This window comes from Hemitrygon akajei, chromosome 4 (assembly GCF_048418815.1).
Source record: "Hemitrygon akajei chromosome 4, sHemAka1.3, whole genome shotgun sequence".
Classification (NCBI taxonomy): domain Eukaryota; kingdom Metazoa; phylum Chordata; class Chondrichthyes; order Myliobatiformes; family Dasyatidae; genus Hemitrygon; species Hemitrygon akajei.
Window position 1 is genome coordinate 182,588,589 of NC_133127.1, and position 72,089 is coordinate 182,660,677.

The 72,089-nt window shown below is 41.5% G+C and overlaps 1 protein-coding gene across 1 annotated transcript; it reads left to right on the forward strand.

Annotated features, from left to right (window-relative positions):
• The first annotated feature begins 21,692 nt into the window (after positions 1-21,692).
• Positions 21,693-35,872, forward strand: shox (shox homeobox). Its single transcript, XM_073044182.1, has 5 exons — positions 21,693-22,106; positions 25,582-25,790; positions 28,870-28,927; positions 29,884-29,972; positions 33,273-35,872. Exons 1-5 carry the CDS (start codon positions 21,866-21,868, stop codon positions 33,522-33,524), a joined length of 849 nt encoding a protein of 282 aa, XP_072900283.1. The 5' UTR covers positions 21,693-21,865; the 3' UTR covers positions 33,525-35,872.
• The last annotated feature ends 36,217 nt before the right edge of the window (positions 35,873-72,089 follow it).

The following is a 72,089-nucleotide window of genomic DNA, read 5'->3' on the forward strand; positions in this document are numbered from 1 at the left end:
ATGACCATACACTTCCCGAAACTGTATTCCATCTGCCACTTCTTTACCCAATCTCCTAATCTGTATGTCCTGGCCCCCCACCTATCTTCGTATTGTCTGCAAACTTGGCCACAAAGCTATCAATACCTTTATCCAAATCATTGGCATTCAACGTAAAAAAGAAACGATCCTTACACTGACCCCTGCAGAACACCACTAGTCACTAGCAGCCAATCAGAAATGGCTCCCTTTATTCCCATTCATTTCCTCCTGCCAATCAGCCACTGCTTTACTGATGCTAGTATCTTTCCTGTAATACCATGGGCTCTTATCTTGTTAAGCAGCCTAATGTGCAACAGCTTGTCAAAGGCCTTCTGAAAATCCAAGTACAGAAGTCCTTTGTCTCTCCTGCATCGTATTTTCTCAAAGATTTCCAACATATTTTGCCTGGCAAGATTTTCCTTTAAGGAAACCATGCTGGCTTTGACCTGTTTTATCATGTGCCTCCAAGTATCCCGAAACTATACTTTTATCATTTGACTCCAACATCTTCTCAACCACTGAAGTCAGGCTAACTGGCCTATAATTTCCTTTTTCCTGCCTTCCTCCCTTCCTGGAGTGCAATTTGCCATGCCACCCCCCACTCTTTTGCAAACCAAAACAGGAGGCCAGCATTGAGGGGAAGGTAGATGTTACACCTCACCCTGAAGAGATTCATAGAGTCATAGAATCATAAAACACTACAGCACAGAAACAGGCCTTTGACTCCTGCTATTATTCTGTCTAGTCCCATCAACTTGCACCTGGATGATATCCCTTCATATTCCCCGTGTCCACGTACTTATCCAAACTTCTCTTAATAATTGAAATCAAACCTGCATCCACCGCTTCCACTGCAAGCTCGTTCCACACACTCACCACCTTCTGACTGAGGAAGTTCCCCCTTGTATATCTCAGCTTTCGCCTTTAACAACATGCTCTTTAGTTCTAGTCTCACTCTACCTCAGTGGAAAAGGCTTGCTTGCAGTTATCCTATCTACTGTATGCCTCTTATATTTTTGTTAACCTCAGTTAAATTTCCCCTCATTCTCTTATGCTCTAGGGAATAACATCCTAACCTATTTAACCTTTCCCTATACTAAGATCCTGAAGTCCTGGCAACATCCTTGTAAATATTATTTCCCATAATTCTCCACCTTCCCCCTAGCCCATTTCCCTTCAGCCTATCACTTCCCAGCTCTCTACTTTATCCCTCCCCCCACTTCTTATCCCCCCTTGACCATCCCATGTTACTTCACTCCTGATGAAGGGTTTTGGCCCAAAACGTCGTCACTACCTCCTCCCATAGATGCTGTCTGGCCTGCTGAGTTCTGCCAGCATTTTATGTTTTTATTAAATTTTCTCTATAGTCTTTCAATTTTTTTGAGATCTGTCCTGTAGGTAGGAGACCAGAATGGCATATAATACTCCCAAGTTTGATCTTACCTAAGAGATGTTCAGACAGGGACAGGTTAAGGAACTTGATCATTCTGATGGACTGAGTTGTGTTTATTTCAATGCAAGGAGTCCTATGTGTCAGTCACGTGAATTCAAAGCCTGAATTAATGCATGACATTAAGATGGTGTGGCCATTACAGAGATTTGTTTGAGAGAAAGGGAATATCTGGTAGCTCAGCATTCCAGGATTTAGATTCTTCCAACATGATTCTTCCAATGCTTAGAGTATTGTGTTCACTTCTGGTCACCTCATTATAAGAAGGATGTGGAAGCTATGGAGAGGGTGCAGAGGAGATTTACCAGGATGTTGCCTGGTTTGGAGAACAAGTCATATGAAGCAAGGTTAGCAGAGCTGGGACTTTTCTCTTTGGAGCATAGAAGAATGAGAGGGGACTTGATAGAGGTCTACAAGATTATGAGAGGCATAGATAGAGTGGATAGTCAGTACCTGTTTCCCAGGGCACCAATAGCAAACACCAGAGGGCATATCTACAAAATTAAGGGAGGGAAGTTTAGGGGAGACATCAGGGGTGAGATTTTTACACAGAGGGTTGTGAGTGCCTGGAATGACTTGCTAGGGATGGTGGTGGAGGCTAAAACATTAGGGGTATTTAAGAGCCTCTTGGACAGGCACATGGATGAAAGAAAAATGGAGGGTTATGGGGTGGTGTGGGTTTAGTACCGGGGTACTTTTTTTTAAAGGATTATATGGGTCAGCACAACATGGAGGGCTGAAGGGTCTGTACTGTGCTGTAGTGTTCTATGGTTCTATGGTTCTATGATCGAGAGGGATGCGAAGAAGTGAGGGGTTTTGGGAGAATGGTGCCGTTGCATTCAGAGGGCAGCCTGGAGAGTTCATCCAGGGAGGCCAGAAATGAGTGGAGGTCAGGAATTTGAAAAGTACAGTCAGTATGACTAGAATTATACCTATAAAATGCTGGAAGAACTCAGCAGGTCAGGCAGTATCTATGGAGAGGGGAAAACAGTCAACATTTCTGGCCAAGGCCCAATATGACCAGTAATATTCCACAGGGATCAGTGTTGTTATCTCTGTTGTTTGTGATACAAATATAAATAATTTTGGACAAAAATGTGCATGCATTGGTCATTTTATTAGGTACACCAGTAAACCTGCTCATTAATGCAAAACTCTAATCAGCCAATCATATGGCAGAAACTCAATGCATAAAAGGTTGCAGACATGTTCAAGAGGTTCAATTGTTGTTCAGACCAAATATCAAGGATGGGGAAGAAATGTGATCTATGTGACTATGACCATGGAATGATAGTTGGTGCCAGATGGGGTGGTTGAGTATCTCAGAAACTGCTCATCTCCTGGGATTTTCATGCATAGCAGTCTTGAGAGTTTACAGAGAATGGTGCAAAAATGTAAAAGCATCCAGTGAGTGGAAGCTCTGTGGGTGGAAATGCCTTGTTAATGAGAAAGGACATAGGAAAATGACCAAACTAGGTCAAGCTGATGGAAAAACAACAGTAACTCAAATAACAATGCGTTACAACAGTGGTGTGCAGAGAGAATCTCTGAACACACAATACATCAAAATTTGAACTGGATGGGCTACAGCAGCAGGAGACAACACTGGGATCCATTCCAATATCAAATAAAATGGCCGCTGAGTGTAATTTTAAATGAACATCAGTGCTTTGGATGCAGATTTTACAAAGAAGTAACTAAAATTAAACTAGCAGAGGGTCCCAGCATGGGGCCCATGGCATAAAAAAGGTTGGGAACCCCTGAAGTAGAGAGATGTAAAATGGTAAATTGAGCTGAAATGATCTATCTTTCAATATTCCCCAAAGTCCATAACACAATAAGACCATAAGATATAGGAGCAGAATTAGGCCATTTGGCACATCAAGTCCACTCCGTTATTTCATCATGGCTGATCCAATTTTCCTCTCAGCCCCAATCTCATCCCTTCTCCCTGTATCCCTTTATGCCCTGATCAATCAAGAATCTATCAACCTCTGCATTAATTATACATAAAGACTTGGCCACCACAGCTGCCTGGGGCAAAGAATTCCACAGATTTGCCACTCTCTGGCTAAAGGAATTCCTACTTATCTCCATTCTAAAAGGACACCCATCTATTCTGAGGCTCTGTCCTCTGGTCTTAGACTCTCCCACCATAGGAAACATCCTCGCTACATCCACTCTATCAAAGCTTTTTACTATGCAATAGGCTTCAGTGAGTTCACCCTGCATTCTTTTGAATTCTAGTGAATACAGGCCCAGAGCATCAAACGCTTTTCATATGACAAGCCATCCAATCTGGGAATCATTTTTGTGAACCTCCTTTGAATCCTCTCCAGTTTCAACACATCCTTTCTAAGATAAGGGGCCTAAAACTGCTCACAGTACTCCAAGTGAGGGCTTTTAATTTCTAGTCCTCTTGAAATGAATGCTAACATTGCATTTGCCTTCCTCACCACAGGCTCAGCCTGTAAATTAACCTTTAGGGAATCCTGCACAAGAACTCCCAATTCTCTTTGCACCTCAGTTTTTTTGTATTTTCTCTCCGTTTAGAAAATAGTCTACCCTTTCAATTCTTCTAGCAAAATGCATGAACATACATTCCCCGACACTCTATTCCATTTGCCACTTTTTTGTCCAGTCTCCTAATCTGCCTAGGTCCTTCTGTAGCCTCTCTACATCCTCAAAATTGCCTGCCCCTCCATCTATGTTCATATCATCTGCAAACTTTGCAACAAAGCCATCAATTCCATTGTTGATACTTAATGTAAAAAGAATCAGTCCCAACACAGACCCCTGAGGAACACCACCAGTCATTGGTAGCCAGTCAGAATTTTTCACTGTTTTTCTCCTGCCAGTCAGCCACTGCTTTATCCATGCTATAATCTTTCCTATAATAGCATGGGATCATAGCTTGTTAAGCAGCCTCATGTGTGGCACCTTGTCAAAGGCCTTCTGAAAATCCAAATACACAACATCAACTGATTCTCCTTTGTCTATTCTACTTGTTATTTCTTCAAAGAATTCCAACAGATTTCTCAGGCAAGATTTTCTCTTGGGGAAAGCATGCTGACTGTGGCCTATTTTATCATGTGCCTCCAATTACCCTGAGACCTTAATAATCAATTCCAACATCTTCCTAACCACTGAGGTCAGAATAATTGGTCCATATTTTCCTTTCTTCTGCCTCCCTCCCTTCTTGAAGGTTGGAGTGACATTTTCAATTTTCCAATCTTCCAGAACCATTCCGGAACCTTGTGATTCTTGGAAGATCATTACTAATGCCTCCCCAATCTCTTCCACCACCTCTTTCAGAACACTGTGGTGTACACCATCTGGTCCAGGTGACTTATCTACCTTCAGACCTTTCAGTTTTCTCAAGAACCTCTCTCTAGTTATGGTATCTTCACACACTTCATGACCCCTGACACCTGGAACTTCCACCATTCTGCTAGTGTCTAGCACAGTGAAGATTGATGCAAAATACTTATTCAGTTTGTCTGCCATCTTGATCTATCCCATTACTACCTCTCCAGCTTTGGTTTCCAGCAGTCTGATATCCATTCTCATCTCTTTTTTACACTTTATGTATCTGAAGAAACTTCTGGTATCCTCTAAAATTATTGGCTAGCTTACTTTCGTATTCCATCTTTACCTTCTTAATGACTATCTTAGTTGCCTTCTATTGGCTTTTAAAAGCTTGCCAATCCTCTAACTTCCCACGAATCTTTGTTCTATTATATGCCCTCTCTGGATTTTGTGTAGGCTTTGACTTCTCTTGTTGGCCACTGTAGTGTCATCTTTCCTTTAGAATACTTCTTCCTCTTTGGGATATATATATCCTGTGCCTTCCAAATTGCTCCCAGAAATTCCAGCCATTGTGGTTCTGCTATCATTCATGCATGTGGTCTTTTCCAGCTAATTTGGCCAACCCCTCTCTCATGCCTCTGCAATTCCCTTTACTCCACTGTAATACTGCTACATCTGACTTTAGCTTTTCCTTCTCGAATTTCAGGGTGAATTCAATCATATTGTGATCACTTGCCCCTAATGGTTCTTTTGCCTTAAGTCTCTAATCAATTCCAGTTCATTGCACAACACCCAATTTAGAATAGCTGATCCTCTTGTGGGCTCAACTACGAGCTGATCTAAAAAGCCATCTCATAGGCACTTTAGAAATTCCCCTTCCTGTAATCCAGCACCAACCTGATTTTCCCAATCTACCTACATATGGAAATCCCCCATGACTTATGGAATGCATTTTCTATCTCCCGTTGTAAATTGTAGCCCACACCTTTACTCCTGCTTGGTGGTCTGTATACAACTCCCATCAGGGTCTCTTTACCCTCACAGTTCCTTAGCTCTATCCACCATAATTCAACACCTTCTTTTCATCTCTTTCTAATGATGTGATTTAATTTTTTACCAACAGAGCAACGTTGCTCCCTCTGCCTTCCTGTTTGTCCTTTTGATACAATGTGTATGCATGGACTTTAAGGTCCCAGCTATAATCTTTCAGCCATGATTCAGTGATGCCTACAACATCATACCTGCCAATCTGTAACTGTGCTGCAAGCTCATTTACCTTATTGCATATATTGCACACATTCAAAACAACATCTTCAGTCTCGTATTCACCCTTTTTGATTTTGTCAGCTTTTTACATTGCAATTCATCCTGTTGACTGCAATTTTGCCCTATCATCAGCCTCTCCCCTCTACACACTACCTCTGTTTGTAAACCAGTTACTTCATCTTCAGCACTATTATCCACCTTTCCTATGATACTTCTTGCATTGAAATACTTGCAGCTCAGGACACTAATTGCACCGTGCTTAACCTTTTGATTCCTAACTTTGTCTGAGATCTTACTAACATCCACCTCCACAATCTCTCCGCTGGCTGTTCTGACACTCTGGACCTCATTCCCCTGCTATTCTAGTTTAAAACCCACCATGCAGAATTAGCAAATCTTCCCGCTAGGATATAGTACTCCTCCAGTGCAAACTGTCTCTTCCGTATAGGTCCTACATTTCCAAAAATCATATGCCCTCCCTCCTACACCAACTCCTTAGCCATGTGTTAAACTGTATAATCTTCCTAGTTCTGGCCTCACTAGCACGTGGCATGGGTAGCATCCTGAAATCACAACCTTGGAGTCAAAATTAGTCAAATTTATCTCCATTGTTTGCTTAATACCTTAGTTCCTGAGGGACTTATTTGTCGCCAATTTTCACTCTGATATTTCAGATACAGTAGTTATTTAATGTTTGCAAACTGTTTAAAATGTTTTAAAGTCATCAAAGCCACTGTAGAAATACTATGCTTCTCTCCACATCGAGACTTTCTTTTCACTAGAGGAATAAGGAAAATACGGGGAATCCCATTGAAACCTTTTGAATATTTAAAGGCTTGGTGTGAATGTGGAGAGGATGTTCCCAATAGTTGTAGAGTCTAGGACCAGAGGCACAGCCTCAGAAATACAAGGACATCTCTTTAGAACAGAGATGAGGAGGAATTTCTTTAGCCAGAGGTTGGTGAATGAGTGGAATACATTACTACGGATGGCTGTGGAGGCCGGGGAATAGGGTATATTTTAAGTGGAGGTTGATAGGTTCTTGATTAGTAAAGGTGTCAAAGGTTACGGAGGGAAGGCAGATGAATGGGGTTAAGAGGGATAATAAATCAGCCATGATGGAATGGCAGAGCAAACTTGATGGGCCTAATTCTGCTCCTATGTCTTATGGCCTTATGGTCTAAAGATATTTGTGGATGCAGAATACAATACACCATAAATAGTAAAATGAGTACACACTTTGTTTAATGCATATAACTAAATAAAAATTATTATGTACCCATCCTAAATTTATAAATGTTCCATTAAAATGAATTTTATTTGATCTAGACAAAGTAAAATTCTCAATGTACTTACATTATTGTACTCTTTGATTCATCAATCATAATATATTGTATGAAGAAAATAAATCATTCTTATGTTGGGAACATAAAAATATTCATATTTTTTCAAAACATATACTCCGTTATAATCCACAATTTCACAAGCTGAACCAAAAGAAGCAATGCTCATTGTGACATTAACAAAAAGACTGCAACAATCTTGTACTGAATATTACATGCAATTTTTACATCAGTATCCATTGCTGCTTGGATCTGAGGTTTGTGGAAAGCAAATTTCAGGAAAATTAAATAAAACTGGGCAGAAACAATGTTAGCATCTATATGGGGATTACTAAAATTCCGCATGGTACATAATTAGAATGAAATCGCACTGCTTTTTACAATGATAATAGAGATCTGTATCAAAATAATTTACATTGCATTAACAGCAAGCAAGGAATTGTGTTAATGAGAATTTGTGGTAAGGGAATTCAATTAGAAAATAATCAGCAAACATCAATTGATATTTTAAAATAATTAGTACATGCCAAAGTTTCTTGATTCTTATTTACCTTCTCCAACCTAAAACCATTATTGAACCTCCAGCAGATAGTACATCTGGGTAGATTCGATTAATGGGAATTACATCAAAAACAGAAAGGATGGGTTAAATCTATTAATGCATCCACAATATCCAAGAAGCACTGCAAGAGAGAGTGTGTGGCAATGCAGGTTGGGATGGAAAATCAGAACGTGGTTCTATGCTCTCCCCTTGCGCCACCTGAAGTGAAAATACTATGTCATAATGTGATCGTATATGCCTCCAGGGGCTGCCATTGGACCTGCCAGGCTGCCAAACACATCCTCAAGAAGTGATGACTGAATTTTTACAATAATGTTATGACGAGACTGGCTCTGGATTTAAAAAGGGCCGACAATTTGGCAGCTCTTGATTGTTGACATTTGGGGGAAACAATTCCCCATATGTCTCTCAAATAATAAAAAAAAAACAAAAAAGGTGCATTTCCTTTTGGTTCTAAATGGAGTTTTTAAATTCACTTAGTCCTAAAGAATAGAACTTAGAATTAAAAGAATGTAAAGAAGAGTGGTGAAAGAAGAGGAAATTATGTTGATTTAAAGCTACAATCCCCCACAGCATACTTGCCAATCATTCAGACTAAATATGGGCATGTTGCTTAAGAAGCTTTTGTCCGGTGTCTAAATTGGACTGATGGATGTCAAGAAATTTTAAAAGTATGTAGACATTTTTAAGCATTCTGTGAAAGAAAAAAACCCAAGCATTTGTATTAAAAAAATGTAAAAAAACAAACTCAGTACATATTAGGCACTTAATGATAAATATTTCAGTCTTCTTGTATACTTACAGGAAGCAGAAATGTTAATTTCTGATTAATTAACTTGCCCATACAAATAATTCTCCATCAGCTATTGACAAAGGTTTTTAGATCCCATTATCTCATTAAAACAACCATCACATCTAAGCTCAACCTATCTGTATATGGAATCAAAAATTACTAACTCCCCAGCAATAAGAGATAAATAATTATATAATAATACTATTAATAGTATTAGTAGCAGTATTTGCATTCATTGGAAAATGCACACAGTTTTCCAATGTGTGGAAAATTGTGTGCACACACTAGACTAGTTCAAATTTCAGATGATGTTAAACTTCTATATGATTTCACTGATCTATGTTAACATTGCACATTCATTGTACATCCTGTACAGAAAGCAGTCCACATTTGGAGATTCTTTAACCAAGTGCTACACATTCCTTTCATATATTTTATCCATTTAGAAACATAGATTGTCTCAGTAGCAGGCTTCTGTGGATTGATGAAAGGAATGATTCATTTCATGAAATGACTTGAAACCATTATTACAAACCTCACAGAAACACCACTTCAGAATAATCAAAGTTACTACTGTGATAACGTATATCCAGTCTCTGGCAAATTGGACATATTTTGCCACAGGATGTCCTGCTGTGTTAGATGACACTGTTGTATCAATATAGCCACCATGAAAAAGCAAGACTTTACAACAGCTGTGCCTTGAACCGGCTTGAAGGACCAAATAACCTGTTCCTGCTTCTCTTTTCTATGCTACTGTATTAAGGCCAAACCTGATTTCCCTCCAATACCAGGAAAAGTTTATGAATAATTTCTATAAATTACACTCAGTGGCCACTATACTAATAACCCTGCTGTACCTAATAAAGTGGACACTGAGTACATGTTCATGGTCTCCTGCTGCTGTAGCCCATCCACTTTAAAGTTTGACATGCTGTGCATTCAGAGATGCTCTTCTGCACACCACTGTTGTAACGTGTAGTTATCGGAGTTACAGTCACCTTCCTGTCAGCTTGAACCAGTCTGACCATTCTCCTCTGACCTGATTCATTAACGAGGTGTTTTTGCCCACAGAACTACCGCTCACTGTAAACTCTAAATGTAGGGGTTCCCACCGTTTTCATGCCATGGACCCTTACCGTTAACCAAGGGGCCCACAGACCCCAGGTTGTGAACCCCTGTTCTAGAGACTGTTGTTGGTGAAAAATCCCAGGCGATCAGCAGTTTCTGAGATACTCACACCACCCCATCTGGCACCAACAATCGTTTTGCAGTCAAAGTCACATAGATCACATTTCTTCCCCTTTGTGATGTTTGGTCTGAACAACAGCTGAACTTCTTGAGCATATCTGCATGCTACTATGCACGGAGATGCTGCCACATGATTGGCTGAATAGATATTTTTGTTAACGAGCAAGTGTATAGGTGTACTTAATAAAGTAGCCACTGAGTGTAGTTTGCTTGTTGGGCAAAACACCTTCTTTTAAAAAAAGCACACAAATATTTCCCAGTAGGCACTTGAATGAAAATACATTCTTGTCCTTGGGTTACAGTTCATACAGGACCACAGACAAGATCTTAACTTCTTTGAAGCCACTAATTGCAATTATTGGAGGAAGGCGAGTGTTGTTGAGTTTTGCTGCCAATTTTCTTACATTTTAGATTTGTTTTAAATGAAAGATTTTCCATACATTTAATTTCCTGAGGAATTGTGTTACGTTGTTCTCAGTTAGGTATTGCTTGTTCTTGGCCGCTGGTCTATGAATGGAGAATGGGGAAATCCGGATGCAGAGGGTAGTGAATCACTGGAGCTCTTTACCTCAAAGAATTGCGGAGGATACATCAAAGATCAAGAATTGCCATATACATAAAGCATTTGCTGTGGTGTGTTGCTCGACATGCAACAAAACACAACATCCAACAATTATAAAGAATATGAGGCCTTCTAACGGTTGGGATTGACTATGGATATTGTGTCCTATCTGTCTACATGATCCACAAGCCAGGGCAGTATGCTGTGGAGAGAAGCTGTTGTCCATGTAGCAGGTTCTTCCTTGCCTTGCAGATGATTAATCCAAATGAACAGTAGGGATCGATACAGTCTGACGTTGCAAGAATTGTGTCATCATTGACCTCCATATTAGACTGCCTTAGGAACTCCAGCTCGGGATTTTTCTTTAGGGTTTACTCCCGTAGCCTTCCTCACAAGTGGATATAGCAGCAGAGGCTTGAGATTAGAATTTTTCTTCTCCTAGATGAGCTGCCAACCATGGCTGATGAGCCCCATCTTCCCAAGTGACTGGTTTTAAGGCACCAGTAACCCACCTTTGCCCCTTTCCCTGCCTGCTGGGCTTAGTAGCTAAGCCATACGTGAAGGCCAGGACTGGCCATGGTTGTCAGAGATGATTTTATACGCACGCCATTGGGAGCATTTAATAGGTTGTGGGAACTTATCCCCACTACCTCCCCTGGCTATGACAACCTTAAGGAACCAAGAATCTTTTATAAATTCTTCATAAAGAATAATATTAAAAATAAAGTTAGAGGTTAAAGGACAGATATGGAATAAAATGTGCATAAATACATAAATACCAGCATGTATTTATAATGTAAGCAGCATTATAAAAAGTGTTTTAAAATGTGCAGTGACGAGCTAACTAGAATGGTTGATCAGATTAACTGCCTGGGGGAAGAGACTTTAAGATGGCATGAAGTTTTTGTTTTAATAGCCCTACAGCACTTTCCAGAATGGCACTTTTGGAAAAGGCGGTTTGCAATGATTTTTCCTGCCCACTTCATTGGGACATTTAAACTTTTTTTTGGAATGACCAGGGAATTGAGGCTATGAGGGACTGGTAGAGGAGAGGAGGATCAAACTGGAAAAACTCGTCAGACAGAGCAACATTTGTGGCGGGTGGGTAGGGAGGGAATTGTCAATGCTTTTAGTACAAATCCTGCATCAGACTGAGAATGGATACGCTGGCCAGAGTAAAGAGGGCAAGTGATGAAACAGGGGCCAGAGGGTGACTCAGGAGCTTGAAAGTGATGGGCAGGTCATGTCAGATGGGGGAGGGGAGGCGTGGAGTTGGCAGACATTGGCAAGTGGTTGATAGATGGAGGCAAAGGTAGTGGGGGGGGGAATAGGAGGCAGATGAAGCTGGGAGAGGGGTGGGGTTAAAGGTGCTTGCTGGAAGGGGGTGTTAAGCCATAAATCAAAGGACTACCTGTATTGAACTCTGGAGAGGAGAGGTGAGGTTTAGAGGAGATTAGCAAAAATCACAGTGAAAGGTGGGGTAGGCTTGAGGGGCCGAGTGGTATGTAATTGAGGTTAAGCAGATAGTGAAGAGGTGAGAAAGCACTCAAAAGTGTTAAAAAACTGAAAGGAGAGACACAAGGAAATTAAATAAGTGATGGTTGAAACGTGAGAGTGAGGATACAAGGGCAATGCATGAAAGATATCACTTTATTACAACAAGCAAAATTCTGGAGGAGCTCAGCAGGAGCTCAGCAGGTAGCGGAAATCAATGGAAATGGACAGTCGGCGTTTCTGCTAGAGACTCTTCCACCCGACTCCAGATAGGCAAATCCAAAAACTGGTTTAGTATTGTCACATATACTGAGGGACCGTGAAAAAAACTTTGTTTTGCATGCCATTCATACAGATTACAACAGTGCATCGAGGTAATACAAGGGGAAACAATAAGAGAGTGGAATATAGTGTTATGGTGACAGAGGAAGTGGAGTGCGGGCAAATAAGAAGGTGCAAGGCCACATAGTGATAACTTGGGCATAGGTAACCCTATCGCATGAAAAACCCAGAGCTGCAGAAACTTCAACAGGAGTTCTAAAGACCGCGTTCCTTGGACGGGAAGAATACACTGAAATAGGCTACATTTACATTTAGGGATAACTTGAAAGACTGGGTAGAGGATATTGGTGAGCTACTACTGCTTCCATACTTGGGTATCTATATTTCCTTGTGTCTAAAACTTCATCCCTTTTGATATATTTTAGTCGTACAACATTTAAAAGCCTTTGCCAGATCAATTGCAAAAATAAAAGGCTATGCATGGGAACACCGGGTCAAAGGGAGATCCAGGAATATCCCATCCAAAATTCAGATCGGTGAGATAAGAACATGCCCCTTCTACTTCTGCTCCGCCAGCTCCAACTTCTAATTTTATTCAACAGCAAATGTCGCCCGGGCCCGCCTGTGAAATGGGAAGGGTTGAGATGAGGAAGGATACGCCAAGAAGATGGGCTACACCTGGACAAACTTGAAAGACTAACCCAAGATAGGGGACTCTGGTGAGCTACTGTTGGCAGCCTATGCCCCGGGAGGGGTGATGGATTGAAGAAAAACCCATCATCGGTTAACCACGATGTACTTCCCTCCTTAAACTACCCCCCGCTTCCCTCTCCTTGAACTTCTTGCCACGTTTCTTCTGACCGCGTTTCAGCCACCTAAACGAACTAACCTCGTGGCTCCGTGTCAATTACTCTTGGATAATTGCTCCCGTGACGTCTCTCGGGACTTTTTATAACATTTATTGTTATATAAATTCGAGTTGTCCGGGTGGAGTTTGATCATTCCAATCAGCATGCTGCCCCACGTAATTAATATCAATGCTTATATCACACTGGTGAATTCAATCATCCCACAGGACCTTATTGTGCTCGTGACGTTTGGCGGGCAGCGGCTGCTGTTGCATAAGCCGGTCTGCGCTGACTCTCGGTCCAGTACAATAGAGGGACAACTGAGACTGAGAGGGGCAGATGTGTTGAAGGAGAAAACGGAAAGGAGGCAGCTCACACCTCGGAAAGTATCAAGTCTTTCTGATACTTGTACGAAAAACCTTCATCATTTCAAAAACAAAAGTGAACTCCAAGTACTCCAAACATCTCTCCATAAACTAGCGGTGTCAATTCAGATTATAGCAAAGCCAACCTACAGGAACTGATAGTGCTTTCTACATAATGCTATTAAAATGAAAGTGGCTTGTTTATTTAATGAGCAGAATGTCACAACATATTCTTATCCTGATGCATGAATCGGTGGCAGGTGTTGGAGGCAGATTTGGGGAAATAAGGTTGCAGAATTAACAAATTCAATTTGCATAATATCCGCAACAACAATAACCCTTTTGAAAGATGCAGTTTTATTCGGAGCTTTTTAAAAGCTCGCCCCATATGCCCTGAGCTTTTTCTCTCTCTCTTTGTTTGTTTGTTCCGCTATTGTCTAAAGGCAGCATACGTAGAGGAACAAGGAGAGCACCATCTCCCTAGGATTCAAAGGGCGCAGATCCAGAACTGTTCACCTTGTCTACAGTAGATTCGCACTACTGCACGAGCGGAAATTCGTCCCTCCGCAACCCTTCCACGTACATTTGTCCAGAGTGCAGGAGTTTTAACCCCACCATAATAGATATGCTGCAGTTAATTAAATATATCTACATCTGCGATCAATTATAGGTGACCAGCGTCGAGTCGATTTGTGAACACTAAGGTGCATTCCCAACCCTGGCCTTCCTTCCTTCCAAAAGCAAATCATTGTCCAAATTGTGATCTGTGGAAGAGACTTTCGAACATAGATTTCAATTAAAAGCAACTCAAAGCCAGTGCAACTTTGCTTCCTCGCACCAGAGGTTCGAAGCCATCATTTGGACTCCGAGATTATGGAGATCCACTTTTCGTGGAGCTGAAGGGGAATGGGAGGTGGCGGGGAGGGGGCGACCTTATCCAAATAAAGCCGGACTTCCCGCGTCTTCTTTTCGGGAGAAGGGAGAGAAATGTGTGCACTCTGTGTGTTTAAATCTCACGGCAAGATTTATCCTCTCTGATAGGAAGGAGAGCAGTCTGCCTCAGCGGCGAGTCACCAGAAACGGGGAAGAAAAAGTAAATTGAAACACTTAAAGATAGCTGGAAACTAGGTTGCTACCAGAGCCCCTGATTACAGGAATGGCCGGTAATTAAAAATAATTGGGAAGCAGTTATGCCACTAAATCTTCTAAGTGTGCCAGTTATGATATAATGATTCTCATTAGATATGCTGAAAGCTGTGAGCTCTGTATGACAGCGGCAATTAAGTGGATCATAGGAAAGCATTATAAATATCCATGCTAAGACGCGCTTTCATTTAATGGCCACTTCATTAGCTAATTGATTCCTTATTAGTTACAGGCAAAGTCTGGTTAGGGCTCCACCGCAGCTAATTAACATCGTATAAACACTTAATAGTCTAATGCTTGTGTGTGTGTGTGTGTGTGTGTGTGTGTGTGTGTGTGTGTGTGTGTGTGTGTGTGTGTGTGTGTGTGTGTGTGTGTGTGTGTGTGTGTGTTTGTGCGTCTGTTTTTAGAAGCAAATTTAATATTCAGATGTAACTGTTACTGTGGGCGTTTGCCCCAGTTTTGATAACACTACAAAAATGGTGTTTCGCATCTCGTTACCTTCCTTAAAAGACATAACTTGTAAAAAAACAGAACATCAAGGACTAGTGTGGCTATAATGGCTAACACCGCCAATTCCACCCTGCGTTCCTCTCCACACACACATACACACACCACCGCTGCCCCTCTTCCCACCACCCCACACACTCAACAAAAAGGAAACTGAACAGAAATTGCCGATAACTTCATGAAAGATCTCACACACGGGTTTTTGGACCTCTTCATTAAAACAATGTGTACAATATTTAATCGGTGGCAAAGGCCCAAGCATGCAAATATTAATAAAGCCGTGCAAAATATTGGTGCAACGCTTCACTGAAGTTGTGAATTTCGCACATACAGTTTGAAATCAATCTGCCATTTGTGTACATTTTAGCATTCGACTTGCGTTTTAATTGTTGACATTTAAAAAATTTTTCTTTGCCATTAATATAATTATTCTGTAACGTTGTGTTAAAAGACGCGAATGCTGTATCGTCCAAACGATCTGCTACACCACAAAATACAATTTGCAACTTCTCGATATGGCATATAATCTAATAAAAATATTAATGCTTTCCAGAAGAGAAAAAAATAACTAATTGAAGGCCTTCCATTCAAAGAAGTATTCTTGTCTCAATGAAGAGCGACGTTTGCTGGCCTGGATATTTAATAAGCTCACCTTTGTTTTTTTTGAGATACTTACATCCCTGTTGAAGGCTCATTTGAGACCGGGAGCACGCCGTGTCCATTAAGCGGATCTGGATTTATCTTTTTAATCCCCTACCCGCTTCACCATCACACTCTCCTCGGCATTTTTAATCCTCGTTAATTTAATCGAACGGTGAATCGTTAGAGCTGGTGTGTGAATCGTTCCCACATTTCATACAAAATATAAATCTCACTAAGAAGCCGCCCCAACACTGATCGTTCTAGCTACCCTTCCAGTGGTCAGTGCGCCATTCTTTTTTTTATCGCTATCTTCAAAACGTTTAAGGTAGAAAATAAAACGACAATGCAGATGGGGAGTGTTGGTGCGCATTTTATTCTCTTGTGTGGGCTGGCGAATACAAAATATGGCAATTAACTTTATAACTAAAATAGGTAATATCCTTGATCTGTTTTTTAAAATCTTATTTGATTCTCAATGGTGCTCGGTACATATTTAGCAGGTTCATGTCAAAGCTAGTTATTAATTTATTTTGTGTATGTCTATTTTGTTACCTGCTTCAAGTGGTCTCAGTTGAGACAAGTGGTGGTGACTAATCCCTCTAGACACGGGACATGAGTGATTGCACAGTACTGTGGCAATAGGAAGGCTGCCTTTCGATCCGGAGATCATAATTATTTAAAATCAAATGCATTTAAAAATATAAGGCAGCATGGTCGACGCAATGAGAGATTGTAAATGGGTCCTCGTTTATATGAGGAGGCATTAATTATTTCAAATACTATAGTGAATGAAAACATGTTTTCACGTAAATTATATTAAAGTCTCCGGTGAACCAGCCAGTCTATTTGTACGAAAGAATCTGCCCAGAAATTATTCTTCAAATATATATATATATTTTTAAATCAATCACTTCCACGCGAAGGAGATTTGGAGAAGTTGTTTAGCCATAAAGGATCATAAAATATCATTGATGCTTGAAAATCGATTCAGAACAACACCGAAGGGAATTCGTACATGAAAGAAGTGTTTTTTTTTATGAACGGATTTCCCCAGCCTAATAAATACTGGACAGTCTCAAAGAAAATAAAAATTGTACTAAATTTTAACTCTATTAAATAAATATTTAGGCATCAAAGAAGAAATATAAATTTCGGGACATTGTAGTTATAAAGGTATCGATATACTCTTAAACCCCCTAGTGAGTTGGTGGAGTAAGTTTTGATATCTGTTTAATACAGTTGAAAATGAATTCGCCGTTAATACTAATCTAGGAGTCTATTATATTTGAACCCATTGCCGCTGTAAACGGGAGCCTGAGCACGTTCTCTACTCGTTCTAAGGATAAAATAGAAACGGGGGTCTAGACAGGCATTTTGCATTAAGTAAGATAACATTTATTTGAGATCATATATACTCGTTAATCTGCCGAGTGTAACATTGGCATATTACTACTGCACCTCGGTGGACTGAGTATTTTTTGCTTGCCGAACTAGTATTTTATATGGACTTTTAAAAGAACGCTATCAATATTCATTAACGTGTACGACGAAGAGAACATAATCATCTTAACAGTCACAACAGACTAATGGTCGGAGGTGCTTCTTGGTTTTCTAGCAGGGTCACCCTTCGCATTTCAGTCACTGAGACGTTAAAACGCTAATTGACAGATTAATCTCTGGTGAACTGTATAATGCGACTTGTGAAATTATAGCGCGGCCCTTTATTTACTAGAGGTGCGCGTCTTCCGGTACATTATCGTTACATGATTGCGTTGGCCCTTGGAGAACAATAAATTGTGATTAATATTTCACTGAGAATTTAAGACCTATCCCTGTCTTCCTTTCTGTCCTTGGCAAGATCTGTATACTCTTTTAAAACCGGTTTCATCTCTCCGTTTAATTGAGCCATCACGGAGAATATTCTCTTTAACATCCATGTAGTGTACTTGAGCGATGGCCTGTTGGAGGAAGCTGTGAGACTTGTAGCAAAACTGTGCCTGGGTCCCATTTAAATCCTGTATCTTCCTGCGCTGCTTACCCTGGGGGTGTTGTTAGATTGGAAGTCACATGTGTAATCCATGTCAATGGTTCTACATAAGTAATTTTAAAAGATTTATTGGGACGACTTTGAAGTCTGGCCATTATTTAAGTGCATCTCAATCAGAGGACATTATAAGAGTTAATTAAAATTCAACAGCGTTTCTACTGTTATCCAATTTGTCGAACTATGGGATCGATGAAACGATTAAAGATTTTCTTTTGCTGTGTGCTTATGTGTACGCGCGGAAAAGAAACTGGGGAAATTAAGACTAGTCTTTAATTTTATGGCTATCTTTGTTTAGCAAGTTCACGAAAGTCCCTGTTATAACCATGGATTTATGTCCGAGCAGATTTAAACCGAGATGTTAGTAAAAAGAGTAACATATATAAATGTTGGAGGACAATTAATTTATTTCCACAGATATTGCCTAACCTGCTGCTGAGTTCCACCAACATGTGTGTGTGTGTGTGTGTGTGTGTGTGTGTGTGTGTGTGTGTGTGTGTGTGTGTGTGTGTGTGTGTGTGTTACTCTGGATTTCCAGTATCTGCAGAATCTCTTGTGTTTATCGTTAGTAAATAGACATGCGCTTACGTTCACTTATTTCACACTTGTCCCATTTCCGCTAGGATCCATACTGGATCCCAATTAATGTATCCAGTCGCCGGCTCTGAATCATGACAAGGCAAACTTCATTAGCACGGAATTTTACATGTACAGTAAGGACCTTGAATGGCCGGCCCAACACAGACAGCGCAACACTGGCCAGAAAGGTGTCCAACTTAAATATTGCACCAGATATTGCGGGGCCAACGCACAGGTTAAAGGGGGGGGGGAGAGAGGATTTGGAAAGATTATGGAATGTGGATTAACGAAAACTGCGGTGTATGCGGATTTGGAGAGTGGGTAGGGGAAGGGAGACTGAAATCCTTGAAGAGGTTCCACGGGAAATATCAGACGGCTAGGCAGTTTGCAATCAGGCGAAGAGCAAGCTGTTAAAATGTACTTCACACCTCTTGAACAAACAATAACAAACCACTTTATTGAATGCGCGTGTGTGTGTATACTGATCAGCAGGGTTCTTGTTAAAAAAAACCCGCCCGATTGCTTGAAGACGTCAGCTTTTCAAAATAACATAGTTTACTTATCATATGTGAGACATAATAAAGAGGACTGGCGCAAAAGGGGCAACATTAATAACTGAAAATAACGAAGTTAAAGGCGCCAATTTTAAAACGTTTTCGGAGCGATTTTAAGCATTTGGGAATTCAACTCGTTGGTGTTAATTTGAACACGTTCTCTCTGCCTGCGGGGTGGGCGAGGGGGACGTTGAGTGCACTTGTACAGTGTTTCATTTATAACCTGTGTTTTCACTCGCGAAGTTCTAAACGTCACCAAAAACTGGTAGTTCGTCCGTGAAAAATCAGGATTGGGCAAGGAAATGTCGCAGAGATGCGTTGTTTAATCCCGGATAGATAGGCATACTCACCTGTTTAGTTCTGGGACTTCTACTCGTTTCCGCTGAACCCTGTGAAAGGTGTAGCCGTGAAGTACCCAGTTCTGAAGTATGCACCCTGCCCTCTCTTGTTAGAACGGAATTTTACGTCTCAAATTGCGTTCTAAGTTCCAGTTCCAAATTTGCGCACTTTATACTGATCCCGTTTTCTTTCAATAGGTTGATGTACGCAACCCATCCTCCAGAGGGTTAATGTGTACAGTGCAAGTTATGGAAAGGCATTGGGACTCGGATCTCCCAGTTCCGCGTACTTGTGGGAACGATTGCACTTTAGGGCGTTGCAATACTTGGCTCCAATGTAGCGGAATTCTCCTATATTTTACAAAAGATTTTGCTGACGGAAAGACGCAAACAGCACGGAAAGAAGTTACGTTTTGCTCTTTATAAGTAACTCAATAGAAGATTTTTTTTTCATATCAGAGCTCTGGCGATACTGGTTAAGATTCGCGTGCATCTGACCTGATTTTTAATGTGACAGAATGGGGAATGAGTAGCGGTTAAATGCCCTGTGCCCAAGTACTTCCAAATTAAATAAAATAAATTAGAAGATTTTTAAAGGCAATCTTCGCTTTTTAATAGAATTTATTGATTTGGGGGCTCCAAACTGCAATATGTTTTAATGCAATTTCAGGCCAATTTCCTCTCATAATATTAGGTGTGCTATAGGGCAGGAATTGAATTTCTGGCGTTATCCCTACACTACCTTTGAACGATTTGGCATGAGACAGGAACTTTTTCTTGGGGGGGGGGGCGGGTGACAGGGAATAAACAGTATCAATATAGCATATTGTATTAGGAAAAAAATATTCGTCCCTTCTTTTACAATCTCCCCCTTCCTTCCAACTCTCATGATTTGACCAGTTCGGTGTTCTGGGCGCATTTCCCTTGGTCACATTTCAATGTTTGGAGATGAGCAGTTGCTTTAAACAGCGATAAAGGGCGAACTCTGCGAGGATTATTTGTTCATTTGCGGGCATATTGAATTAAGGACTCCATTGCATGTCACTTGTAAAAAGAAATCTATATCGGAGGTGACATATAGATGAAACAATACAATAAATGTCAAGATCAGTAATTGTAAAAGGTAGCAATGATACAGTTTCCCCACTTGTATAAAAAAGAGAGTTAAAATTCATGCGGCAACATTTCGGCCAAATTGAGAACGGCTTTTACTTTTTTTTAAGTAACTACTTCAGTGCAAAACAATGGATTCTTTTATCGTTGCAACTTTTTTCCATGACTTCCAAATCCTGAATCTATACATTGCGCCAAGACATTAAATAAATAATTGTTAGCGATCGGCGCTTTTTTTTAAAATATATGAGCAGTTCCTTGTGGGCTGCAAAACACAAGCAGAGACTGGAATCCATATTTCTGTAACCGTAATAATCAAAAGTTCTGTTTGTATTTATAAAAGATAATTACACTTTAAAAAAAATTAAAACACCTTCAAGCTCTGTTATTCATACGCTTAGAAACTGATACTATTTTATGGCGTTTTAATCGTACAAGATTACTTAACAACTCAAATGAGTATTGGAAGGTGATAATTTGCAATTGGAGTGTCAAATAATTTGAATATGAACATAAAAAGGGCTCATATACCGTTGCATTACCCCCGCACGCGCGCGCTTGCACACACACACACACACACACACACACACACACACACACACACACACACACACACACACACACACACACACACACACACACACACACACACACACACACACACAAACAAAACAGTCGTAATTTTTCTATATACTCCTGCAGGTAAACATCTGTAAAATAGATCAGTAAAATAAAAGGAGCATTGTAATTGTTGGACTACCTGATACATTGTTTGAATAAATAGATGGAAGTATTTTTATTAAAACTTTTTTTCCCCTTTCTTTCAGCCCATTAAAATTCACGCAATTGTTTCCACCAGCACTCGCTGTAATTGTGATGTTGTGAGCGAGCCTTACTCACTCACACCCACTGAACTCGGCACTCTCAGTGATTTCCTATGTAAATAGTTGCCATACGTCTGGGGTGTTTATCCAAGTAATGGGAGCACAATAATAGGGTTGTAATTAAATTAAAAGAATCCTATTCGGTTCCTGGTATATTGGAAGAGGGGAGGGAGGCGGGGGAGAAGGAGGAGGTGGCGGTGAGCTACACAGGTTGCAAGATCCACGCGTCTGAGACGTACCCAGCTGAATAATTGCTGAGGAGATGGAGGGAGAGGGGGGGGGGGGTGGGCTTTGATCGCCAAGTATAAATACTCTGATCTCAAATAGTAACACATAACACCAGGGCCAGTCTCCCTTCGCAACACCCCTTCCAATATCATCTAACAAGGTGCTCAGTAAAATAACAAGTCATCATTACAAACCCATCGGAGGTGGTGGTGGCGGAGGGGGGGAGGAGGATATTTTGCGCCTGGCTTGAAGCCTGCTCGCGGAGAGAAGCGAGCGAGCTCGACATGGAAGAGCTGACCGCGTTCGTCTCCAAATCCTTCGAGCAGAAAAACAAAGATAAGAAAGAGGCGATCACTTATCGGGAAGTTTTGGAGAGCGGGTTAGCTCGATCCAGGGAGCTGAGCGGCTCGGATTCCAGTTGCCAAGACATCACAGACACCAGTCAATGCCCGACACACATTTACAAGGATATAGAGAGTGAGAACGAGAAGGTGAAAGATTTGAATTCGGCCAGAAGTTCTGAAGGTAAGCAGCTCTGTGTGTGTGCGCGCGCGGCGTGGTGTGTTTTAAAATAAATGTCTATACAGCAGTCGATCTCACTCCGAGCAAGTTAACAGTTTTTGAAGAAACAGGAAGCATTCTTGTCGGCCTATACCAAGGCTTTATAGAGAAACATCGGAAATTGATTCCGCACCCACCACGGCCCTTGCACAGAAAAGTTCGCTTACTATTCACTCGGGATGCGGGGAATTGCTCGCCAAAATTCTTGCGGAGGGGGGTGAATGGAAGTATTTACACAGACTATTGGAATGGCGTAGATTACGTGTCCTCTCCCAGCAACCCCCCCCCCCCCCCTCCCGGCCCTCTCCATCCCATCGCTTAGTCTCAAGATATTAACAGTTCAAAAGTGCACGAATTCTACGGACGGCGAAACGCTTCAGACATTGTGGCTGCGTTGCCTTTTCATAGTCGTGAGATTTGGTTTAAAATAATCGCTGGACTAAATAACACTAAAAAGCACCTCCCCTGATCAACAGCTGGGTGATCGAATACCCTTAACCCCAAGAAAATTGTCCTCTTTCAGAGTCGTCAAAGAAACGATCGCAAAATCACTAACATAATTGCGTAAAGAGACCTATTTGAAAACGACCCTTTCACATAGTTTCGACGGAGAAAGTAACCCAATGCTGCTCCTTAAAAAAAAGAATTTACTGTAAAAGTGAAAACAAAGAGAGGGAAAGAGAATGAATATTTTATTCTTCAAATCGCAGAACGCTTGAGTTCTGAATTAATAAATCCAAATGCAAACACGGCCCAATTGTCTACTGCATATGAATATTTGGTACAACGATTGTTAGCCGCCGTGTGCTGTTGCTGATTGGATTCAATTACTTCATGTGACGCCTACCCCCCCCCCCCCCCCAACACACACACACACACACACACACACACACACACACACACACACACACACACACACACACACACACACACACACACACACACACACACACACACACACAAAACGTTGCAGTATCTAATGTGATAAAAAAACAAACATTTTAGCTCTGTAAAGCCTGGCAACCATATCAAATGTCATCAACTGGAATACAAAACGTGCAGAAATTAAACTTCGTATATAAAACGCTGATCGTGTAATAATACTAAGGCCTTTGCTGCTAAATAGAGCAGTTCTGGTGTGCGATATTGTATGCCACATTCATTATGTCCAATACATATTAATATTTCAGTTTAATTCAATTGAAGGCAATAACACATTGTTCGGGCGCTTTTTATTGCCATTCATATCTGTGCTGAATTGTGCCACTGACTTGAAAGAAATCACTGCAGCCTCTTCTTCTAATGCGATTACGGCAGATGATGGAATGAGCAGCAGTCTCGGAGAGATTCTAAACAAGAAGGGCAATCTCTATTGGTGTAAAGAGGATAGTTTATTATGATTCATATAGTTCGGGGAAGACTTGGCGGAGATTCATTTGTAATAGTCTCGGATTTCATCTTTCTGTAACGTTGTTATGGAAAACCCGGGGTTAAACAAACACCGACACTTGGCAAGACAGGATATTGAAAGATCAAAGCATTTCTCATGGCATAGATTTTACTCTCACGATTCTCACCTTCAAGCTAAATTTAAACAAAAATATCCATTAGAATCTGAGCGTAAAATTTTCAATTTGTTGTCATTAAACCTGTTTTGTCTTCCACTCTCTTTTGCATTATGTCCTTATTGAAAGCACCCTCCCGCCAAGAAATAAATACGAACGACTTAAATTCGTTTTTGCATCATAAATATGTGCAGACATTAGATAATACCTCGGGAAATTGTATTGAGCAAAAATAACCCCGTTTCGATCAGAATCAGGATGTGACAGCGAGTGTGAGGCTTTTGCACTGAGACGTGCATTAAAGCCGATCGGGACAAATACCCACAACAGTACGGCACTATCCTGGGTTTTACGGGTCAAACGACAAAGAGAGATGCGGCTGATTTATCAAATTAATTTTTAACTTTTATTTCTTAACTTCTTTCTTTGTAAACGTATTTCGAAATGCAGGGGTCGATAATTAGAAATTAAACAACAGTGGCGGGAATAAAGTGGTGTTGTCTTTATTGTGATAAAGCGGCTATAAACATATCCATCAAGTCAAGCTTTACCGACTCGCACACAACGATGTTATCCTAAATACTAAAAGAATATATTTAGATACTAATTAAAGTTTGCTAACCAGTTCTGCACATGTTAAAACAGTGACACTGGGAACTTAGTCACACACACACACACACACACTTCTCCCCTCAACTAGGCCACCGACGAAATAAACGCACGCCCCAATCTTTGCATTGCAGTTAGTAGGCGAGCCTTTCTTTCAACACGGCAGAAATCGCCCAATGTAACGACTAAGAGATGCGATGATCAGTAATCTAGAGAACGATACTAGAGGGGAAAAAAGTTTACAATATGCTCAGATGGCCGACTGGTGGATTTATTAATAATATGGATATATTTTAGGATGGAACGGGGTGAATTGTCCAGGCGTGCTTTAGTACGTAATATAGACGTGTTATAAAATAAACAGGGCAAGGTGGAAATCCTGCTCTCTCCGATTATTAGGACTCAGCCGTCTGACAGTGTTTGGCAGTTGGAACTGTTGTGTTGTGGAAGAGACTGAAACACAAATGCTATTTGGCACTCGCAGTGATCAAAGAGTGTGTTGTGCGGGTAATGACAGGAGAGGGGGGAAAAACACGGTAAATCCGCACGCGTGTTTATGCTCCGTAATTGGAACATATAGTTTGCTTGTCTGTGCCGCTTTGTTCTTCCAGGAATAAAATGTCAGCGAGACATTTTAAAGGTGAGGCTTCTCTCCCCATCCACCTCTGAGAGACAACGAGACCCCGCTTTTTTAAGAGGCCGCGTCCCTTTTACAGGCCTCTGTCGCGTGAGTCAGTTCTAGAGAGTACACAACAAAACAACCAGATCAGACAGGAGCCAAGATTCGGCTAAGAATAATTCAGGAAGTTAACTAGGGCCCAGCAACAACTGTTCGACCCGCCGCTTTATTTCCTGGGCGATTGTAAATAAAAACAAACGATCCTCATCTGGGAGTTTGTACATTACAAGGTTGGGGGAGCGGGGAACTTCCCAAATAGAGAGAAGAATATCTGCAAATTTGTCATATAAGTTATTGTGATGGTTAATTGATATTTAATTGACTACCCGGCCCCCAACTCCATCAGCACTTTCGATTAAGTTACAACAAACAGATTTATTCAGGCTGCGGTTGCAAATTATGATTACACTGAAATTTATCATGTACTGTATGCATGTGCGAGTGTGTTTGTGTGTGTATTTGTGAGCGTGTAATTGTGTGTTTTGTGTTTGTGTGTGTCTATGTGTGTAAGTGTGTGTGTGAGAGAGAGATCCCCATCCCTTGCCTGCTGCAGACATGGGTTACCAAACAAAATTTTCTCTTTCAGGTATCTATGAATGTAAAGAGAAAAGGGAGGATGTGAAATCGGAGGACGAGGACGGACAAACAAAGTTGAAACAAAGACGCAGTAGGACCAACTTCACACTGGAACAGTTGAATGAACTGGAGAGGCTCTTCGATGAGACTCACTATCCCGACGCCTTCATGAGGGAAGAACTTAGCCAGAGACTAGGGTTGTCCGAAGCTAGGGTCCAGGTGAGCTGGGTTCAATGAGAAAGATCTTAAAGCACACTAGAGTGAGACTTGTTTATGGACACACGCGGTTTACCACAGCCCTCATTAACTTTCAACTTCTGATCATAAGTAGTCATAAAATAAAATTGCATTTAACACTGCAAGTGAAAGTGGAATTGAGGTAAAAGATCAACAAGGGAGATTTTGTTCTGGAAGTAGAGCGCGTTTATGCTGATAGTCCTGTTACGGGTTGTTTACCCTTCATCATTCAAACATGGGGACTCCAAGTCGAAGCACAAATCATACTTCTGTCTGTTTACATTTAACCTCAGACTTTAGGAGACCAAACCCCGAGTGATAAAGTCATTCTCCCCTGAGAAATTCGATATTTTCAAAAGAAAATCAGATCGGCTCATAAATGGGTAAAATGTTCAAACACTGGTTCCTGAATGCGCATTCATCGAATCTAGTATTAACCGAGCTAAGGAGAGGACAAGAGAGAATTGAGCTCTCTGGATCACATTTCGGGAAACACACACTACATTTTATGTGATGACTTGGACGTTAGGGTTGATTAAAAGCAGGAAGCAGCAACTTAACCGAGTAAGTAAGTATTCGCTATACATTGGAAATGATAAATTACATCTCTATAGGAAGTGTACACTTTATACAATACTGGGGGCGCATTAACCACCGGCCAAATTGCGTTTTTAAATTGAAATCTCAGGGGAGGTGTCTAAACCAGACAAATAGATAAACAAGTAGTCGGAGATAGAGAGATAGATAAGGGATAGATTGGACCAGGGAGACAACTACCAGGGTTAATAGCCGAAGAGCGGATTAGCGGCGCGACATTCATTCTCGCGGCAAATGGGGGTCAGCGCACTGACTTGATATAATATAGGCAGATTCGCGAGATCAGATATAAAATTGCCTGCCGTCAGCCGCGCTGGTCACTCGGCGTAATTGAATCTTTTCGTGAGAGAACGAGAGGGGAACATTGTCATTCACTGTGGCAGGCTATGGGGGAATTGCCCGCAGCAGAGGGGATATCTTTCCCGATAGAGGGTAAATATAAATATTCAGGTAGGAGGGGAAGAATATAAGTATCTGGAGACATGGACGGATATAGCGCTCCAGATGAAACAGAAGAATATAACTTTACGGATGGGCGGGGGGGGGGGAACAAGATAACCCTCCCTATATAGGGGAAAACTATAATTCTCCTGATAAAGGACTGTAACTCGTATGGTTAACAGGGGAATATATTAGGTGTAAAAAAAAAAGTGGGATGAGGAAAGGACGACAACAAAATCCATCTTAACGAAATCCGGGTGACTGTGGTAAATATAGGTGTTATTAACCTGCAGCTCTCTGTGTCCTCCGAAGGCTCACCAGGCATCTGTCACCGTGTAATTTAAACTTATGAGAGCAGTGAGGGCCAGCCGGTAATTCAATTACACATAATATATTTTCGTTTATGGCGCGGGTCTAAATTAAATGTCATTATTCACTGTCGCTAATGGAAATCAAAAAGAAATCATATTACCACCGTTTCCAAATCGCAGCATTTAGTGATGCTTAATAAAGAATTGATTGTGTAAAACGGGCTGAAACAATGTAGTTGTTTTAACTTAACATATTTGAAATCGACATTCCGCCTCTAATTGTAATTGATCCGCGCATCTCACGAGATTTAACCCAATGGATTCGACCAACCGTTCCATCTCCCCATTCTCCTTCCGTAAATACTTTATTGCTCTATTTACGCTCAGGTGGGTGTCTTTAGGCATCCAACCGATTAGACGCATTAATGTTCGGCGTGTTTATGTTTAAGTAAGGGCCTCTATCGCCGCCTGTAATTTTGACTAAAACTTTCCCCTCTCTCTGTCTGTCTATGTGTGAGCTGGGGGGGGGGGGCGGCTGGAATTGGGCTGTGTGGTATAACTTTTGCCCTCTTGTCTGAAACCCATAAACCCGTTGGGGAAAACATCCAATGCTCTCTTCTCACACAGTCGCCCCCTTCAAATGGTAAAATAACTCCCACAATTAGTTTGAAAGCTACCGTCAATTTCATGTCAAATTTCACGAGTCCAAATCAACCGAAGTACTTAAATTTGTAGTTCCTTGTAAATTTGTAGCCCCTTCTACTCCGCTGAAGAGTTAGGTCACCTCGATAAAAAGGAACATTTTTTAATAGTGAAAGTTGCAGGGGCCGATCCAGAGGCCAAATAACATTGCGAAAATGTGTTTGATTTGCTGTATATTTAACATGTGTGGAGCTGAAAGATCAGTCATTAGTTGCGATTCTGCACTCTAAGCATTGTGTAATGTTGACTTGGAACTAAAGCGTCCAACTGTATCTGGTAAAACGAGGCAGTAATGACATTGAGGAGAGCCATTATGTGACTCCCATATTTACATTGGCGATTATATCCTAATCCTTACTTTAAACAGTAAATCCCCTTCAATGAGCTCAGAACACACTACAGAGCATTATGAAGGTATCTTGGGTAATTAAACAATGCCGTTTGAAGTTTCAGTGTTCACTAATTATACGATTTCAAATGACCATTATTAAGGCAATTAAAGAGAGCTTCAAGGTATATTTGATCTAGGAAATGCAATTAATATTAATTATCCGCGTGATCATTTGGCAAATGTTGCAGAGATCAAAGGATGGATTTATATTTTTTACACGCGTGTGATGTCTGCTGGTTTCGTCAAAAGGAAGCGTGCACTAGTCCAAGCTTTCGTTTCGCTGTCTATGGACAAAACAAAAAAAAATGATTCGCTGCTGTCAAGTAGAACAACTTTCCGCCGAGTTACACTTTGTCAAATATACAAACAACACTGTTTATTTACTTGATCTCTGCCAAAACAACAAGTTAATTTATGCCTGTCATTTTCTGAGGGTGGTTTATTGAAAGGCCGCAAGATATCGCAGCGGTTTCTGTTATTAGATTACTGACTATTTCACATTAGTGACATACTAGTACAGAACGCGGCCCATCCGTCTTCGCCAGATGACAAAGTGAAGCAGGCAACGTTTATCGATTAATCTCCGGGCCCGATTTTAATTTCTCTTCTTCCTCCGCAGGTTTGGTTCCAGAATAGACGAGCCAAATGTCGGAAGCAAGAAAATCAAATGCATAAAGGTATTGTTTGTCGTGACTTGCAAGATTTCAATCAACTTACCTCTCCCCCAGCCCTCCACCCCGCGGCAGTCGGCTACTTAATTTCGGGATCTCTTTCATAACTCCGCATTAAGGCGAGAATGGAGAGCATTCTATTGAAACACGAACAGTCCCCTGAACTCAGAGAAATATAACTACATTCAACAGAGGGTAGTGGCTGAAACGCGCCAAGGAGATAAATGTGGTTTTCATTTACTGGACCAAGCCTCGGCAAACCTGTAAAAATTCCTGATTAAAATCCCAATGTTCCCTTCAAAACGCGAATCCCTCGAAACCAGATAGTAAGACAAGTTTTTCCATACTCCCGGGATATAAATGTGCAGGAGACTCTCTCAAGATCATTTCCAAAACATTCCCCAGGCCAAATACTTGGTATATTTATTTTCTTTTGTGGAAAATAATTCGAAAACTTTTTTTTTTGGTATCAGATAATTATTGGGCGTGCAGGTGCGATTCTAAATTATGGGTCGGTTCTGGTGGATGTGACAGCTCCCTCTGCATTAATCTGAAGAGCAGAGGAATCATTACCGGTATCCCGAACTATATGTCTAAACACACACACACACACACACACACACACACACACACACACACACACACACACACAATCTGGCTTTGAGCACATCGTATATTGTGGAAGTTTACTGTACTGTAATTGATTACAGTACACCCTGTGTTGTAACAGTTACTGCAGATCAAAGGTGTCTCAGTGACTGTAATGTACTTTGGGACTTTGCAGAATGGACATATTGGATGATCTACAAATATATCTCCACAAATGGTAGGCAGATGTCTCTGTGGGATATGAAAAGCTTAGTCACCAGAAAGAAGAACCCCCCCCCTCCCCACTGTTTGCGCCCAATTTCAAATGGCGCTGTATTAATATTGCCCTCTCTTTTCTCACCAATGTTCATCAGGAGTCATATTGGGAACCGGAAGTCATTTAGACGCCTGCCGAGTTGCTCCGTACGTCAACATGGGAGCATTACGGATGCCCTTCCAACAGGTACTTCCCTTTAACTAAACTGTTAGTCCACCGCGTAGCGAAGCATTTTATTAGGTTGATCGTGAATCTTTTATGAATTGGGAATTGCGACGTTCCCAACGTAAGCGGCCAGTGGCGGCCAGCCTGGATCTCGTGTAACTTGAGGAGTCTTAGCAGTTTCAGTTATTCTTACAGGCATTTAAAATAATGGAAACTTTTTTAAAAAAAGTTTAATATTGTCGCGTAAGCGCTCAATGGCGCCCGGTTCGATAAGCGGAAAATTGAACCATTTCAGTGCGGCCGTTTTTTTTTAACACTACATGGCTGTTTATGCATCACTCGATTTGTCTCTGGAAGGTGTGATGATTTAGTCATTTTCTCAGTGGTTCACGCAACCAACGGTGAACAGCGTCAAGTTCATACATATCACAATTAACGAAAAAAATACAACCCTTCCTGGTCATCCTCTACACATGACTCCCGCCCGAACCCTCTGATAGTTCATCAGGGAAAATCGGTTTCCTTCAACGGTAACATAACACTATAGTTGGAAAATCTGGCATCGGAATCCTGCTTACAATTAATTTCGCGCGCAGCTTAATGAAAGCAAATGGATAAGGAGTTTGGCAGCAAGAAGACAAAACTATCATATACAAAGAGCACATTTTGCTTGGGCCAGGATTATGATCAGATCCAGACTTCCGTGTAATTGACGGAATGAGAACGGCACATGCAATTGGATCAAAACGTCTTCCTTTGGTCTCCCTCTACAAATATTTTGTAACATTCTGCATTGCGCGGTAGAGTTTACATTCTGAATTGCATGGGGTATATCAACCTGCCAAAAGGCGTCACTCGCTTTTCTCTCTGGTAAATTTAATTCCCCCCTCCTTTCACATATTATTTTGGACAGATATAAGACACGACACCAAATGCCAGTTGAACTAAAGGAGCCAGTCTTCATCGTATAATTAATATTTTTCCTTCAATCACATTTCTTTTCCGTAATCTCGAGCTCAGCTGCAAGGCATCGTTAATTATCTTAGATACCTCTCAGGGCGTAGAACACCGAATGCAAGTAAATATTGATTAAAACGCACGGTGTGGATAATGTCCACCGAGAGGTCTGGTTTTGTGCTGTGTCTCTGTCTACCTATCCCTTTTCTCGTTATCTCCGTTACTCTCTCTAGTTATCTCCATAACACTTACATCACCCATGGTTTCTCATCCGCACATACATGTTCGCTGTTTGTCCAGTCCACAGCATAGAAACGAGCCCTTTCGGCCCAACTCCTTTACCCGTGGTGCCTATAAGCACTTGCCCTATTTTTCCCGCATTGGGCTTTCATCTATGCTTTTCCTGTCCATGTGACTTCCAAACACATTTTAAACGCTGTTTTGTATGTGCCTCCATCTGCCTCAAATAGGCGGCATCCATTATAAGGAGTCCCATCACCCAGGTCTTCTCTTTGCTACAGTCAGGGAGGAAGTACAGAAGTCTGAAGGCACACATTCTGCGATTCAGAAACAGCTTCTTCTCCTCTGCCATCAGATTTCTGAATGGGCATAGCAACTATGAACACTACCTCATACTTATTTAATTCAACTATATATATATATATATATATATATATATATATACTTATTGTAATTCAGTTTTGTTCTCTCTATTATCATGCATTGCAATGTACTGCTGCCGCAAAGTTTAACAAATTTCACCATACATACTGGTGATATTAAACATGATTTTGATTCCACTAGCAGCTTGTTAGATCCTCGTACGTGAAACTTAAATGCAGTCTTGAGCGGTAAAATTCCCGTTTCGTCTGCACTCTCTAGTTCTAGAATTCCCCGTCTCGGGATGAGGGTGGCGGTTTGGAAGGCCTTAGTAAGATTCTAACTATTTAGCCTTATCTGTGTCCCTCATAATTTTATAAACCTTCATCCGGTCGGAGAGAAGGGATATAGCGATCTTAGATGTAAATGTTGGCACAACATCGTAGGCCGAAGGGCCTGTACTGTGCCGTACTGTACTGTTCTATGTGAATGTCCAATGTCAAAGTCACCTACTTTCCATTTGGCCTAAACCCAGCCTGTCAGACCTCCCTTTAAAATTCCACCCTTCATCTCAGCTCAGTCTTCCCCTCTTTGCCTCTCTTATTCATTTTTTAAAAATTATCCAGCTCAGTTTGTCTAGTTGGGTGCCTTTGGTTCAGGAGGGGCAGTGAGGAGTTGCACGAACAAGCGATCCCGTGAATCGGATGATAAAAGATTTCTGAAAGTTTGATTCATTTCAATGTTAGAAGGAAAAGGACCTCGGTATTTCAAAGAGGAAGTTACCCACGGCTCCCCATAATTTAGCCAAAATTCGATTACCATTTGTTTGCATGGAGCCTTCCGAGCAAGACGACGAGAGGGATGAGAGCACAATTAGTTTATTTTCCGTCAGTTAGGATTTTTGCAACAGCAAAAGGACAAAAAAGACTACTTCCACTGCAGGGATCGCTCGCTCCCTGATTCCCTTGTCCATTCATCCTTCTCCACTAATCTCCTTCATGGCCCGTATCCCCACAAGCGACAGAAGTGCTACTCCTGTCCATTCACCTCCTCCCTCACCTCCATTCAGGGCCCCAAACAGACCTTCCAGGTGAGACAACACTTCACCTGCAAATCTGTTAGGGTCGTCTACTGAATTCGGATGCGGCCTCTTCTACATTGGTGACACCCGGCGTACATTGGGGCACTACTTTGTCGAACATCACCGCCCCCTCCGCCAAAAATGGCCAACCATTTTTAATTCCTATCCCTATTCCCGGTCCGTCACGTGTGTCCCATGGCCTCCTCATGAAGGGGCAACATTTCATATTCCGTCTAGGTAGTTTCCCAACCTGATAAGGTGAACATCAATTTCTCCTTCCGATATTTTTATTTCTTTTCTCCTCCACATCTCTATTGCCCACTCTGGTCTCTTACCTCTTCTTCTCCCCTGCCTATTCACCTGCCACTGGTGCACCTTCTCCTTCTCTTTCTCCTATGCTGCATTCTCCTCTCCTATCAGATTCCTTCCTCTCCAGCCCTTCACCTTTCCCACCCACCTGGCTTCACCTAGCACCTTCTAGTTTGTCCTCCTTCCTTCCCTTCCCCTCTACTTTCCAGTCCCGATGAAGGGTCTCGGCCCGAAACGTCAACTGTTTATTTATTTCCATAGATACTGCCTGAGTTGTTGAGTTGAGTTCTGCCAGCATTCTGTGTGTGTTGCTCTGGAGTTCCAGCATCTGCAGGATCTCTTGTGTTTAAAAGCTACTTTCTCTATCTATCCAGGTTCAGGCGCAGCTACAGTTGGACGGAGTGGCGCATGCGCACTCACACCTCCACCACCACCTGGCGGCGCATGCGCCCTACCTGATGTTTCCTCCACCTCCCTTCGGACTGCAGATCGCCTCGATCGCCGAGTCCGCCTCGGCTGCCGCTGCCGCCGCCGCCGCCGCCGCCGTCAAGACGAGCAGCAAGAACTCAAGCATCGCTGACCTAAGGCTCAAAGCCAGAAAGCACGCCGAGGCCTTGGGACTCTGACAGTTAGCGGAGACGGGTCGCCACCACCTCCATCATGCCCACCACCATCACACCCAGTGCCCGACTGGTGATCAGTGCCAAAACTATCAATTTCAGAAACTCCTCTGTCAGTATCAACAGTTGCACTACATAATGCAAATGCAGGAGCCCCGAATGGGAGAAGGTAGCAGCAACTGCATGCCCGGATCTCAAGAGCACTTCTAAAAACAAAATCACTAAAGCTCTCTCAGAGACAGAAACGCAAAACAAATACTCGATTCAGACACAAAGGGGCGAATCCCACTGTGCCAAAGGGCAAAAGGGCACGGACTGGTCTGGGTCAGAAAGACCACCCCTCATTGCTATTAGGGGGTACGATTTACGTGGCGGGTTCGGAGCATTTTCTCTTTAAATTGGGGGCGAGGTAGACTCGGCCATAGATACAACCTGTGTGTGACCTCGCGTGTATCTGTGCCTCTGTATGTATATGCACATTTGTATAAACATAGATGGGGGTACGCAGTCATTGATTTAGATCTGAGCGAACAAAAACAAAATTGCTGACATTTTCTTGCGAGTTGGTGGGGGGGGTGGATTTGGAGGAATGGCGTTTTAGCCTGGTTTGGAGTTGAAGACTTGATATTCTAACCATTCATCTCGCCTTTGAGTTTATCCGCGCTCATGGTGACACCGAACGGCATAAAACAAGATGTGAAACGGTAACGAGGAACTCTCATTACATGACCTGTCTGGGGCTGGTCTCCATTTGAAACAATATAACCAAGAGCGCTTTCTCTTTCCTATATAAATAACTACGGACTGAAGGCAGATTTAACCGCTCTTACAAGGCGGCTCTTCCAATGCTAAAGGACTGTTCACCGCGAATAACACACCATTATATATCTATATATAAAACTGTTGGATCTTGAGGTGGTCACAGACTTATTAAGGATGTCAGAAACCTGAAGACGAATTGGTTCTTCAACGAACGAACCGAAACATTTTCTTGCAGGAAGCAGCAATAAATATTTCTTTTTTTTTCTCTCTCACTCTCTTTCCTTCCTCAAATGAACTCGACATTTCTCGAGGAGGTTCCTTGAAGTACTTTGACTGGATAGTTGGGCTTTTGGTTTGCAGTCAATTGGTACTCCAGCAGTGACTCTTAAAATGGGAGCTTGCGATAAATAAAAGAACATCCTCGAATGTTTCCTTTCCTCCAACTGATTTTTAAATTGTTTACAATAAAATAAAGATAAAGCGCAGAGGGGGAAAACACAGACAGCATGGTGGATAGAATCTGTTTTCTAAACATTAAAAAAAAACCTATTTGAAGTAACGGGTACAGTGTAGATTAAACGGTATCGATGTCGGATTTGATGGTAGCAACCTGGAGTATTTAAGTGTTACAAAGAAGCATTTCATGACTTTTTACGGTGGAACGCAATTAAGTGCAGTAAAGTGCAATACTGTAAATATCAGAAGTAGTTGTCTCGTAGTAACTCGAGAAGGAGCAATCGCTTGGTCTTTGTAGGCTCAAGAAGCTGGTGGGTTGCTCTACGATCACCAAAATCAACAAAAAGAACCAAATTCGTATCTCTCTACAGGGCAATTACTGAGTGGTATCTTTAAGATAAAGTAGCTAAACTTTTTTTTTCAGTTGGACGGGTGGGAGGGAAGGGTCTCTCACGTGCCATAATTCTTGGAGCTAAGCTCGATTAAGTGTGTAAAACACGGCTTTCTACAGGTCAGGTTTTTAAAAAGCAAAATAACGGTGACGTGTAACAAAAATTAGAGGAACATAATTTTACACCGTGAGCAAGACGTCAATGCTTATGTTTAATGTCTGATACCTACAGCCGTAAAGCCCGCCGCACTGTTATAATCCCAGCACATGAACGTTTTTTTATTTATTTCTTGTATTTTAAAATTTTTATAAATGTGATATATTTTATTATGTCGTGTGTAAATGTCACTTGCTTTGCCTTTATTTTTATATTTTCAATCTTGCTTTGCGAATTTCTGAATGAGACAGGTGTAATTACTTTGCATCGTTTGTAATGTTAAATATAGCAAGTTGGAGTTTACAAATATGAATAAAAAATCATTTCAGGGATGCAGATAATAAATAATAATAATGAAACATAGCGCCAGATTGACACACTCATTGCAAGATAAAACAGTAAACCAGTGGTATGGAGACTGAAGAAATGTATTCGTTTTGTGATTATTTGCAAGCATGCCTACACATTCTGATTTACAACACAGTTCTATAACTTAGAGTCCAGAGTGTATTTTGTTGGATCATCCATATTATGAATGTACACCTTGTACATGTGCAGTTGAAAATAAAATTTAAAATATTTGTATAATGTTTCGTAATAGTCATTCAACATCTTTCGTTAAATGCTTCTTTACTTCTGAATTGTAGTTATTTTTTTAAGACCATAAGACATAGGAACAGAATTAGGCCACTTGGCCCATCGAGTCTGTTCTGCCATTTCATTATGGCTGATCCATTTTCCCTCTCAGCCCAAATCTCCTGACTTCTCCCCGTATCCCTTCATGCCCTGACCAATCAAGAATCTATCACAAAGACTTGGCCCCCACAGCTGTCTGTGGCAAAGAATTCCACAGATTCACCTCTCTCTGGCTGAAGAAACTCCTCCTCATCTCGGTTCTAAAAGGAGGTACCCTATTCTGAGGCTGTGTCCCCTGGCCTTAGACTCTCTCATCACAGGAAACATCGTCTCCACATCCACTGCATGAAGGCCTTTCACCATTCGATAGGTTTCAATGAGGTCACCCCTTATTCTTAAATTGATTTAAACGTTACAGTTCCGTTTCTTGTTCGATTTCACAGAACTCATTCCCACAATTCAATCTGTCCCGCGCTGTACACGTGGTTCAGTCATAAATTGAACAACCTTCTTCATATTTTTAAATCCAACGGATGTCACTGCAGTGGGAGATTATCCAAGCGGGAAAAACGATTGTTCACCTTCGGCACTTATCTTTGGCAACTCTAAAACACCGGTTGTATGTAAGTGTCCTGAAGAAGGGCCTCGGCCCGAAACATCGGTTGTTCATTCCCCTCCACAGATGCTGCCTGACCTGCTATCACTTTGTATGTGTTACTCTGGATTTGCAACATCTGCAGAATCTCTTGTGTTTATGTAAGCAACGAGGTGGGTTTTCTGCGACCTCACCGTTGTTCATATCGCTAGTCTGCCCTGGTTGGCCAAGGAAGGCAATTTTGTACAATTTTCAAACACGTTGTTTGCAAAAAAAAAAAATATTTCCACGAAATACTATTTCCCTTTGGACAAAGTTTTCGGTTATGCCATTGAAACATTAATGAAGCAGTGAACAAAATGGATTAATAGATCTCAGGAAAATGGATTGCACGGTATCGAAAGAAATGGACGAACGCCAGTCCACAACAAGACGAACGATGTTGTACGCTGTCCAAAATGCCACGTGACTAAAATAAATCTAGTTTCCAAAGTCAACGCTTTCCAATTGCCCTGTTCTCTGCTGCATGCCAGAAATGAACATAAAGTAACATAAGTGAACGTACATTAGCTTAATCGTTGGTAGTAATGCCCCTACACATCCGTGGCTACTGCTGATTCTTCGGATGTTACCGGTTTACGTAAAAGTTCAGTTTATTTGTATTGCAGGAGACTGAAGGCTCCAGTTTAATACTCGAGATTAATATCACAAACCTGAGGTACTTTTTTCGCATTTTTGTTTTCTTTTGCCCAATTTCATTTCATTCAGTGATGCTGTATTCGGATAGCAGGACCTTTGTTACAACTGAGCTCTCTCATGGCTTGTTTTAGAGAAACTGTTAACAACTATTCCACCGGAGGGAGGAAAATCTGTGCAGGAGGTCGACGATACACACAACTGTACCCGACGTATTTCGCAAGTTGGTTCAATGTGAGCGGTCGTCAGCTGACAGAAGTCGCCATAGGTTTATTTGTACTGCAAGAAAGGGTAGAGAGACAATGATTATAATTCAGGAGTAAATGTCATTAGGACAATTCCCATTTTCTAGGCGGGCAAATAAAAATGAAAGCTCCGAGTGAATTATCTATAGTCTTCTTCCGGCATTACACAACGGGCAAGAATTTGCCGAGAAAATAATGGTGAGATTTTCACTCGCTGTTATTTATGTGGCAGTCACACAACAATTTAAGGCTAGGGCTGATTCAAGGTCAGACACAACAATCAGTTATTCTTATTTGTTGTCAGGTCTCTGTTTATTTTTTGAAAATACAGTCTGCTGTATTGTTCACCTGTACTGAACAATGTCCCTGCTTGTGAGGTTAAATAGAGTAACATATACAAAAACACATGAGGAGTGCACAGTCAAAGTTTATCAGGCCAAGACCCTTCATTAAGATCTCTCCTAGTGAGGCTGTCTGCTATTGAGGTTAGATAGAAACTAAATTCAGCATGGGATGTTATGCCTAATCCAGTTTGGTCCAAATACTCTTTTCAATGTCTGTATTATTGGGAAGCTATTATTGTGGTGCTGCATATTACTTTTCAACAATCCCATAATAGAATAATAACCATAACAGAATCAATGAAAGACTGTGCCAACTTGGGCGTTCAACCAGTGTGCAAAATAAAACAAACTGTGCAAATGCAAAAAAGAAAGAAATAATAATAAATAAGCAATAAATATCGAGAATATGAGATGAAGAATCCTTGAAAGTGAAGTCCATAGTTGATGATGAGGATGTAAGTTCATAAGTAGGGACTTCCATTCTTTCAGCTTTTAATTGTTGGACATTCAATAAAATTTAAAAAAAATATATATTTCACATTTTTCTCCCTGTTCCTCTCAATCCAATTTCATTTTCATTTTCTTTAATATTTTACAACTGATTAGACCTGAATTCATTACATGAACATATGGACTTTGGTTTAGACTCTGTGCTTTCCAATACTATATCTACAGGCTGATTATTTAAAGAGGCACACAGGTCTCACTTGCCCTATAAAGAGGCATTGTAGTGATTCTCAATCCCATTTACAGCAGGATGTTGTGGAAGGGCTGTTAGCCTTGCTATATCCAGGGGCAAGTTTAACCATATAACCATATAACAATTACAGCACGGAAGCAGGCCATCTTGGCCCTTCTAGTCCGTGCCGAACGCTTACTCTCACCTAGTCCCACTGGCCCTCACTTAACCCATAACCCTCCATTCCTTTCCTGTCCATCTACCTATCCAATTTTACTTTAAATGACAATACCGAACCTGCCTCTACCACTTCTACTGGAAGCTCATTCTACACAGCTACCACTCTCTGAGTAAAGAAATTCCCCCTCATGTTACCCTTAAACTTTTGCCCCCAAATCTCAACTCATGTCCTCTTGTTTGAATCTCCCCTACTCTCAATGGAAAAAGCCTATCCATGTCAACTCTGTCTATCCCCCTCATAATTTTAAATACCTCTATCAAGTCCCCCCTCAACCTTTTACGGTCCAAAGAATAAAGACCTAACTTGTTCAACCTTTCCCTGTAATTTAGGTGCTGAAACCCAGGTAACATTCTAGTAAATCTTCTCTATATTCTCTCTATTTTGTTGACATCCTTCCTATAATTTGGTGACCAGAACTGTACACAATACTCCAAATTCGGCCTTACCAATGCCTTGTACAATTTTACCATTACACCCCAACTCCTATACTCAATGCTCTGATTTATAAAGGCCAGCATACCAAAAGCTTTCTTCACCACCCCATCCACATGAGATTCCACCTTCAGGGAACTATGCACCATTATTCCTAGATCACTCTGTTCTGCTGAACAATGATGATTAACATTAACATCATTCTCCATTCCCCTCCTATCCATGTACTTATCCAAGCTTCTCACAACCCACATCCACCACTTCTGGTGGTAGGTATCTCCACACTCATACTACCTTCTGAGTGAAGAAGTTCCCCCTCATGTTCCGCTTAAACACTTCACCTTTCACCCTTATCCCACGACCTATAATTCTAGCCCCAGCCAACCTCAGTGGAAGCAGCCTGTTTGCATTTTTTCTATCTATACCCATCATAATTTTGTACACCTCTTTCAAATCTCCCCTCATTCTCCTCCACTCCAGGGAATAAAGTCCTAGCCTATTCAACTTTTCCTTACAATTGAGGTTCTCAAGTCCTGGCAACATGGTTGTAAATTTTCTCTGTACTCCTTTGATTTTATTGATATGATTCCTGTGGTTAGGCAACCAGAACTGCAGACTTAGCCTAACCAATGTTTTGTACACATTTAAAATATCATTCCAACTCCTGTACTCAGTACTTCGATTTATGAAGGTCAATATGCCAAAAGCTCTCTTTATGACACTATCTACTCTTGAGGCCACATCTGATCCGAGACAGTGAGTCATATAAATCTACAGCACAGGCCCTTTGGCCCATCTAGTCTGTCCCAAACCATTTAAACTGCCCAGTCCCATCGACCTGCACCTGGACCATAAACCTCCATGTTCTTCCCATTCATGTACCTATCCAAAATACTCTTAAACTTTGAAATTGACATTGCACCCACCTCTTGTGCTGGCAGCTCGTTCCACACTTTCACCACTCCCTCAGTGAAAAAGTTCCCCCTCATGTTCTCCTTAAACATTTCACTTTTCACCCTTAACCCATGACCTCTTGTTATAGTCTCACCCAACATCAGTTGAAAAAGCCAGCTTTCACTCCCTTATCTATACCCCTTACAATTTTGTATACCTTTATCAAATCTCCCCTCAATCTTCTAGATCCTAAGGAATATAGTTATAACCTATTCAATCTTTCCTTATAGCTCAAGACCTCCAGTCCCAGCAAAGTCCTTGTAAATTTTCTCTGTACTCGCTCGATCTTACTTACATATTTCCTCTAGATAGGTGATGAAAGCTGCACACAATATTCCAAATTAAGCCTCAGCAACATCTTACACAACTTCAACATAACATCCTGTCTTCTGTACTCATTTCATTGATTTATGAAGGCCAATATCTCAAAAGCTTTCTTTATGACCCAGTCTACCTGTGATGCCACTTTCAATGAATAATGGACCTGTATTCCCAGATCTGCTTGTTCGACCACACTCCTCAGTTCCCTACTGTTCACTGTGTAAGACCTGCCCTGGTTGGTTCTACTGAAGTGCAACACCTCGCATTTGTCTGCATTAAATTCCACTTGCCATTTTCAGCCCATTATTCCAGCTAATCCGGATACTGCTACACCTTTGGTGGTCTTCCTCGTTACGCACTACACCCCCAATTTTGGTGTCATCTTCAAATTTACTGATCCAGTTAATCACATTATTATCCAGATCTTTGAAATAAATGACAAACAACAACAGACCCAGCACTAATCCCTGCAGCATTCCACTAATCACAGGCCTCCAGTCAGAGAGGCAACCATCTACTACCACTCTTTGGCTTCTAATTTACTATCTAATCTTGAAAGCCAAGCAACTGAACCTTCTTGGCCAATCTCCTATGTCTTGCTGAAGTCCAAGTAGACAACATGCACTACCCTGCCTTCATCAAATTTCCAGATAACTTCCTTGAAGAACTAGTTAGACACTACCTACCATGCACAAAGCCATGCTGACTATCCCTAATGTCCACATCTTATCAATTACTCATAAATCTGGTCCCTGGTACCTTCTAGTATCTTTCCCACTACTGATGTTAGGCTCATCAATCTATAATTCCTTGGTTTATTCCTATAGCTTTTCTTAAACAGTATAACAACATTATCTATCCTCCAATCCTCTGGTATCTCATCTGTTGCTAAGGATGATTTAACTATCTCTGCTAGGCTTCTGCAGATATCTGCACAACTCCCACAGGGGTTAAAGGAACAGCCTGTCAGGCCCTGGGGATTTATCCAACCTAATTTGCCTCAAGACAGCAAACACTTCCTCCTCTGTGATCTGTCTGACCTTGACCTTGCTGCTTCTTTGCTGCACTTCTATAGACTGTGTCCATCTGCCAAGTAAACACAGCTACAACAAATCCTTTTAAGGTCTCTTCCATCTCTTTTGGCTCCATGTGTAGATTGCCATTCTAATCTACCAAATGACCAATTTTGTCCAATATAATCCTTTTGCTTTTAACATATCTGTAGAAGCCCTTAGAATTCTCCTTCACCTTGTCTGCTAGAAAAAGTTCATGCCTTCTTTTAATCTTCCTGATTTCTTTCTTGTTCTCTTGCATTTCTTACACTCTTCAAATACCTCATTTGTTTCCACCTGCCAATACCTGCTAACCTCCTTGTCGTTCTTGACCGGCCCTCAATCAAGGTTCCAAAAACCTGTCATCCTTGCCTTTTATTCTGACAGGCACATACTAGCTTTGTGCCATCAAATTTTCACTTCTGAAGGCCTCCCACTTACCAAGTACACCTTTGCCAGAAAATCACCTGCCCCAATCTACACTTGCCAGATCCTTTCTGATACCATCAAAATTGGCCTTTTTCCAATTGTAATCTCAATGCAAGGACTAGAGCTATCTCTTTCATAATAACCTTGAAACTAACGGCATTATGCTAGATGCAATGTGCTCCCCTCCCGCCCTGTCTCATTCCCTAATTGGAGATCAAGTATTGCATGATCTCTCGTTGGGACTTCTATTAAGGAAACTTTCTTGAATGTATTTGACAAACTCAATCCCATCTAGTTATTTTACATTATGGAAGTCCCAGTCAAGATGGGGAAAGTTGAAATCAACTTCTCTCACAACCTAATGTCTCTTGCAGCAGTCTGTGCTCTCTCGACAAGTTTGTTCCTCTAACTCTCATGGACTGTTTGGCGGTCTATGATAATATAGTCCACTAACATTTTTATGGCGTTCTTATTCCTCAGTTCTACCCATAAAGCCTCACTAGATGGCTTCTTCAGTCTGTCCTGACTGGGCACTGCCATGGTATTTTCCATCCCATTTTAATTCCTCCTACAACCAAGTCTCAACTAATGTCTACAATATCATGATTCCAAGTTGTCATGGTCCGGTCCATGAAGTCCGCATTCCGGTTCACGGTCTGGTCTGTGGACTCCGGACTCCGGGACCTCCGGCAGTCCCTTGCTTCAGTTGGGTTTGATCATAGGCACCTGATTCTCTTCTTGGGGCTGGGAATATAAGTGGCCCTGGGGTCAAGAGTGGTTGTTGGTCTGTCTCATCAATATCCCCTTGGAGCAACCCGCTGGCGGAAGGCTAGAGCAGCCCTTCGTGATCTCTAGTCCTGGTTGGAGGACCACCGCTTCATGGAACCTTGTTGTCTCTAGTAGGAGCAGTCATCGGGGTTTGGATTCGGCCATTTCCAGGGCCAGCTGAGTGGCCGTCTGCCACTCCGAGCTAGATATGGATTCAGCCGTTTCCATGGCCAGCCAAGGTTGCTAGCTGCCCTGAGACTCGGAGCCACCCCAGATTGAGCTCCTTTCCTGTCCTTGCCTCCGTAGAGTAAGTCAGGCCATCTTTACTGTTACCCTGAGGCTGGTCTGTTCCCTTCCCCTCTCCATCTGAATCCCTGACAGTTTCCTCGGCGGTTTACCTCGGCAGTCATCCCGGCCCAGCGTCCAAGGAAGGGGCCCGGTCCTGCGAAAGCATCCCGGCCCTGCATCCTAGGAAGGGTCCTGGCCCTGAGCTCTAAGAAGGAGTTCCTCGTCCTGCCCAGGAAAGCCTCGAGGAATCCTGCCCTTGCCTAGTTCCGGGGTCCAAGCCCGAGTCAAGACCCAGGTTCGGGGTCCTTGTCCAGTCTCTGGCTCGGAATTGAAGACCAAGCTCCAAGTTCCTATTCCTGCTTTCCTAGCCAAAGTCCTAGCCCAAGTCTGTGTTCCTGTCCCAGCCCCTTGTCTGTGTCCAGTCCCGTCCCTAACTCTAGTCCGGTCCAGTTCCTAGTACTTCAGTGTCTGTGTCTTGCATTTAGCTTTGCCTTCAGTGCCGCCCTTATTACACACGTGTTGATCTATGTCCTGAGCTCACCTGGCTTTCCTACGATACTACTTGCATTGAAATATATGCAACTCAGAACATCAGTCGCTCCATGCTCTACCTTTTGATTCTTGCCATTGTTTGAAATCTTAACATCTGTCTCCACAACCATCTATACTTCACTCTAGTTCCCATCCACCTGCACCTCTAGTTTAAACCACTCCCCAACCCTCATGCAGCACTAGCGAATCTTCCTGCTAGTACATTAGTCCCCCTCTGGTTCAGGTGTAAGCCTCCTCTTCTGTACAGGTCTTTCTTTCCCTGGAAGAGAGCCAAATGATTTATTAAGTTTAAAACCATCTAACAGATTTGGTGCTATATTGAAATCACTGAAGTCACAGAATATCAGAACACTGATAATGAGATCCAGACTTCCTTTAACAGAAGTTGCATAACATTAATTTAGTTATAATTTATGACTCAACAATATGATTATAGCTGTTGAGTGTTGAAATAGTCAAATTGCAAAGGAATAGTGGAATTTACCACACATTGCAAAGGTGTTTATTATCTATAATGAGATTTCTGATTGAAGTATGTTTTATCTATATCCAATATACAAGCTATTAGACACCATAATTATACAGACAACAATGCCTTGTATTCCGGTCTGGGTAGCCTCCAACCTGATGGCATGAATATCGATTTCTCCTTCCAGTAAACACTTTCCTCCCCCTTCCCTTATTCCCTACTCTGACCATTTACTTCTTTTCACCTGCCTATCATTTCCCCTGGATCCCCTTCTCTTTCCCTTTCCCTGATGGTCCACTCTCCTCTCCTATTCAATTTCTTCTTCTCCAGCCCTTGACTTTCCCACCCACCCGGCTTCACCTATCACCTTCCAGCGAGCCTCTTCCCCCTCCCCCCTCCTTCTCAGTCCTGAAGAAATGTCTTGGCCTGAAACAGAGACTATCTGTTCATTTCCACAGCTGCTGCATAACCCGCTTAGATTCTCCAGCATGTTGTGTGTGTTGCTTAACATAATTTAAAAAGTTTTAAAGACAGGAACTCAGTTAGTTGGCTATCTTTGAAATTTGACTCAGTGGATTATGCTCCAACTATTGTCAGAGAATAACAATATTTTTTGGCGCACATGGAGGCCATTCTGCCCATCATGTTTGTGACAGTTGTAAAAGAGCTATCCAACTTCCCGAGGAAGCACTGTAGTATTGTAGGTCATGTGTCTTCAAGTACACATCTAACATGGTTTTAAATATAATGATTCACTACCTGCTCAAGCACTGAGTTCTAGACTCTTACTATCCCTTGAGAAAATATTTCCTTGTTTCCACAATAATCCTTCTATCAATTACATTTAAATCCATGGCCCTTGGTTTTTGATCCTTCTGCTAAGCAAAATAGACTCTTTCATATTTAATCTCTAGCCTGCTCATAATTCAATACACCTCAGTTGTCTCCCTCTCAGGCTCCTCTGTTCCAATATAAAATGATTTTTAAATAATCTCCCTCAGAGTGTTCTCTCGTGTTGGGTTTCAGTTCTATGGGCAGCTTGCCATCTTATTTACATAAACCCTGAACGTTGGCAGGCTTGTTAAAACTGGGAGAGGGTATCCCAGATGAACCCAATATGGTCTTCATCTGGTTTCTACATCTGTCACGGTCTGGCAAGAGTTGCCAGGCATGGATGAGAGTGCAGGTAGTGTGTTCTTGCAAACTCTGAGGTAAGATGATTACAAACATAACACATCAGCTGTGCAAGGAACTGTGGCTGAACAAGGTACAAGTACGGGCTTCACTAAACACTTGTGACATAAAAAAATAATTCGAATGGCCAATGGAATGTTGGTTTCTCTCTCAAGAGAACAGGAATGTAAGTTGCAGCTGTGCACAACTCTGGTTAAATGGAGCATTGTGCTTGGTTCTGAGCACCTTTGGAAGGAAGGTTTGAGAGTGCGGCCTCAATTTACTACGTATATGATGATGTGCAAAGGATTAAGTTATGGGACGTGACATCCACCACTGAGAGTATGGAAGAATGAAGATCATCTGCTTGAAAGTATTTATTCTTTTTATCATTACTATTTATTATTTTTATTTTCTGATTTTATTCTAAGCTATATATATATAATTATAATATACATAATGACATAATTCTTTATTCTTACAATTTTTGTGTGGTTTTTGTTGCATGTCATGACAACACTCCACAGTAAATGCATAAAACCGGTAAATGATGTGAATAATATTGATCCATGATCCTTAATACTTCAGATTTCAGAAGGAAAGGCGAGATATTGGTTTCAAATCCCCAAGAATTTCAAGAAAATTCTGTAAGTGTGGATTAGAAAACCCAGGCTAGTTTTTAAGAGCATAAATGTCTTTTTAATGAAATGCCTTCAAATCTATTCAATCTCCTCAGCATTGATATAAAATCCTTAAAACACGGAATATTATCAAGTTCTTGTAAAGTTGATGATTTTCTTACATTTACCTGTCTATCCCCCCCTTTCTTAATTCAGTCCTTCCTTCTCTCTCTGTGCCCATTTAAGCACTTCTTGCTTTTCCCTTCCCTCAATTTGCTAAACATTCTTAGAACCTTATAACCCATTGGTTAATGAGATAGATTTTAGCTCTTGTATTATCAGCTGGGAACAATGAATGCAGGTATAGGCTGGCAACTCAAGATTACTGGGGTATGCAATCAGCTTCAGCACGAACTCTGTTGAAATAGTTTGGATTGAATATCGATTAGAAATAATGGTGGAATGGTGCTTCTATCTATCTTCCAAATTGTGTGGTTTTAGACTGTTTTGGAAAAACTTCTTGCTCATTTTCTATTGTTTTCAGTACCTTCAAAGTGGATGTATTCCCATATTATAGGGTTTGATGGCTCCCACTGAGGGTGTCCACTGGGTTTTACAATAACTAGAGACCATTATTTTATATTTTAATATGTTCCTTCTGGGTTTTGCTATAAGACAACAGGAGGGCATTTAAACCATATAATAGGTTATGCTCTTCTTTTAATACCCAAAAATAAACCAGATATGCATCACCTTGGACCCATGGAATTTAAAAAAGAAATTATTTTCGAGATACAGTACGGCATGGTTACAGGCCCTTTTGGCCCAAAGAGCCTGCACCACCCAATTATACCCACATGACCAATAAATTTACTAACCCGCACGTTTGGTTTGTGGAAGGAAAGTGGAGCATCCTGAGGAAAGGTATGTGGTTACAGGGATAATGTGCAAGCTCCTTACAGACAGTGGCAGGAAATTAACCCAGGTTGCTGGCACAGTGAACCCTTACGTTAACTGCTATGTTACTGTCCTGGCCCAATTTTATTTCATTTAGAGATAAATAAATGGTACCAGGTCCTTCTGGCTCACAGGCCTGTGCTGTCCGATTGCACCCACATGACCAATTAACCTACTGACCTGCAAATCTTTGGAATGTGGAGCGAAACCGGAGTGCCCGGAGGAAACCCAGGTGATACACGGGAAGTACGTACAAACTTTCGTAAAGGGGATAATGAATTGAACTTTGAACACTGATGTCCTGAGCTGTAATAGTGTCACGCTAACTGCTATGCCACTGTGGCATCCTTTTATTTTATTTAGAGATACAGTGGGGAACAGGCCCTTCTGGCCCATGAGCCATGCCACCCAGCAACCCACTGCTTTCACAGGACAATTCTCAATGACCAATTAACCTAATATTGGTGCAATTCTACACTGCCATCACATCAGCCTTCACTGTCTGGTTTTGTGCGGCATCCTCTCACAATATGCATAAGAAACTAGAGCAAACTGTCAGGTCAGCGGAAAATATCATTGCCTGCAGTCTACCATCAGTACAGGACTTGTATGTGTCGAGGACAAAAAAGTGGGCAGGAAAACTCATTATGGACACTACCTTGGAATTGGAAGCAGCGGAATTGAACCTCTGTCACCGACTCTGTAATAGCTTAATGTTAACTGCTACAATTATATAAGGGACCTGAATTCACAAAGGAGCTCTTTACCTGATGCATAGTATGTGATATATTGGAGGCACATATTTATTGTGAGTGTTTCCTTTGACGTGTGGATTTAACGATCAAAATGCCCTTGCCAGATCGAACAACTGCACCAGAAATAAAGTTAATTTTATCCACTTAGCATTTTATTTTCTGCCCATTTTTTCTTGATTTCGGGGTATCTTTGACTGGCCAAAATCCTTCTTGAAGGGAACTGAGTTGCAGGATTTGTAATGTTTCATAGCTGAAGGAAAATAAGTGAATGTTATTAATGTTTGGGGTGATCATTAAATGCATTATTCAGAACATAATTTAATTTCATCGATGTTAGTTTTTGTTTCCTGTTTTTTCGTTCAGTAAGTCCTCAAAGATGGAGCCCTTGGAGGTGCAGCCAGCAATCACCATTAAAAGAGAATGAAAAAAACAGGGATGAAAGGGTTAATGTCTGAGGAACTTTGGATGGCTCTGGGCCTGTACTTGCTGAAATTTAGAAAAATGAGAGGGAATCTCTTTGAAATCTATTAAGGCCTGGAGCCAAGGTTCCCAATCTTTTTAATATCATGAACCAGTACCATTAAGCAAGGGGTTAGTGGACCCCAGGATGGGTACCTCTGGCTTAGAGTGAATGTGGCGAGAATGTTTCCTTTCATGGGGAGTCTAGGACCAGAGGGCACAGCCTAGGAAGAGAAGCATGTCCTTTTAGAACAGAGTTGAGGAGAAATTTCTTTAGCCTAAGGGTGGTGAATCTGTGGAATCAATGTCATAGACAGCTGTAGTGGTCAAATCATTGGGTAGATTTACGGACATTGATAGCTTCTTGATTCTCTGGTTGAACGCCCAAGTTGGACAGTCTTTCAATGATTCTGTTATAGTTATTAATCAATAGATTTATTGAGTATGCCCTCAAGAAAACATATATGTACTTTGATAATAAATTTACTTTGAACTTTGATTAGTAAGGGCATCAAAGACTATGGTGAAAAAGCAGGGCTGAGAGGGATAATAAGTCAGCCATGTTGGAATGATGGAGCAGACTCGATGGGCCAAATGGTCTAATTCTGCTGTAATGTCATGTGGTCTAACCGAATGAAAATGATAAGAACAGAAATGGAAATATGTGAAAAAATATCTGGGGAGCTGTTAAAGAATTTCCTTCTTTTAAATTGTACAGAATGTGTGAGACACATTGAAGCAGAGTTTGGACTCATGATAGAGATAAGGCTTATGGTGAAGAAGCAGAGTAACTTCAGGCTAGGTAATAGTGAATATTCAGAAGTTGTTGTTTAGTTATTTCTTCCCAGCAGTAGAAAGGACATCTGGCTCAAGTGCTCATCACTAGAATGTACTGAATTGTTTAAATTTGCTCAATTGATGTGAACTGAAGTGGCTGCAGACAGTTAGGCATCATTCTTTTCAGTTTAAACACTCCTTTACTGACCATTTCTGCCAATCAACTTCTCTGGTACTGACAAATAACCGATGTAACCATGGAGATTCAATCCTCAAGATATTAAGTGTTTCAGAGAGGTTTAAAAAAGGATTTAAAAAAATTGGTTTCTCCCGACTCAGTCCTTTTGCACATTTTCTTTTATTTTGCTGATCAGTCATGGAGTGTATATATATATATATCTATATACATATTTTATTTAGAGATATAGTGTGGAACAGGCCCTCCCAGCCCAGTGACCTACTGATTTAACCTTACCCAAATCACTGGGCAATTACCAATGACCAATAAACCTGCTAACCTGCACACACTTGGATTGTGGGAGGAAATTGGAGCACCTGGAGGAAACCCAGGCATACATGGGAAGTACATACAAAGTTGTTTAGGATGGTGGTGAATATTGGTAGCGTGGGTTGAGGCACTTGATGTTATGGTGCTCGCCGAGCTTGGTAACTAACTTGCAGACAATTTACCACCAGTCGAGGTGATATCCTCAGTGCGAGTCGCTGGTGCTTCTCTCTGGGAGCTAGAAAAGATAGCGCTTCCGGTCCTCAAACCCAGATGCCTAGATGACTCCTTTGAAATATTTGAACAAAATGAAATAAAGGATAGCTTTAATCAAATCAACAACATATTCAGATTTACAATGGAAAGAGAGAGTAGCAACTGACTCTCATTCCTGCCTGGATGTACACTGTCACTGGAAGAACAGATGGTATATTAGAGGCAGCCATCTGCTGGAAGGTGTACACACAGACCAACTATTGAACTACCTCAGCAACCACCCAGCCTGCCACAAGAAAGGCCGCATTTGCTCCTCATTTAAGAGAGCACGAACTCACTGCAGCGCCACCAAACTTCGGGCTGGAGAAGAGAAGCACGTATTCAAAGTGCTCCAGAACGACGGTCAGCCACGGAATTTCATCAGGAGCTGCTTACTGAGGAGAGAAAGTCATGTGGACCTTACTCAGTGTGGTTTGAAACGCGTCACCTTGCCCTACTTCAAAACTATATCAGAAATGGCAACTCAACTGCTCGAGTCTCATGGCATCGCGATCGTTCACAAGCCAACGGTACCAGTGTAATGCCCTGGTTAAGGTTTTTACTGCTGTGCAGTAGGTATACAGTCTGTCCTGCTTTCGCCTGTTTGGGTTTGAGCTGAGATAAGGGGCTTTGTTGTTCAGCTTTGGAATATGGTGGCAGCCAATCAGGAGGGTGGAATTGGGGGAAGGTTCCGGAGAACGCTGGGTGGAGAGTTTTGTGGGGGGACACTGGTGTGGGTTGAGGTCTTTGTTGGTGGGAGCTTGGAAAAGGCAGGAGGGATGATACCCAAGGATGCCATTCCTGTTGCTGAAGCTGCTTTGTGCAGATGAATGGCTTCAAGGAAGAAGGACCAATACTACTTGTATTATCGAACCATTTGTTCGAGATGGATTTTGAGTGACATTCAGAAGATGCAGTGTGTACATGAGAACAACGGCTTCTGGAAGATTTGAGCTCCACCGTGCATGTGTCACTGTTTAAGTATAATGGGCCCTTCTTGTTTTTTTTCATTTTTCCTTTAATAACTGGTTGCTTAAGTTAGCATTCCTAAGTATACATCTTTACAATTGTATGCAGAGTACGATCTGTTCTTTCTTGCTAATGAGTGATTGCAGAGGGGCAGTAAATTACACGGCTGTCACACAAACCAGGGTTTGGGTGGGTGAGACGTCCCAACCTCTTGGATTTGATGGGACCAAAGTCGGATCCACCCTAGGCATAGGAAGCCCGAATCAGGTGGGTTTCTCGCCGCGGCGTCCAATGGCTGTTAGCAAGGGGCTAACGAGCCGCATTTCCAGAGACAACCCAGTAAAAACACGAGCCAATAGAATTCAAAGGTCGACTGAAGGGGTAGCCAATCTGGACCGAGGCAAGTGGACAGGGGCCTATAGAGATGCGAGCACTCCCAGAGAGAAACACCAACAACTCACACTGAGGATGTTACCTCGACTGGTGATGAAACTTCTGCAAGCTAATTGCTAATCTCAGTGAACACCCCAACATCAAGTACGTACAAACTTTCTTAAAGAGATTGCAGGAATTAACCTTTGAACTCCGACACCCTGAGCTGTAATAGCATCGAGCTAACCATGTCATCCTACTATCCACTGAGTTAACCCTTGCCTAATCACAGGACAATTGACAATGACCAAATAACCTCATACTGGTGCAATTTTACACTGCTAGCTTAGAGAGAAACTTCACATCAGCCTTTACTGTCTGGTTTTGTGTGGCATCTTCTCACAATATACAAAAACTAGAGCAAGCTGTCAGGTCAGCAGAAAAGATCTTGGCTGCAGTCTAGCATCACGACAGGACTTCTTTGTTTCCAGGACAAAGAAGAGGGCAGGAAATATCATTATGGACATTACCCACCCAGAAAACTGCCTTTTCCAAGAACTGTCTTCTGGAAAGTACTATTGGGTTATTAGAGCAAAATCTTCACTCTATCTTCAAAGTTTCTTCGCCCAGGCAGCTAATCTGATATAACCATATAACCATATAACAATCACAGCACGGAAACAGGCCATTCCGGCCCTCCTAGTCCGTGCCGAACTCTTAATCTCACCTAGTCCCACCTACCCGCACTCAGCCCATAACCCTCCACTCCTTTCCTGTCCATATACCTATCCAATTTTACCTTAAATGACACAACTGAACTGGCCTCTACTACTTCTACAGGAAGCTCATTCCACACAGCTATCACTCTCTGAGTAAAGAAATACCCCCTCGTGTTTCCCTTAAACTTTTGCCCCCTAACTCTCAAATCATGTCCTCTCGTTTGAATCTCCCCTACTCTCAATGGAAACAGCCTATTCACGTCAACTCTATCTATCCCTCTCAACATTTTAAATACCTCGATCAAATCCCCCCTCAACCTTCTACGCTCCAATGAATAGAGACCTAACTTGTTCAACCTTTCTCTGTAACTTAAGTGCTGAAACCCAGGTAACATCCTAGTAAATCGTCTCTGCACTCTCTCTAATTTATTGATATCTTTCCTATAATTTGGTGATCAACCATTTTAGTTAGTCCCCCTGCCCCCTCTATCTATTGCCTCAGTCACTGTACTGTAACACTTCAAACAACTTTTTATAATGTTGTTTACATTGTAAATACTTGTTGGCATTTATGTACTTCTGCACATTTTATTCCATATCCGTACTTCTAACTCTACTTTACATTTATATAATTCTTTATTGTGTACAATTTTTGAACACTGTTGTTTTTTGTTGCATGTTGCACCAACACATCACAGTAATTTCCTATTACATGTAAATGTATATGGCGAATAAAGTTGATCCTTAATCCTTGAATTCATCTAACTTAAATTATGCTCAGCTATTTTTCTTTGCATTAAGTTCACAATCCTTCTGTCGAGGAGGAAAGCAGCTGCTACCACGCACAACAGTCTCTAGAGTTTGCAGAGAATGCTTCATTCCTTGAGCCAATTTCCCTTGTTACAACATAATCACCTTACACTTTCAGCAGCTTACCACAAAGAAGATTAAACATCTCATTGTACAAGAGCACTTTTGCCGATAGCCTGCATCATCAGGTATCCAGTAAACCAGCTTTGCGTGTTATTGACGTTGGCTGCCTGCACTGTACTCTCCCTGTAACTGTATCACTTAGTTCTGCATTCTCTTACTGCTTTCCCTTTGTACTTCTATGATGTACAGATGTGATGAGATGGTCTGTACGGATGGGATGCAAAACAAAGTACTTTACAGTACCCTAGTACATGTAATAATAGTAATCTTATTTACAACTTACAGATTTTATAGTGAAATCTGTTCCTGTAGAGCTACAATACTTGCAAAAGTCTTAGGCACATGTAAAAAATTCTGTAAAGCAAAGATGCTTTCAAACAATAATGGAATGGAAAGTTTCTAAATATCAAAAAAATTAATTTAAAGAGCAGTAAACAGTAAATAAAAACCTAAATCAAATCAATATTTGGTGTGACCACCCTTTGCCTTTAAAACTACATCAATACTCTTAGGTACGCTGTTGTGCAGTTTTATAAGAAAATCAGCTGGTAGGTTGTTCCAAGCATCTCGGAGAACTTGCCACAGCTCTCCTGCAGAGCTTGGCTGTCTCGCTTGCTTCTGTCTCTCCAGGTAATCCCAGACAGCCTCAGTAATGTTGAGATGAGGGCTCTGTGGAGGCTATACCTTCTCTTGCAGGACTCCTTCTTCTTCTTTTTGCTGATGATAGTTCTTTATGACCTTGGCCATGTGTTTGGGGTCATTGCCACGCTGCAGAATGAAACTGGGACCAAATCAGATCCCCCCCCCCAGTGGTACTGTATATTGGATAAGAATCTGCTTGTTCTTCTCAACATTAATTCTGACCAGATCACGAACTCCATTTGCAGAAATGCAGCCTCAAACCTGCAGGGCACCTCTACTGTGCTTTACTGTTGGTTTTCTGACACTCATCCATGTAATACTCTCTAGCTTTTCTATGGACAAACTGTCTTGTGTTTGAGCCAAAAAACTTTGTGCATAGGTGAATCTCTTGGCTTTGTCTCCATTTCAGATGAATGGCCTTTTGGCAGCAACTCTTCCATGAAGACCACTTCTGTCAAGACTTCCCCAGAGTGTAGAGGGGTGTGCTTCGGATCCAATGGTTTCCCTGAGTTCAGAGCTGTTTACAGTGCTGGACTTCTTCCAATTTGAAAGGGACGTCAGTTTGATGTCTGTCTTGTCTGCTTCACTCAGTTTCTCTGGTCAACCACTTGTGCTTCTGGTCCTCAACCTTGTCCATTCCTTACCCATTTCTGTCCAAGAAAATCTTGGACAGCATATCTTGAAACTCCTGTCTGCCGTGAAATTTCTACTTGGGAGAGACCCAGCCGATTCAGGATGGGCAGCATGTGCCTTATTGCTATGCTCATTCTTGCCATGGTGTAAAGTTGATGATTTGAAGGTTAAACTGTCATATCTGACACACCCTCACCTTTTAGTTTGGTTGTCCTTCGCTCATTTTGATTCCTTCTCCACCCGTTTCTTTCTTAGTTAATCAGATTAGTTCATTCAACTCATTATGTCGTTGATCATTAGCATCTGTATTATCTTTGTTTAATCATGCACTGGGCTATATACCTACAAAGTAATCAAGTCTTTATTTGAAAAGTGGTCTATTACTTAATATGTTACTTTCTTTAATGAAATACAAACAATTCTCTGGAACATTTAATTTTTTGGAAAACGTATGCTTGGAAATCTAATATGTGCTCTTTTTTACTGACACTTTCATGTAGAAGACAAAGCTAAACATCCAGAACAAAATTTATATAAAAAAAACTAGGGTGGGGTATATCACCAAGGACTCTAGCAAGTTTCTATAGCTGCATTACGGAATGGCTTCTGACTGGTTGCAACACTGTGGCATTGAGGATCGACAGAGGCTGCTGAAGATTGTAGACTCTACCAGCTCCATCACGGGCACAAGGCTTCCTACCATTGAGGACATCTTTAAAAGGCAGTGTCACACAAAGGCGAGATCCATCATTAAGGACCTTCACCATTTTAGCCATGCCTTGTTCTCATTACTATCATCAGGAAGGAGGTACAGGAGCCTTAAAACTCACGCTCACCATATTAGGACCACCTTCTTCTCCTCTGCCATTCAATTTCTGAACGGTCCATGAACACAAACCATTTTGCACTATTTTCTTATTTTTTAAAATTGTAATTACAGTAGTTTTAATGTTTTGAGACAATACAATACATTTCACAATATACTGTAAAACCATGATAGTAAATAAATTCTGATTCTGCATATGATCATGTGGTTGCCATCAACTGGGGAGGAGATTAACCTTGTATTTACATTAAATTAAAAACTGAGAATGCTGGAAATAGCAGGTCAGGCCACATCTGCAGGAAGAGGATTGGAGTTAACATTTCAAATTGAAAAATTTAAGGGGAACGTGAGGGGAAACTTCTTCACTCAGAGGGTTGTGAGAGTGTGGAATGAGCTGCCAACATAAGTGGTGCATGCAGGATCAATTTCAACGTTTAAGAGAAGTTTCACTAGGTACATGGATGGTAAGGGTATGGAGGGCTGTGGTCCCAGTGCAGGTTGATGGGAGTAAGCAGTGTAAATGGTTCAGCACAGACTAGATGGGCCAAAGGGCCTGTTTCTGTGCTGTACTTTCCTATGACTCGATGACTATGACTCTATATATTTGTTACCACATGTATGACCTCCATCAGAACCAGGAACTTGGTAACTACGATGTTGAGATTGACTAAGATTGATCTGTTGTATATACAGGTCACCTCTGGGGAAAGAATGGGTTTTACTTTTATAGGTGATTATAAGCTGATTTTGTAAGTTGGAAATTGCAAAATAAAATCAGTTGATGTGGCAACCATACCTCCCTTGTATTGTAATGAATGGCATGAAAAGCATATAAAACAAATATAAATAACTATTCTTGAAAGTGGAGAGAGAGAAAGAGAAAGAGACCTGCTCGTTAATGCAAAGCATAGGTTCACAAGGTTAATTCCTGGAATGGCGGGACTGTCATATGTTGAAAGATTGGAGTGACTGGGCTTGTATACACTGGAACTTAGAAGGATGAGAGGGGATCTGATTGAAACATATAAGATTATTAAGGGATTGGACACGCTGGAGGCAGAAAGCATGTTCCTGCTGATGGGTGAGTCCAGAACTAGAGGCCACAGTTTAAGAATAAGGGGTAGGCCATTTAGAACAGAGATGTGGAAAAACTTATTCACCCAGAAAGTGGTGGATATGTGGAATGCTCTGCCCCAGAAGGCAGTGGAGGCCAAATCTCTGGATGCATTCAAGAGAGAGTTAGATAGAGCTCTTATAGATAGCAGGGTCAAGGGATATGGGGAGAAGGCAGGAACAGGGTACTGATTGTGTATGATCAGCCATGATCACAGTGAATGGTGGTGCTGGCTAGAAGGGCCGAATGGCCTACTCCTGCACTTACTGTCTATTGTCTATTGCAAAAAACTAAACAGCCAATCATGTGGCAGCAACTCAATGCATAAAAGAATGCAGACGTGGTCACAAGGTTCAGTTGTTGTTCAGACCAAATATCAGAATGGGGAATTGTTGGTGCCAGATAGGGAGGTTTGAGTATCTCAGAAACTGCTGACCTCCTGGGATTTTCACACACAGCAATCTCTAGTGTTTACAGAGAATCGTGTGAAAAGCGAAATATAACCCAGTGTTCGGCAGTTCTGTGGGTGAAGATGACTTGTTAACGAGCGAGGCCAGAGGAGAATAGCCAGAGTGGCTCAACTGACTGGAAAGTGATAGTAACTCAAATAACTACTGCCGTGCAAAATGCATAGCATATCTAACCTTGAAGTGAATGGGCTACAGCAGCAGAAGATCTTGAACATACACTCAGTGGCCACTTTCTTAGTTACAGGAGGCAGCTACTGAGTATAGTTCTGAATCATCAGACTTTTGAATTTAATAGTATTATGCGATCTTGCTGGTGAATACAGGTGTCCATAAATTCAGGAGTTAGTAACCCGGGGATGGACTATAATTTTGTGTATGATCACCCTCCATTCACAGTCTTTTCCTGGATAAGTTGACTTTATTGGAAGAGGTTGCTATAACTTTGATTTCTTTTGTTTTTGGACTTTGTGGACCTTCACTCAATTGGCTTTGCTTGCTCTATAGTATGTTGCTTGCCATGAGGTGTATGTCCTGACTGACACAGCACTGGCAACAAATTCTCTTTGTATATTTTGATATTGCTGGCATAAGCCTTTTCAAATTCCATGACTTGAAGGAGCTTCATGAAACCTAACTGGCTGCTACTGGATTAGGAGAATAACAACAATAAGTTGATTTCGAATAGGGCCCAGAGGCTGAAAGCTTCAGGAGCCGTATTTCCTAAACCAGATTTATTCTTTTTAGATCTTGATTGCTTTGCTGGCTAATATCCTGCAAAAGGTAAAACAGGTTATCCAAATAATGAAATTATATTTAAAAAAATGAAGATATTATCTAAATGTTTGGAAATGTTTGAACTTATGCAAAATATTATAAAGGACAAAATAATAAAGATTATTTGAAAAAGAATTAAGTTTTTTTTTGTCACTCTTGATAAATATAGTCTAAGTGGAAAATTCTGCGCCAGAGTCTTATGGTCGTACAGAATGGCATTAAGAGGGAAATGGATCAGCCATGATGAAATGAAAGAGTAGACACAATGGGCCAAATGGCCTAATTCTTATCCAATGCCTTATGGTCTTAAGTATCCAAAACAGATTTCATTTTCAATCCAAAGGATGCTTCCAGTTTCTTCTAATTCACTTCAAATCATCATAACAATTTTTTGGGAAGAATTTGGGGGATGGAGTCGGATGTCTTTTGAAATGATTTTCATTTGTCTATTTCATGAGAAGGACTGTCTGTGACATCAATACCTTTTCCTAAATGTCAACCTCCATCTAATTTCCAGATTTCTAGAGGAAATCAGCTGTGGAGGGCAAGTCACAAAACTCCCACCAAGGGAGGTATATTTAAAGCAGACTTTGAGATGTTCCTGATTAGTCAGGGCATAAAAGATTACAGGGAGAAGGCAGGAGAATGGGATTGAAAGGGGTAATAAATAAGCCATGATGGAATGGCGAAGAAAGATTCGATTATCTGATTGGCCTAATTCTGCTCCTGTCTAATGGTCTTATGGTCTAAGATGATAGGAGTGGGGGAGGTTGAAGGTTTGCTGGATTATTCATTTGAAGCCAGCATGGTTGGATGGGTTGAATAGCCTGCTTCTGTGTCACTACCTTTCCATGATTCTAAGATTTATGTGAAAGGAACTCATAGCATTTTGAAGGTGCTTTGGCCTGATGAAGGGTCTCGGCTTAAGTTGACTAATTCGATTGAGATTTGTACCATTTTATTTCAAGTGGTACTGCACTTTGGAGTTCAAAGGTGATCAGATTTTCTTCTTTTTTAAACTGCTCTGCATAACCTCTGAACTTAGAAACATAGAAAACCTACAGCACAATACAGGCCCTTTGGCTCACAAAGCTGTGCTGAGCATGTTCCTTACCTTAGAAATTACCTAGAGTTACCCATAGTCCTCTACTTTACTGTTGTCTAAGGAAAGAAAAATTTTTAAAAAATTGAAATATTTTGATTTTAAGATTCTAAACAGTCCCAAACTGCTCACAGCCAATATCCGTGTTGCTACAAAATGTAATAGATACGGCCCAGCCCATCACAGGTAGAGCCAGTCCCAGCATTGAGCACACCTACACGGAGTATCATTACAGGAAAGCAGCATCTATCGTCAGCGACTCCCAGCACCCAGGTCACAATCTCTGCTCTGCTTGCTGCCGTCATCAGGAAGAAGGTACAGGAACCTCAGGACTTACCACCAGGTTCAGGAACAATTATTACTCCTCAAGCATCAGACTCTTGAACCAAAGAGGATAAAACAATCAACTTCAGTTACCCTATCACTGAACTGTTCCCACAACTATAGACTCACTCTCAAGGACTCTCCACCTCACGTTCTCAATAGTTACTGCTTTATTTATTTATTAATTATTATTTTTTATTTGCTTCTTTTTGTATTTGCAGAGTTTGATGTCTTTTGCACACTCATTAACTAACCTGTTGGTGTGGTCTTTCATTGATTTCTATTATGGTTATTGGATTTATTGAGTATGCCTACAAGAAAATGAATCTCAGTGTTGTATATGGTGACATATATGTACTTTGATAATAAATTTACTTAAAACTTTGCTTTTGCAACATAGAAATCTCATCAACTAATTTCCAGACAGCAGGTTTCCATGAACGATAAAAGTTTTGGTGTTATTAGGACCACAACAGCTTCCCAATAGCATTTGGCACAGATAAGTCCAACTGGGAGAGCAATAGAACTTTAGTTTAAGGCATCACCAGTAAAACGGTGCCTTTTCCAGATCTGAGCTCCGTCAGTGTTATACTGGAACGTTAGCTTAGATTTTTGTGTTCATGTCTTCAGAGGGTAGCTTAAACCAATTATATTTTGACTCAAATGGGAAAATATCTGTAATATCTGGGTATATTTGATCTGGTTGTTAAGAAGTCGTATAGTATGTTGGCCTACAATTAGTCAGGGGATTTGGTTCAAGAACTGTGAGTTAATGCTGCAACTAGATAAAACCCTGGTTAGATCATATTTGGAATCTTGTGTTCAGATCCGGGGGGCCTCGTCATAGGAAGGATGAGGAAGCTTTAGAGAGGGTGCAGAGGAGATCTAGCATGATGCTGTCCAGACTAGAGGGCATGTCTTATAAAAATAGACTCAGCAAACTAGGGTTTTTTTCTTTGGAGAGAAGGAGGATTAGAGATGATTTGACAGAGGTGTACAAGATGATGAGAGGTATAAGCACAGTGGAGAGCCTAAGACTTTTTACAGGGTGGAAATGACTAATACCAGGCGGCATAAGTTTAACATGATTGGAGGAAAGTATAGGGGGGATGTCAGAGACAATTTTTTTCCCCACAGAGAGTGGCGAGAGTATGGAATGCCCTGCCTGGGGTGCTGGTAGGGGCAGGTAATTTAGGGGCATTTAAGAAACTCTTAGATAGGTACATGGATCCTAACATGGAGGGTTAGGCTGATCTCAGAATAGTTAAGAAGTTGGCACAACATTGTGTAGTGTTCTATGTTCTATATTCTACTTATGAGTAAAACTGTTTAACCTTAGAATATCAGCAGCTTTTAAAGACAGGAACTTGATTTAGCTTGAAGTCCTACCTGAAAGCAAATACATAGAAAATTCCTGTCCGTTGTAATTAAGCTGTTAGTTAGTTAGGAGAGAAAAATTCCACTAGTGAAGAATCCAGAACTGTTTCAAGTCACAGATTGCATGTTCAAAACAGAAATAAGGTGAGTTTTTTTCCCCTTTTAGCTGCAACTCTTTGGAACTTTTTCCCTCTAGGGCTGGTGAAAGCAGTAATAGATTGTTCTTGATGTTGGGGAAAGGTAGTTGAAATTGTGGAGTTGTGTTTACTGTTGGGTCAGCTCAGTACTCATTGGATGAGGGAACAGGCTCAAGAGGCTGAGTAAAATCCTACCTCTAATTTGTATGTTTGCAGTTAAATTTGTTACACATGATAATAATAAATAGGAACAGTAAGAGGTTTCTATTCCTGTTGATCAGAGAGTCACACAGTATGGAAACAGGCCATTCGGCCCACCATGATCAGCAGGCATCCATCTGTACCAATCCTATCTTCCAGCACTTGTCCTGTAGCATTCAGGATCTAGGCATTTCGAGTGGCCTTCTATATGCCTTCTAAATTTTTTCAATGAATCTGCTTCCATCACCTTCTCCAGTAGCACATTGCAGGTACTCTGCACTCTGTGGCTGAATAAAGTCCACCTTAGGTCTCCTATTACCCACTTACATTAAATGTGAGTTTTATAATTTAGTTGTATTTGCTTTATTCTATCTTCATTAACTTTTATCTACGTTCATCAATCACCCTCGTCATTTCCTTAAAAACTCAATCAAGTTAGTAAGACACGATTTGCAATGATTACTCACTTTAGTTTTATTCACTTTTAGGAAGGGGAAACAATTCCTGTGGTCAACCCTATCTCTGCCCCTCATAGTTTGAATTACTTCAGTCATACCCCCTTAATTTCCTCACCTCTCAGGAAATTAGATCTATCCTCTAGTGGTGCAATTACTCGTGTTGAGTTTGATTTTCTACTATGTCTTCTGATCACTAAAACACTTTATCCTATGCAACCATCTTGGCGAATCTCCTCTGCATCCTCTCCAGTGCTTTCACAGCTTTCCTATAATGTGGCGATCAGAACTGCACACAGTACCCCAGTTGAGATCTGACCAATGTTTTGTAAAGTTGGAGCATAACCACACTTCCCTTGTATTCAGTGTCCCAGCTAATGAAAACAAACATCTGTTATGCCTTCCTAACCACATTATCTACTTGTTTTGCCATCTGCGAGAATCTTTGGACTCATGCTCTTTTCCTCAATATTCCCTGGAACCATACCTTTCATAGTATGTGTCCTAGTCCATAAGTTCCCAGAATCCATCACCTCTTACTTACCAGTGTAAAGTTCCATCTGCCATTTCTCAGCCTATTTCAACATGCACCCTGTGAGTTGTACTTTCTCAAGAGGTTAAAGAAATTTGGCATATCTCTTTTAACCCTCACGAATTAATGTGGATACATCTTAGCAAGGCAGGTAAATAAGTAAAGTGCAAGGGCCACGATGAGGTAGACAGGGAGATCAGAGTTTGTCTTTCAGCATGTCAGAGTCCCTTCGAGTCAAGTTAAGTCAAGTTTATTGTCATTGAACTACATACATGTATACCGTCAAATGAGACAACATTTCTCTGGAGCAGGGTGTAAAGCACAGTAGTAAACATAGCACACAATAACTTAGGTAAATAAGCATAACATCTACAAATGAATTATGCATAAATAAACAAAGTGCATGAATTAAATATTGTAGGGTGCAGAGCAAATTAACTGGTGACACTTCGAGTGCGATGCGGCAGGGATTCTTATAACAGTGTGATAGAAGCTTTTCTTGGGTCTGAAGATTCATTCTCTCAGCTGTTGGTATCATCTGCCCAACAGGTGAGGGGAGAAGAGGCAATGGCCAGTGTGGGACTGGTCCTTAATTACGTTGACCTCTTTCTTGAGGCAGTGGAAAGTTGAGTCAAGTTGAGTTTACTGTCATATCCACAAGTACATGTATTCACAGTTTCACCTTGTAGCATATGAGAGGACTATTCAAGAGAGTGACAACTGCCCTTGAGCCTGGTGGTCTGTGCTGTCAAGGTTATGTCCACAACTGTTGGTTCAGAACTTTAAGTGCGGATCTTCGTTGGTGCTGCATTGTTGATATTGCCATTCTGCAGGTAAGCTGTTATACCATTGTTCTCTGGTAGATGCATTAGATCTATTGTGACAACAAAAGTAGGAGAATTATTCCAGGTGTTCTGTACAGTAACTATACCTCAGCACACACCACTATCATTAGTCATTTAACTATGACTGCCTCACTGTTTCTGGCAGGAAGCAAGTTGGCTGCTGTATTCCTTTCATGTAACCAGATCACACATTTCAAATATGTATCCTTAGTCACAAAAATGCATTTTAAGGTTGTTGTGCTATATCCTTGTAAACCATTTTAAGTGAAGTCCATACTATGATGGAATTTCTAATTTATATCCCATCGCATGAGTTAGATTTCTTCATTGCTTAAATCAGTTATGAATTCATATGCCAATGGATCTATATACATTCAGTGGCCACTTTATTAGGTACACTTACACACCTGCTCATTAATGCAAATATCTATTCAGCCAATCATGTGGCAGCAACTCAGTGCTGAAAACCATGCAGATGTGGTCAAGAGGTTCAGATGTTTTTCAGATGAAACATCAGAATGGGGAAGAGATGTGATCTAAGTGACTTTGACTGTGGGATGATTGTTGGTGCCAGATGGGGTGGTTTGAGTATCTCAGAAACTGCTGACCTCCTGGGATTTTCACGCACAATAGTCTCTAGAGTTTACAGAGAATGGTGCGATGAACAACAGTATATCCAGTGAGCGGCAGTTCTGTGGGTGAAAACGCCTTGTTAATGAGAGAGGTCAGAGACCGGTTTAAGCGGATAGGAAGGTGTCAGTGACTGAAATAATCATGCACGACAATGGTGGTGTGCAGAAGAGCATCTCTGAATGCACATCGAACCTTGAAGTGGATGGGCTTTAGCTGCAGAAGACCACAAACAGTGGCTACTTTATTAAGTACAGGAGGTACCTAATAAAGTGGCCACTGAGGATATATGAGCTTTCACTTTATCAAATTGGTCTTTCGCCCTTGAAATAGTCTTCTGATATGCTGGTAGGCAAATGAGTCAAGTGATTGTTAACACTAAATGAGTCAGTGCCAATGATTTAATTCAAGTCAATTAGAAATGTTAATGGAACAGTAAATTATTGAGCCAACAAGAATGAGCAGATTACAATACCGTACATATGTTTTACCTGATTATTCACATCTGGTCTGCAGATCATTGCAATATTACAAAGATGCCGGAACCTATTTTTATCTTCCATGTTATTAAGTGGATAATGAACTTGCTTCCTGGGTGAAAAAAAAATTGAAACATGAATGAGCCTTTCTTTGGGTCAATATAAGCCAGTCACAAAGCTCGGAGTCTACTCTCAGTCGAGCTGCCGACTGAATTAACCATTAAAGCAATCAGTGGAAGGTGGCATTGTCAAAAGAATTAGTCTGTGTAACTGCACACAATGCGGCAGCAGGCAACTGAGGAAGCAGATTATTGCTGTAAGCAGAGGAGACCTCAGCCACAGGAAGTTCACTTTCTTGATCCTTAAGGCAATTTGGATCACAACTGAGTTTAAGTTACTGCAAGGGAACTGATTTTCACCTTTAAAAATATACTACAGTTTTGATAGTAATTAAGTTGTTGTGTTAAGAGCAAAAAAGCCACTTTGGAGCGAAGGAGAATGAGACGTCACTTGGTACAGGTTTGCAGGATGATATTCAATTCCATTCAAGTTCAATTGTCATTCAACCAAACATGAATACTTATGAATACAGCCAAATGAGACAGTGTTACTCCAGGGCCAAATTGCAAAACATAGTACCAACAGTCATACACAGCACAAAACACATATAGCACGTATCAGATAGAAAGATACAGCCAGTGAATGAAAGAGTCCAAACTCAAGCCATTCAATGCTGCCAAAACCTGCAGATGACCACAACAGAGCATGTCTTCTGCCGAGCGAACTCTGGTGGTGGGGGGGGGGGGGTTGGTGGTGGTGGGCCAGCACCGACTCCAGGCTGGACGCCGCGCCACGCTACCCCTTGTAGAGCGCACAGGCCCCGACACCTCTCTCCCTGTCTCCTGGCGGCTGGAAACAGACCTCACTACAATCGAGGCCACACTGCTCCCCCGCTCTCTGCCAATACATCAGTAAATCAGACTCGCAGCTTTCCATGTTACCTATGTCCAAAAGGGTCTTGCAATCACAACAAAAGGGACCAAGACAGTCTCTCACTAGTAGACTGTACACCTCCTTTGACCCAGGCAGCAGCATGTAGCGCATCTCCTTCATTTACGCCACCAGCAAACAATCCGCTGATGAGGAAGACCTGCAATACTTTAAGATCTTAATGTATAGCAGGATCTTGCGATCATTAAAAATATGTTTAAATATGAAAGTAGCACCCGTAGACGCTGCTACGATGGAATGGGCCACATTACATATTAGATTGGAAAAGAACAGGGATGATGGCAGACCAGTAATGGCTGGAATTTCTGGAAGTAATTTGGAAGGCACAGGATATATCCATCCCAAAGAGGAAGAAGTATTCTACAGGAAAGATGACACAACCGTGGCAAACAAGAGAACTCAAAGCCAACAAAAAAGAGAAGGCATGTGATAGAGCAAATATTAGTGGAAAGTTAGAGGATTGGAAAGCTTTGAAAAACGAACAGAAGGCAACTAAAAAGTCATTAAGAAGATAAAGATGGAATGCAAAAGTAAACTAGCCAATAATATTAAAGAGGATACCAAAAGTTTCTTCAGATACATAAAATGTGAAAGAGAGACAAGAGTGGATATTGGACTGCTCGAAATTGATGTTGGAGGGGTAGTAATGGGAGACAACAAAATGACAGACAAACTGAATAAAAAGTTTACATCACTCTTTACAATGGAAGGTACAGGCAGTGTGGTGGAAGCTCCAGGTGTCACAGATCATGAAGTGTGTGAGGTTACCATAACTAGAGAGAAGGTTCTTGGAAAGCTGAAAGGTCTGAAGGTAGTTAAGTTACCTGGACAAGATGGTGTACACCCTAGAGTTCTGAAAGAGGTGGCTTAAGAGATTGTGGCGGCATCTTTCAAGAATCACTAGATTCTGGAATGGTTCAGGAAGACTGTAAAATTGCAACTGTCACTCCAGTCTTCAAGAAGGGAGGCAAAAGAAACGATAGACCAATTAGTCTGATCTCAGTGGTTGGGAAGATGTTGGAGTCGATCATTAAGGGTGAAGTCTCAGGGTACTTGGAGATACATGATAAAATAGGCTGTAATCAGCATGGTTTCCTCAAGGGAAAATCTTGCCTGAGAAATCTGTTGGAATTCTGTGGAGAAATAACAAGCAGGGGAGACAATGAAGAATCGGTTGTTGTTGTGTACTTGGATTTTCAGAAGGCCTTTGGCAATGTGCCACACATGAGGCTGCTTAACTAGCTATGAGCCCACGTTATTACAGGAAAGATTATAGCATGGATAGCATTATAGCAGTGGCTGATTGGCAGGAAGCAAAGAGTGGGAATAAAGGGGGGGCCTTTTCTGGCTCTTTGTAGATGATATGAAGATAGGTGGAGGTGCAGGTAGTTTTGAAGAAGTAGAGAGGCTACAGAGGCAATTAGGAGAATGGACAGATGCAATACAGTGTTGGGAAGTGTATGGTCACGCATTTTGGTAGAAGAAATGAAAGGGTTGACTATTTTCTAAATGTTGAGAAAATACAAAAAAACTGAGGTACAAAGGGACTTAGGAGACCTTGTGCAGCAATACCTAAAGGCTAATTTGCAAATTGAGTCTGTCGTGAGGAAGGCAAATGTAATGTTAAGATTCATTTCATGAAGACTAGAATATAAAAGCAAGGATGTAATGTCGAGACTTTACAAAGCACTTACGACGTCTCACTTGGAGTAATGTGAGCAATTCTGGGTCCGTTATCTTAGAAAGGATGTGCTGAAACTGGAGAGGGTTCAAAGGAGGTTCACAAAAATGATTCCAGGATTGAATGGCTTGTCATATAAAAAGCGTTTGATGGCCCTGTGCCTGTATTCACTGGAATTCAGAAGAATGAGAGGTGACCTTATTGAAACCTATTGCATGGTGAAAAGCCTTGATGGAGTGGATGAGGAGAGGATGTTTTCTATGGTGGGCAAGTCTAACACCAGAGGACACAGGCTCAGAATAGAGGGGCGTCCTTTAAAAATGGAGATGAGGAGGAATTTCTTTATCCAGGGAGTGGCTAATCTGTGGAATTTTTTGCCCCAGGCAGCTGTGGAGGCCAAGTCTTTATGTATATTTAAGGCAGAGGTTGATAGATTCTTAATTGGTCAAGGCATAAAGTAATATGGGGAGAAGGCAGGAGATTGGGGCTGAGCGGAAAATTGGATCAGCCTTGATGAAATGGCAGAGCAGACTCAATGGGCCAAATGGCCTAATTCTGCTACTACATCACATGGTATTATATACAAAATATATACAGAATATATACAACATGCTGTAGGAATTCAGCAGTTCAGGCAGAATTTATGGATAGTAAAAAACAGTCGATGTTTTGGGCCGAGATCCTTCTTCAGGAATAATGAGAGGTCTTGGTCCAAAGTATTGACAGTTTAATCCTCTCCATTGATACAGCCTGACCTTCAAAGTTTCTCCAGCATTTTGAGCGAGTTACTCTGGATTTCCACCATCTGCAGAATCTCTTGTGTTTATAATAAGAGATATAGATAGAATTGACAGCCAGGGAATTATTTTCTCCACTGCAGAAATGTCTACTATCACAGGGCATAATTTAAGGTGATTGGAGTAACGCATAAGAGGGATGCCAAAGCTATCCCCTTATCACACAGAGAATGATATGTGCATTGAACGCGCTTCCTGGGCAGATACATTAAGGATATTTAAGAGATTCTTATTAAAGCACATGGATGATAGAAAAATGGAGGATTATTTGGGAGGGAGGGGTTAGATTGATCTTAGAGTAGGTTAAAAGGTCAGCATAACATCGTGGGCCGAAGGGCCTGTACTGTAATGAACTTCTCGTGGATTGCCCACTCTGTTTCATTCTGAGTACTGCACCAGATTGCAGTTGTTTTATTTCTAACAGTAATGTTGGACCCTTATTTTGTATCTCAAATACCTGCTCTTTGGACGTGGCCATCACTGGAAAGTTTGACATTTATTGCTCATCCCTACTTGCCGATGAGCTGAAAGGGCAGATACGAGTAATGACGTTTTGGGTCTTGAGTCATGTTTTGGCTAGAGATTCAATTTCATTTATTTATCTCATGTATATTGAAAGATACAGTGAAATCCATCATCTGCGTTAACAACCTACACAATCTAATGATGTGCTGGGGGCAGCCCGCAAGTGTCACCACACATTCCAGTGCCAACACAGCATGCCTGCAATGTTCAGCAGAACAACACAAACAACAACAACAACATAAACAAAACTTCAAATGCAAAGCAAGCCCCTTTCCTTCTTCTCACACATCCATCCGCCCACACACATATACAGACACACCTCAACCTTCAGAGTAATACATGCAAAATGCTGAAGAAACTTAGCAGGTCAGTCAGCATCAATGGAGAAGAATAATGAAGATATGTCATTATTGACCTTTATCAGGAGTGGGTCTCCAACTCCAGGACAGGTTCCCTCCGGTCCTCCACCCTCCAGTGAGTTTGTGGATTTGCAGACATCGGGCCTCTGACTTTCCTAGTAGACTCGCAGACTCACTCTCCCATAGTTTTGGGCATGAGGTAAGAAAAGTGATTTCCTTACCCAGAGTGGGTCAGGAAGACAAATTACTTCCTTCAAATGAATTTTGTGAGCCAAGTGGGCCTTCACAACAATTTGGAAGTTTTATTGTTGCTGCTACTAAGGTTGCCTTGTGTTGTTTAAATCTCAGATTTATTTAATTAGATCAATTTAATTTCCCGAACTGCTAAAGTGGGGCTTGAACTTGTGTTGCCAGGTCAATAGTCCAGAACTCTGGCTGTTTGTCAAGAAGACAACACAACATAATTGGATCCATGAGCTGCCCACACTCCTTCCTAAAAGGAATGGCTTGCTACTTTATTTCGGAAGGCAGATGAGAGTTAACCATAATGATGGTTCTGACGTCACATACAACCGGAGCAAGGAAAATGGCAGATTTCTTTCCCTGAAGTTATTGATAAATAAGAATGATTCTTATGCCAATTCGTTAGTTTCGTAAGGGCTATTACTGATTTTTGGTTTTTTAAAAACTTAACTTTTTCTATATTTGAATGATTGAAGAATTCAGTGGAAGTTCTTGCCCCAGTGGTCAATGCTTCTAAACACTCGTCCATTAACAATCATCCCCATGTTTGGCTATGACCATAGGACCATAAGACATGGGATCAGAATTAGGCCAATTGGACCATCGTGTCTTCTCCACCATGGATAATTTATTATCCTGCTCAATCCCATTCCTCTGCCTTTTCCACATAACCTTTCTCACCCTTACTAATCAAGAACCTATCAACCTCTCCTTTAAATATACTCAGTTACTTGGCCTCTAACATCCTACCAACCACTGAAGTCAGGCTAACTTGTGTATAATTTCCTATCTTTTGCCTTTCTCTTTCTTAAAGAGTGGACTGTCATTTGCAATTTTCCACTCTTGTGGAACCATTCCAGAATCTCGTGATTCTTGAAAGATCAGCACTAATGGGTCTGTAATCTCTTCAGTGACCTCTTTCAGAACCCTAGGGTGTGGTCTATTTGGTCCAGGTGGCTTATCCAACTTCGGACCTTTCAGCTTCCCAAGTACCTTTTCCTATGATCTGATTTTACAATTCTCTTCTCACATCTCTTCATTGCCTTTTGATTCCATCTTCACTGCCGCTAAACTTGAGATATACGGAACGCACTAACCTTTGATTTCTTGCTCACCTCCAGTTGCTGAATGCTCAACACTGGAATTCCCTCTGTGCGCCTCTCCAGCACCTCACCTGCCCTTGGCCTCTAAGAGCACGCCCTTTTGTTAACCAAATCTTATCTCAAGAATGAGGCATTAAATTGTCGCTTACGATCATTTTATTGAGTGTTACAGGAGCAAAGAAGACAAAGGGAGAAGAAACGTGGGGAGAGAGAACAAAGACAGAGCAAGACAGACAAAGAGAAGAGCAGGAAAGAAAGGAGGAAAGAGAAAGACTCAAATTAATATGGTCTTCTTACAATAATAACAGAAATTCCATTGATAACATTAACCAATCTGATAGCCAGGTTCGAGTAATAGAAGTTCAAGAAGTCTCCAGAGGCAACCATTGAAATACTCACTGATCAATCACATGTATAGAGGTGATGATATAAAAATACAAACAAGCATCAGAAGGTTAAAGTATAAGAAAAAAAATTATAATTCTACAGCCCAATCTGACATGCCCTTTATTTGAGAATCATTCCTGAGAAACTCTTTGGAACATTAACCATGTCAAATATGCATGTAATGTTATTGTTAAGACCTACCAAGTAGCTAGAGTACTACTTGATGTGAGGATGTCTTTAAGTCTACACTCAGGTTCCGGTGTTTGAATCACCATGCAAAGGTTGGCGGCTGTTCCTCATACCTCACTAGCATCGTGGGAGAAGTTTGGAGTGAGGTGGGCTGTTGTTGCTGTGAGGCTTATGATGACTGCACCCTATAGTTTCATAAAATGGATTTCTCACCAACAACCATGCCAATCTGCCTCCTTTCAGCTTACTCCGCAGTTTCTGCTGTCTTGGGAAAGCAGCCACCGCAGTCAAGGACTCCTCCCACCCTAATCATTCCCTCTTCTCCCCCTCTCCTATTGGGTAGAAGATACAAATGCTTGAAAGCACGTGCCACCACGCTCAAGGACAGCTTCTATTCCATTATTGTAAGACTCTTGAATGGACCTCTTACGTGCTTAAAGATGCACTATTGATCTCCCAATCTACGCCACCGTGGACCTTGTGCTTTATTTGTCTACCTGCACTGCACTTTCAGTGAAACAGCTACAAAATATCCTGCATTCCATTGTTTACTATGTCAGTGTACTTCTGAATGGAATGATCTGTCTGGATGGCACACAAGCAAAAGTTAGTCATTGTATCTTGGTGCATGAGACAATACTAAACTATTAGCTGATCCCACTTACTTTTGAAAGCTATGCCCTTGCAATAATTTCCATTTGTTATTGATAAATGTCACAAAAAGGGGATCATTCATTCTCTAATTTATACTTAACAAGATCTCACTGACCACAGCAAGATAAGTGACCAGTTAGACCCATGGTAGGACTCTCATCTTATTCATCAATAGAACCCAAGCCCTGCTGGGCTGGGTGCACCACAGACCAATTTCTAGCCTTTTATGTCTGCGGCGTTTTCACATCCAAGCTCCAGAATTAGAAAGCATTTGATCCCATGGTGTCACTCATTTCCCCACGCTGTGGTGTAATCAGGCAGCCAGGCAGGCACCTTGTTGTTATGCTAGAGGGTCTCTCAAAGCCTGCTTTCAATTTCAATTTGAACTTTACAGATGGTCGCACTGATAGATCTTTCATGGTAGTGTAGCAAAAGTACTATCCGACTCAAGATGAAATTAAAAGCATTAGGTAACCAACACAGTCCACTTCAGATTACATTTCATCCCATGACATAATATCGTGCAATGCTCAGATGAACACCTGCAAGTGTGTTTGATGGTTTGCAGTGTTGTGAAGTCCATTCATTCCTTGGAACATTAGTAGAAATGTATTATTTCTTTACTCCTCAGTTTGTGGATGTCATATGAGAAACCTGAATTTTCTGCAGGCCGAAATTAGAAGGGGATATGGAGTCAGCATTTACAGTTGGGACCCCTCATCAGGACTGGAAAGGAAGGGAGAAGATGCCAGAATTAAAAGGTAGGGGGAGAGGAAGAAGGATAGCTAGAAGGTGCTAGGTAAAGCCAGATGGATGAGAAAGAGGCTGGAGAGGAAGGAATCTGATAGGAGAGGAGACTGGACCATAGGAGAAAGGGAAGGAGGAGGGGATCCAGGAGAAAGCGATAGACAGGTGAGAAGAGGTAAAGGGCCAGAGTGGGGACTAGAAGAGGAGAAGGGGAGGGATTTGTTTTTAACAGAAGGAGAAATCGATATTCGTGCCATTAGGTTGGAGGCTACCCATGCAGAACATAAGGTGTTGCTCCTCCACCCTGCGGGTGCCCTCATCGTGGCACAGGAGGGGGCAATGGACTGACATATTGGAATGGGAATGGGAATCAGAATTAAAATGTTTGGCCACCAGGAAGTCCCGCTTTTGGGGGATGGAGCAAGGGTGCTCGATGAAGTGGTTCCTCAGTCTCCGAAGGGTCTCAGCAATGTGGAGGGGGCTGCACTGGGAGCACCGGACACAATAGATGTCCCTAGCAGATTCGAAGGCGAAGTGTGGAGGGGTGAATGGACGAAGGAATTGCTGAGGGTGCGATCCCTGCGGAAAATGGAGGGGTGGTGGGGGGAGGGGATGGGTGAATAGAGATACGGTCGTTGGTAGGATGTTTGTGTGCGTTACTTTGGATTTTAAGCATCAGCAGAATCTGTTGTGTTCGGAAATTAGAAAGAAAGATTTGCAGATTCTAGGCAGCTTACTTCAGTGATGAAGATTTTCTCTCCAAGCTGGAACAATTTAACTGCATTTGCCAATCAACGTTCCTCAAATGGATCTACCCATCAAGGCCAGCTCTTGCCCCACCCCTTCCCCTCACTTCTTTATGCTTTCCCTCAGCCCTTTACACTTTTGATCTTGATGAAGGGTCTCAGCCCAAAATGGCGACTGTCCGTTTCCCTTCACAGATGCTGCCTGATCCGCTGAGCTCCCCCAGCAGTTTGATTTTTATTTATTTAGCGACACAAAGCAGAGAAGTTCCTTCCGGCCCTTCACTGCCCCGGCAACCCCACAACCCCTATTAACCCTAACCTAATCATGGGACAATTTATGATGACCAATTAACCTACTCGGTATGTCTTTGGATTTTGGGAGGAAACTGGAGCTGTCGGAGAAAATGGTGAGGGTGAACAGAGACTCCTTAGAGAATGGCACCAGCAATGAACTTTGCTGTAACAGTGTTGCTCTACCGTGGCATCCATTTTGCTCCAGTTTCTGGCACCTGCGGTGTCTTAGGTCCCCTTTTGAGCAGACTGTCCTGAATCTAACCTGACCCTTCAATTCCTCATGAAAGCAGTGGTGTCTCTTTCGAGCCATCGTCTTCAGGGTGAGATATTAAA

Bases quoted from the DNA above. Each gene is read 5' to 3' on its own strand.
- shox (XM_073044182.1), top strand. From the start codon at position 21,866: ATGGAAGAGCTGACCGCGTTCGTCTCCAAATCCTTCGAGCAGAAAAAC. The intron at 25,791-28,869 runs GTGAGCTGGGTT...CTTCCTCCGCAG, and splicing joins TGTCCGAAGCTAGGGTCCAG to GTTTGGTTCCAGAATAGACG. The intron at 29,973-33,272 runs GTACTTCCCTTT...CTATCTATCCAG, and splicing joins TACGGATGCCCTTCCAACAG to GTTCAGGCGCAGCTACAGTT.